The sequence below is a fragment of the Rhinatrema bivittatum genome, chromosome 11, assembly GCF_901001135.1.
Source record: "Rhinatrema bivittatum chromosome 11, aRhiBiv1.1, whole genome shotgun sequence".
In the NCBI taxonomy this organism is placed as follows: domain Eukaryota; kingdom Metazoa; phylum Chordata; class Amphibia; order Gymnophiona; family Rhinatrematidae; genus Rhinatrema; species Rhinatrema bivittatum.
In genome coordinates, this window is record NC_042625.1 from 68,646,660 (window position 1) to 68,699,451 (window position 52,792).

The 52,792-nt window shown below is 42.6% G+C and overlaps 1 protein-coding gene across 3 annotated transcripts; it reads left to right on the forward strand.

Annotated features, from left to right (window-relative positions):
• Positions 1-472: 472 nt before the first annotated feature.
• On the forward strand, positions 473-31,301 carry LOC115100870 (cytochrome P450 2G1-like). Of its 3 annotated transcripts, none has more exons than XM_029619886.1 (10): positions 473-602; positions 1,717-1,829; positions 6,038-6,200; positions 9,854-10,003; positions 11,503-11,663; positions 19,484-19,660; positions 24,031-24,172; positions 26,786-26,973; positions 27,413-27,554; positions 30,603-31,301. In XM_029619886.1, the coding sequence occupies exons 2-10, from the start codon at positions 1,746-1,748 to the stop codon at positions 30,779-30,781; spliced, it is 1,386 nt and encodes a 461-aa protein (XP_029475746.1). In that variant the 5' UTR covers positions 473-602; positions 1,717-1,745; the 3' UTR covers positions 30,782-31,301. The 3 variants fall into 3 exon arrangements, with proteins under 3 accessions (XP_029475746.1, XP_029475745.1, XP_029475744.1); XM_029619885.1 differs by having other exon boundaries at positions 582-609; XM_029619884.1 differs by lacking the exon at positions 473-602 and having other exon boundaries at positions 1,309-1,829.
• Positions 31,302-52,792: the final 21,491 nt, after the last annotated feature.

The following is a 52,792-nucleotide window of genomic DNA, read 5'->3' on the forward strand; positions in this document are numbered from 1 at the left end:
TTATTAAACATCAAACGATAAAATCAAGATATATAAACTATCAATCATATTAGTAAAACTATACTCTTAAAAGGAATAAATATTTCAAAGTAGCTGATGAACAGAACATCCAATGATTAAAAACATATAATATTGTTTTCTTAAATTTTCCAAACATCAATAAAACCTTTCAAAACAACAGACACATCAAATAACACCCAATAATTAAAACTAAAGCTAAAAAAAAAAATCCCTTGCTCTGAATACCTGGGAACTTTAGACTCCAGTCATCCTGAGATTGTTGTGGATTAATCAGGGATAGGAGGTGTGCACAAACTTTCTCCTCTCTATACACACTCTCTAGCACACATGTTCATTCTTACACAGACTCCCTTATATTCTCTAACACACATGCTGACTGGCTCACAAACTCTGGCTCACACATGTTCACTGGTTTAAATAGTCTTTTTGCTCACACATATGCTCATTGACTCACTGTTCTCTCTCACTCACAAGCATGCTTTGGAAACCACAGCAAGCCTGACTGTATTATTATACAGTGCAACAACGGAAAAGCAGAAACATCATCATTCCTCAGTGGAGAAACAGACATACAGATGGAGGTACAGGGTGAGGAGAGGAGAGAGAGACAGCGGGGGAGGGGACAGAGACAAAAGGGGAGGAAAGGGGAGAGAGACACAAGGGGAGCATGGTGGGGTTGAGATACAGAGGGGAGCATGGAAGGTGGGAGTTAGTCACAGGATCTCTTGCTCAGTCCAGCTGATAGCTGTAGCTGCCTGGGAAATTGCTCTGTCCGCTGTACCTGTCTCACTCTGAACCCATGCCTTGTCCCATAGCAAATTTGGAACTTACCTGATGTTAAACAAAAACACATAATGTACTGCAGTGACCCCCTTCCCCTCTCTGCCCATGCCTGTACCCCTTTCCTGGCTCTTTCTCTGCTCAGCATCCCCTGCCTGTTATCTCACTGCTCCCCTCAAGCCTATTGCTGGGCTGCTCAGTATTGCTGCTGTGAGAGGGGAGCGGGGATGGGACCGAGAAGGTCATTGCTACAGAAATCTGTGGAGCTGCTGGAGCTCTGCTGTGCCTCCCCCCTCCTCTCCCTATGCTGTCCCGTCAGCATAAGAGCTGGGGGCAGGAATACAAGGCAGCTCTCCTCTGCCTGCCTCTCCCTGAGACTGGGGGAGGGGAGAGGAGGCGTTACCTGCAAAACCGGACTTTTAGCATCTGAAAACCCTAGCAGCCGCCCCTCTTCTTTCTTCAGCAGGGAAGTTTAAAAAAAAAATTCAGGTGATGGAAGCGAGGGGTCCGATTCCCCAGATAAGGCAATCCGCCCCTGATTCCAGCTATTTTTCTTAGTGATCGCAAGCTGACATTGCTTTGCTTCTGCTAATTCATGTTATTGTTATCTTTATCTCTGTTTGGGCTGTGCCTGGGTGCTTGGATGCGAGGTCTGAACTCTTCTGGCCCTCCCCTTGCCTGCATTGAACAAGGAAGTGGAACTCTGCCAGCCTCCCTATATCAAGATGTGTCGAGTTTAAAGTTCCCCACATGAACTCTGCTGCTCCTGACTGCCCTAGCGAGCTACAAAAAGATCCTTGCTGCCTCAGCACCCAGCATTGCACTCAACAAGTTCCACAGCTGGCAAAATGGTCCTCGGAGATTCTGTATTCCTACTCCTCATATTCTCCTTATCTTTTCTCGTCTTTTTCTCAGCATGGAGGAGCATCAAGAAGTGGAAGAAGATGCCTCCGGGTCCTACCCCTCTGCCTTTCATAGGCAACATCCTGCAGGTGAAGCCCAATGACATGCTGAAGTCCTTCGGAAAGGTAAGACACAAGGGTAGGGATGAGCCACTCCTGGGTTTACCCCCTACCTACATCTATAGCCTCCTAGTGCAGTTTCTCTAAGAAAAGCAGGGACTACAAGCCTATAGATGCAATGCACTGATTCAGAGCAAAATAAAAAGGTATCATAATTAAGCATATTACAAGTTGCCTTTTTTTTTTAACTTTTTCAACACATTAATATCAACAAAAGAGACCTTCAAGGGAAAAACAACCATTCTATTCTCTCTCTTCTGGAAGTATTCATATCCATTATTTTCATAAAAAGCCTTACTACCTCCCCAACTTCAGAAGATATTCTCCATTTTTCCATCATGTATCCCTCCCAGATACAAATTAACCAATTATTATTATTATTATTATTATTATTATTATTATTAATAGTTGGGGGTCACCAACTGGAGAGAGCGAGGAAATTTAATGTGGACAAGGGAAAAGTGATGCACACATAGGGAAAAATAATCCTTTGAGGGCAGAGGCATACCAAGGGTCTCTGCATTTGTGTTACCTACCCTGCACCCCTTACCATCCTTCTTGTAGAAATGTTTGCGGTCAAGGAAGTCTCACTAATACAAACCCCAGAAAAGAAACGAACTGACAGACTATTGTGAGCTGTCAATGAGGCAAAAGCTTCCCTGCCTGCAAACAGGCCACCAATAGAGTCTCATTTGCCCGTTCCCTACAAGCAAACAAAAACAACCTCTGATAAAGGAGACTGAGAGCCTAGGACTGTGGTGTAACATTTCTAAATTCTTCCAAAACTTCCAATGTTTTCACGTCTGGCCATTAGGAAAAAAAAGAAAAAACATTCCAAATGTGTTCTTTTTTCCAGACCTCAGTACAGCACACGATCTGTCCCCTCACCAAATACAGAATAATTGACCACAAATTAGAAAGAGAAACATGGAGACAAAAGCTGAACTGGAAATCCCCAAAAGCTAGGCTCCGCCTGCAGAAAAACACCAGAGAAATACATTTTAAAAAACTGCATTTTCCCTGTACTGTAAAAAAAAAAAAATATATATTTAGATGCACATTTCTCGAAAATGACACAAAGAAAAGCAAATTATTCCCATTTCCTATCTCAGATAAACAGAAGCAATAGCAGGGTCATTTTCCTACTTTCCCAGCCCCCAGCACTCTTGCTCCCTCTTCCCTCCCCGTCCCCAGCAGTCTTGCTCCTCAGCTCTCTCTCCCCTCCCTTTCTCCAGCAATTTTGCTCCCCAGCTCCCTCTCCCCTCCTCCCAGACCTCCCGGCCAGATTCATATGAAAGAAATAATGCAAAAATATCACCATTGCTCATAAAACAAAATCAAGAAATATAAACCAATTATAATAAACCATACTAATAAAAACAGTATTTCAAAGCACGTAAAATAGAGCATCTAATAAGAAAAAGAAGGATAAAAAATATTTTAAATGTTTCCAAAAATATCAATAAAATATTTCAATATAATACAACTAATAAGGATAAAAAATGTCCCTCTCTCCATACCTGGCAACTTTTGATTTTCAGTGATCTATACAAACAGTTACTGTGCTGGCTCTTCCTCATTCTGTTTTGTTTTGTTTTTTTTTTGTTTTTTTTTTACAATTAGTTTGTTTTCTTTTTCTAATCAGGGCCACAGCAAGGCTATTAGGCACCTGAACAGAATCTTAACGCTTTGTGCCCAGCCTTCCTCCCCAGTATGGCCCTCTGTACACACAATATAAATGTATGCATTTATAATAAAAGATTTTACATGAAAAAGGACACTCAAATTACACTCAAAATATCAGAACAGCATGGATATTATATTTACATGCACTGCTGTGGTGTCAACTAGAAAACCCTGCATAAAAACTAAAAAGACACTTGGAACATATATGGTATCAGGACTATTGTAACGCATGTTGGGTGTGGGCTTGGTCCTCAGAAAGTCATGAGCAAATTACATTTCAATTAGGATATAATGAACCTCCCATTCCAAAACAGCGCTAACTGCAAACATTACACTAGGCTCTAAAACACCAATACACCTTCTATTAGGAAAACAGAACAAGCCAAGCTACTACAGATCCCTACATAGAAATGACACGTTAGCAGAATCCTTAACCTCAGTCACATATGCAGAACAAAGACAGACCATCACCAAATACAAAATAAAGTGACTATAAAGTATAAATGCAGACAAAAACTGATCTATAAACCACCAGAAGCTGTATGCACTGCACCACTGGAAAAATAGAAACATCACTATTCCTCAGAAAACATCAAACGATAAAAGCAAGAAATATAAAGTATCAATCATAATAGTAAAACAATACTAATAATTATTATTTCAAAACAGCTGATGAACAGAACATCCAATAATTAAAAACTCATATATTTATACTTTTTTAATTTCCTAAACTCCAATAAAATATTTCAAAACATTATACAGATCAAACAATACAAAATTAATTAAAATCAATAAGAATAAGAAAAAAAATCACTCACTCTCCATGTCTGGGAACTTTTAACTTTTGATCAATTTGAGATTGTCATGGATTAGTGGAAGGGGAAGGGAGGTGCACAAACCTTCTCCTCTTTCATATTCACACACGCTCATCCTCATGCTCACACAGATATACACAAATGCTCATTCAAAACTCACACATGCTCACACATACATACATGCTGGCTCCCTCTCATTCTCTCAGGCGCACACACACACACTGGATTCCTCTTTCTCAGGCATACAGACATGCTGGCTCCCTCTCTCTCAGGCAACACAGGCTTTCTCTCTTTCTCAGGCAAACACTTACACACATGCTGTCTCCCTCTCACTCTGGCACACACACACACACACACACACACACACACACTGGCTCCCTCTCTGTCAAACACACATATACAGATACTTGCAAATGATGGTTCATGGCACCAGATCTCAGCCCAGGTTCTGCTTGAGCTGGAAATAAAAAAGGTGCAAGAGAAAACTGCTGAGTCCACACCCCCCCCTCCCCCCCAAAAAAAAGAACAGAAAGGGGAAACATTATTGTAATAAAAGATTAAATAGATACAATTTAGTATCAGAAGTAGAAAACCAAAATATTTTGGTCTTACTCAACTTATGTCAATGCAGAAAAGCTTGCGTTGATTTTGAACCAGCAGACTGCTGGGTGAGACAAAAGCATTGTCTCTGAGCCCCCTGATAGTACATATAATCCTGAGCAAGGGGGAAAGGGCTTGCTTATTCTCCTATGTCCAGACTGCAACTATGCACCCGAGGATCCAGATTTGTCTTCAAGCTTTTGTAAATGGGGTGCCGGGAAATTCAGGGGCTGATGGTTAAGCATGAAGGCTCCAAGAAGACCCATGAGTCTGGCGTTTCTGTGCCTGAAGGTGAAGTAGTGAATTCCCGTTAACAGTATATCCTGACATGGACTGAACAGGCATCATTTTTTTGTCTGACAGAAGCTGGTGCCATTATCAGAAATGGCAGCGGTGGTGCAGGAGAAATGGGGATTGTTTCTGCCCACAGGGATGGCACTGGTGGTGGTGGATCTGGCTTAAAGGGAGTAGGGGAGAGGAAGCTGTCCCTAGAGGTCCTCCCTTATTCCTTTAAGGCTGGATTTTTATTGGCCCGCGCGCGTAAAACACAAGGGTTATGCGCGCGGCTGGGCCGTGTGCGCGCTGTGCGCGTAACCCGTGTTACGCGCAAAAGAGCCGGGCCTCAGCAGTGGGGCAGTCCAGAGGGTGGGGCAGGGCGGGGCTAGAGGGGCCTAGTACAGCAGCCATTTGCCACTGTGCCGGGGGATCGCACGCCAGCAGGGTGTCAACACACACAACTTGCTCCTGCTCCTTTGCAGGAGCAAAATGTAAATTTAAAAAAATGGGGGGGGGGGGGGGCTAGGATAGGGATGGGGCAGATAGGAAGAGGAAGGGAGGTTAGGGTAGGGGGAAGGAGAGTTTCCTCCCAATCCGCTCCTTAATTGGAGCGGGCTGGGAGGAAACTGAGGAATCCTGATGATGCGTCACCACGCAAATTCCCTAAATTATACCCCCTTGCGCGCGCCAACCGAGATTTTATAACATGCATGCGCCAGCATATGCATGTTATAAAATCGTACATCCATGTGTGTGCGCCGGGTAGAGAGCGCACATGGATGCGCTCGCGTTCTTTTTAAAAATCTACCCCATAGGTTCTTTGTGTTTATTTTACAGCTGCACAAGAAATATGGGCCAGTGTACATGGTTTATTTAGGAGCCCGGCCAGTCTTGGTACTAAATGGATATGATGCTGTGAAGGAGGCACTCATCGACAATGCAGATGTGTTTGGTGCACGATCAACACCTCCAGGATTTAAAAAGTTTTTCGGTGAATACGGTGAGGAAACAATAATATCTCTCTTGATACAGATGTGAAAAGTTACTGCCTGCATTTCCTCACTGGCAGCCAATTCTGGTAGACCTGAAGGAGACGACACCCAGAGTTTGGGTCAGCTTGTCTAAAGGGGAATATAGAGGAACCAAAAACAGTATCACATAGGGAAACTAGCCCACAGACACATCTGTATTCCAGACAAGTAGAGAAGAGCTAAGGATGCCATCTCTCCCTTTACTGTCTCTCCTCTCAGTTCTACCTCTGTATCCTAATTGCATTTGATTGGGGTCTCAAGGATGAGTCACTGGTCTAATCTCTTTTTATGCCTGGTCCCTTATTTTATCTGTAGACCCACCTCCGATGTCCTCAGTAGGTGCAGAGATGTTCCCAAGAAGGGAGGAAAATTCCCTTCCAGGCCCTAAGGGTTTACACACTTGGACTCTGACAAATCACTGTAAAGGGATGTGCATTTGTTTCCTCGATTCGGCAAGGTATGCACATACATCGCCGACTTTCTAGTGCATACAAAGAACGGATAGAATGCGTGTATATTTAATAATGAGATCCACGCATACTATCCGTTATTCGTGTGTACTAGAAAATTGTCAAGGTATATGCGTAACCGCCAAATCAAGGAAACAAATGCACATCCATATCACTGTATTCACACAGGATGGTGTTCCAACAGTAACTTTATTAAAATACTAGGGGCTATGCCCCTACTTGTTTCGCTCACCAACCCTGCCAGGAAGCTCTCTGCTCTGGACTCTGTGTTCCTACCTAAGTTGAAAATGCAAGGAACGATTAGGTAGGGCAACTCTGTGTCCAGCGTTCCCCGAGGTTGGAGATCCGATTGGGCTCTCCAATTCGAGCTTGAAACTCTTCTCTTCTGGACTCCATCGTTAGTTAGCCTCTTAAAAATCCAAAACTTCACCACTGGGTGGAGAGTCACTGCAGTCCTCTCGCTGGCTGGAAAGGAATAAACAGGTCTTCTCCCTCCCACCCCTGGGTTCCCTCACCAGCAGGAACAGGATTCATCCAGGCATAAAACAAACTTATTGCTAAAGTCCTCTATACTCCAAGGAAGGGATCGCCCCTGACCAGGTATGCTGGAACTGAGCAATCTCCCAATCCAAAAGCAGCACAGGAACAAAACAGCTTCTAACTCATCAAAATCCAAACTCAACTGACCCCACACACTAAGGCTCTGACCCCCCTTTCTGGACAAGGACTGAACCAATACAGACAGCCTCAGGGGGAGGTGCTGCAGAAATTGGTCTGTCCCCTTCACTGTCACCTACAAGGAAGGGATCTGTTGTCACCTAGTGGGGGAGACCAGTGGGTCCCCACAAATATGTAGTAAATGAGATCCTAAGTTTGTACCTGAGGCAATGGAGGGTGAAATAATTTGCCTAAGGACACAAGGAGCAGCAGCAGGAATTGAACACCTGGCTTCCCTTGTTCACAGCCCACTAGTCTAGCCACTAGGCTACCTACCCTTCTGCTCCATCAACCACTGCATGTGACCTAAAATGTACTCTTTATTTTGTAAGACTCCTCAGCCAAAGCTTTATTCTGAAAAATTAAGAGATCTGAATTTGATATCCACACAGACACCAGGGGTCACTTGTCTTTATGCAAGCAGGAACAAACCAACAGAGCAGCCTCTAGTGGGGTACATTCCTTTACTCTGAAATGGCCTGACTTAACTATTGGGCCATATGCCTTAATAGAGATCCAAATGGGATTTTATACATGTCCTGTAAAAAGAAGACACATAGAAACATATTGAAACATAGAAACGAGAGCAGAAGAAGACCAATAGACCCATCCAGTCTGCCCAGCAAGCTTTCATACTTATTTTCTCATACTTATCTGTTACTCCAACGCTGAGTTCAGGGCCCTTATTGGTAACTTTTTTATTCTAATTTCCTTCCACCCCCGCCATTGATGCAGAGAACAGTGTTGGAGCTGCATCAAAGTGAAGTATAAGGCTTAATGTTTGAGGGTAGTATCCATCGTATCGAGCAAGTTACCCCGATGTTTGTATACTCATACTGCTCAGAACAATGCCTTGTTAGATGTTGGCTGGATGTAAATCCTATTTCTTCATCCCCCCCTGCCGTTGAAGCAGTGAGCTGCGCTAGATATGCATTCAAAGTGAAGTATCAGGCTTAATTTGTTAGGGGTAGTAACCACCACAATAAGCAAGCTACTCCCACGCTAGTCCCACGCTTTACTCAGACTGTGCAATTCAGTCCTTGTTGGTTTGTTGTCTGAATATAAATCATCTTTTCTTCTTCCCCCTGCCATTGAAGCAGTGAGCTGCACTGGATATGCTTTCCAAGTAAAGTAACAGGCTTAATTGGTTCAGGGTAGTAACCGCCACAACAAGCAAGCTACTCCCTCGCTTACTTGTTTACACAGACTGTGCAATTCAGTCCTTGTTGGCTGTTGTCTTATCTTCATTCCCCCTAAAGGGTTCTTTTCATATCACCTCTGTGTTGACAACATTCAGATCGTTCTATCCTTTACACTTCTGTCCATAACATCCTTTTGAAGTTCTCTTCTCCTCTATCTAAAACTGAATTTCTGCATGAAATTTTCATCAATTATATCATTTTCGTTCCCATCAAGCCTAACTTTTTTCTTTTTGTCCTTGTTGTTTCCCAAGCTCTCAGCCTGACAGGGGTTGTGTTTTTATCCAAAAGCACTCTGTAAATAAACTTGAATCAAGTTTGTCAGAAAGACTGGCTTAGAATGCCTTAGCTTGGGCCTCTGCCAGGGTGAGGCTAATGAAACTTCTGAGCTAGCGGCACATGAGGATGGAAGAGAGATTTCTAGTCAGCGAAGAAAAACATGCTACCTGGCTTATGACTGTGATGGCTGGTGAGATTACGAAAGATTCCAACTGGAATGGGAGCCCAAGAGAAAGGAAGGAGACCTCTTAATCAAGATGCTAGCATTAGGCCTCAGTGATGGAGTTAAGATTTGGCTGCCCCTAGACATCGTTGGTGATATTGTGTCCCACCCTGGACAAGAGACAACAGACAAAAGGTCTAAGGCATAGCCTTCTGGGCACTGTTCAGTTTGCTCCAGACTCCTCCTCTTCCTTCATGTCCCTGAATGACGGAGGAAAGGGGCTGGATTAGAGAACAGAGTGACTTCTCATTGCTCCCTTCTGTGTGCTCCTGCTGTTCCCTATACAGGGCAGGATGGGAGGGGCTGGAATAGAGAACAGAACAGTTTTTCTTTGCTCTGTCCCTTCCATTCTCACCCCTCCCCTCCTGTTCTCTGCACAGGGAGGGGAGGGGCTAGAGCAGGCAGCAGTAGGTTGTTCTCTGCTGAGTGAGATTCAGCACAGCTAAAAGGAAACAAATCTTCAGCTGGCCTGCTGCCTTCCTCCCCAATTCAGATTTTTTTCTACCCTAGGAACTGGTCTAGTCTGCCTATTGATAAATCCAGGCCTATTAGGCATATTGGACAAAAATGAAGTCCATCAGATTCTCACAGAGTTGTTAAATGTTTGAAAAGCCAGAAACAACTTCTGCTTTTTTCCTGGTATCTCTCTCCGCAGAACTTGCTGAAATATATAGGGGCTGACCTGTAGCATTGAAATACCTGGGTGTTTTCAGTCTTATCTTTACCCTTTTCAGGGATAATTTCAAGCAATGGGGAGCGCTGGAAGCAGCTTCGACGATTCTCCCTCATGACCTTGAGGAATTTTGGGATGGGGAAGAGGAGCATTGAGGAACGAATCCAGGAGGAAGCCCAGTTCCTGGTGAAAGAATTAAATAAAACAAAAGGTGGACATGTGTGCATGTGTGTGTGTGTATATATATCTGTGTATGTTTATCTGGACCATAGCATCTTTATAAATACAGTATTTACCACTTGGGAAAAATATGCCAGAACCTGCCCAAGTAGGGACCAATTTCATTATGTGGTATAAGCAAACAGTAGTGAACCCCATGGCCCTTTTCTGTGACATTGGGAAGATATATAGTAGACAGTAGGGTTACCAGTCATTAGTGTCATACAGGATGGGATGAGCCAGTCCTGGCTTTACCCCATTACTTGTATGGACTTACGGTTTCTCTATGAAAAGCAGAAATTGGGCCGACTCAGTAGCAGGTGTTGTGGACTATCAGGTGGAGAACTTAGGGTTTGATTCCCTAGACTTCTGCACCTGGGGTGGCTGAGATGCTACAAAGCCAATGTTCACAGTAACTAGCAGGAGGGCATCTCAGCCGTTGCTCAACAGGGACGCCTAGTGTTCAGATTTAGGATCCACATTTAGCTGGTTTCCGAAGGGAACCACTAACAGTGGCACCTGGCCATGGACTGAATTTGCACTGGCTGGACTGAGTTGGGAAGCAATGTAAAAATAGAGGGAAATTCCCTGGGTAATTCTGAATTTCACTTCAATGTGTTTACTTATAGAGAATCATTTTATGTGGGGGAAAGAAGGCTTTAGCCATATAAAAGGCCTCTTTTAAAATTGTCTGCTCAGTATGCGGGGAAAAATATGCTTCCCATTCATTCGTATTTTTACCCAGATATAAAAGCAGCGTTCTGGGAAGCAAGCCCATTTATGTGCATACTTTTTTCAGTTTTAAAATGTAAATGTGTACATTTATTTATTTATTTGTCGGGTTTTATATACCGTCATTCGAATTCATCATTATAAATCCATCATAACAGTTTACAAATATGAAGGTTACATGTTAAGGGGTAAACAGATAAATTTCCCCAAGATAACTACCCACACACATTAGCAGGTATAAATGTGTGCAGGTACTTTTCCTAAAGTGAAAATATGCATATACTTTTGCCTTGAAAATGAGTGTAAAGTCTGCAGGTAAAAGGTAGCCATAGACTCAACACCTGTATGAAAATTATCGCCATAAAGAGCATTTCCCATGTTGACAGCTGGATCTGGTGGGCATAAAACCAGGACTGGACCAGCCCATTCATTATGACATGCAAACTATTGGCAACCCTCGCCAGAGGAAAACTCGATTGGAAGCTGGGCCAACCAGCAGATGCACCCTCATGCAGGACCCACCCTCCTTTAAGAAGCTTCCTGTGATAGCCCTCATACTTCTTGAAGTTAGACATAGCAATTTATTTTATCATTCATACACAGTGTATCACTGAGTGATGACTCCCTCCATGAGTTGTCATAAAACCTAGACTTGTAAGACAGCCCCCCCCCCCCCCCCACACACACACACACAATGGCCCATCCTGTGATAAGTATTTTTCTGGGGAATGCTGATGCCCTTCTCTCTCTCTGCTTCAGGCTCACCCTTCGACCCCACCCTCTACTTCAGCCGGTCCATCTCCAACATTATCTGCTCTATCGTCTTCGGGGATCGTTTTGACTACCAGGACGAGAAATTCCTTAAATTACTCAAACTGCTAAATGAATTCTCAAAGCTGCTCGATTCCCCCTTTTCTCAGGTAAAGGGGCTGAGCTTTATAAAGAATTTGCAATTAGTATGTTTTAATTGGGCACCGGGATATCTTTCCAGTCAATTCTAGGTGAACAGTTATCGACTGCAGATGAAATATAATAATAATTATTATTTAATTTATATTACACCTTTCTTGACTCTTCAAAGCGGATTACATTCAGATACAGTAGGTCTTATAATCTAAGGGGAAGATTTATCAATCCACAATATGTTATCATGAGAAGGATGAGATATCGCAGGCGTGATGGACATATAGGGGTAGATTTTATAAATCTACGCGTGCACGTAATTTTGTTCGCGCACCAGGTGTTGCGGTCTCCACCGCTTCCCCCCTATCTGCTGTGTTTGGTGCTCACCTCCAATGGGGGGAACGCCGCTCCCGCGGCTCCGCTAGGCCTTCAGGGCGAAATAAAATCGGCCCGAACCGTGGGAAAATGAAATTTCCCTCGGCGGGCCAGTAACGAAGGCCGAACCAAAAGGTTCGGCCGAATCACATCTCTATTGAATTCAGATACTGTCCTTGTTTCCACCACCTCCACTGGAAGGCTGTTCTATGTATTCACCATCCTCCTTATAAAGAAATACTTTTGAGTCTATCCACTCTCATCTTCATCCCATTTCACCTTACTTCATAGCCTCCTTTCCATTGAAAGAGGCCCGGCCCCTGTGCATTGATACCTTGGAGGTATTTAAATGATTCTATCAAATCTTCCCTTTCCCTCCTTTCTTCCATTTACATTTTTAAGTCCGTCCCATATGCTTTAGAACTAAGACTGACGATCAGTTTGCTAGACACTCACTGGACTGAGTCCAAACAGTTTGTATCCTTTTTAAGATGTGATCTCCAGAACTGTACACAATATTCCGAATGATGTCTAATCAAGGACTTATTCAGAGTCAATTTCGCCTCCTTTTTTTCTGTAGACCATTCCTGTGCACCCAAGCATCTTACTGTCTTTTGCTCTCATCCACCTGTTTGGCCACCTGAAGATCATCAGATACGATCACCCCCAGATTTCTCTCTTCTTTTGTGAAGAATTTCACTCCTTTAACACAAAAGGTTGGGGGGGAGGGTCCTACTGTTCCAGGTAGAGAATACCAACTCTCTCTCTCTCTCTGGCTCTCTCACGCTCTCTCTCTGTCTCTCACACTCTATCTCTCTCTCTCTCTCTGTGAGGGGAGGGGAAATACTTCCTTGTAGAACATCAGCATAATGCATATTATATACTCACCTATTAACAGCAAATATGTTAACATCCTAGTCAACAATTCTTATTCTTCCTTCTATAAACTAAACAGGGTACAACTTTCTTATTTTTATTTCACTGGTTATCCCCCTCCTCTTTCCCTGTGATATTTAGTTGTGAGGGTGGGGGCCATCCTATTAGAGAATGATATCAGGGGCCCAAACAAAAAATAAGTGCAAGAAAGGTAGGGGCTTGCAGTGGATGAACAGCCAGGAAGAGGTCTACCCTCCTCCTATCATGTGATGGGGGGGGGGGGGGGGAGAGGAAGGAAAAGAAGACTGGCGATCAGAGTGGAGGGGATGAAAGGAGAGATGAGCAGGAATCAGGGAGGGGGGGGGTCAAAGGGGCATAAATATGCTTGCCTACCCCATGTGATAAAATTCCCAGTTTTTTTTGTTTTTTTTTGTTTTTGTTTTTAAAACAATTGACCAAAAGCAAAGGCAACAGTCCAGAAGTGACGTAATCTAACTGAATTGGGGGTGTCCCAGACCTCGGGCAAGGTATTCGTAGAGGAGGGGAGCCATTGTGTTCCTGAGCACAAGCTGGAAGGGTTTTTCTCCTGGTGGACGTGTATATTACATTGTGAAATCTGCATTGTGGCTAAGTATATTTTTTGATTATTGCAAGGTTTTTGATTATTGCAAGGTTCTGTGATTATTCCTGTGGGTTTTAATTTTCTTAGTCTGTTTCATTTCTTTATAGTTATTACTATTACTGTAGAAAGTAATTACTATTACTGTAGAAAGGTTCTGTGATTATTCCTGTCTGTTTTTAATTTTCTTTATAGTCTGTGTTTCATTTCTTTATAGTAAGTTATTAATCTAGTAAGTTGATTTGCTGTTTGAATAAAGCTAGAAGGAAAAAAAAAACAAACCAAAAAAAGAAACCTCCAAGCAGACAGCTCTCCAGCTTTTAAAACACCTTTTAAACTCTCCCTTGGAGTTAGTTGGCACAAAAAATCGGTTCAAACTAAAAATTGGGGCATAAAGACTGTTTTTTAAAACAATTGACCAAAAGCAAAGGCAACAGTCCAGAAGTGCCCTACTTTACCCAGCTTGTCCCAGGCTAAACTGTTTGACTCCCTCCCTCCCTACCCCTCTACCCGCCCACCCCTGGGGCTTGTTTTCTAATAAAGACTGCCTAACTTCCCATTGGCAGCGAGATAAATTAGTACATTGGTAACAGTCAAGGAAATACAAATCACAAACTAACAAGATGAGGACTATCCAATGTAACTGCTGTAGAGCCTTTATTCTGAGGGAAAGCATCTGGAAACTTAGAGCTTGCCCAATTTGTGCACAACTCTCTTCCTTGAAAATGGAGCTGACTGAGATAAAAGCTCAATTAGCTTCAATTAAAAGTATTACACCCACATTGCATTACACAGATAATAATTCCCCAATATCACGGAAAAACCAGGAGTCAAGAAAAGGAGATCCATTAGGCTCAGGTAGGACCCACAGTCATCCATTCTTGACAGATGAGCAGCCAACAGGTACACCCTCCCACTCAAACAGGTCATTAAGAAATTCTTTACAATCCAGGATTACAGTGGGCTCTGGTAGAATTAGACCTGTGATGAGGAGACACACAATGTACCAAATGCAAAAAGAACAAGCCCTCTCTATATTAAAAACTGAGGAAGTTCTTGAGAAAAACATTGCAGTATTACCAGAAAAGAGAGAAAAAACACAATGCATGCAGTATTTCAAGATCCATAACCAAAAGAAAAATCTAATTGAGATGGATAACTCTGTCAACAGTGGCACAACTACAAACAGAAAGAGTAAAGTGAATAACAAATCTCAACTAATATCTCATAAGGAGTCCAGGAAAAGCAATAACCTTAAAGAGAGTACCTGGAAGGCTATGACCACAAATGCTCATAGTTTGGGAAATAAAATCCCAGATCTGCAGGCCCTAATGGTTCAGGCAGAATTGGACATTGTTGCTATCACAGAAACATGGTTCACAGAATCTCATGAATGGGATACAACAATACCAGGCTACAACTTGTTAAGGAAGGACAGAGAGGATAGAAAAGGGGGAGGTGTGGCTCTTTATGTCAGAAACAACATCCAAGCATCTGAGCTACAAGGAAGTTGGGGTAAAGAAGAAGCTCTATGGGTCGACCTAAAAAAAGATGACGGAGTGTCCATTTATATTGCAGTGGTGTACAGGCCTCCAAACCAAAAGGAAGAGCTGGACAGAGATCTGATTGAAGACATCCATAAGATAGGCAGGAAGGGAGAAGTGGTGATCGTGGGTGACTTTAATATGCCAGATGTAGACTGGAAAATCCCATCTGCAGAAACTAAAAATAGTAGAGCAATAATGGATGCCATGCAAGTATCTTTGTTCAAACATATGGTGTTGGAACCCACGAGAGAAGGTGCTATACTCGACTTATTGCTCAATAATGCAGATAATGTCTCAGATGTCCAGGTGGGCGCCCACCTCAGCAGCAGTGATCATTGAACGGTATGGTTTAATATCACTAATAGAATAGGGAAAAGAACCACAAAGACCCGAGTTTTACAGTTCAAAAACACAGACTTTGAGGAAATGGGAAAGTACCTGGAGGAAGAACTTAAAGGATGGGAGAACGAGAGAGATGTGGATCAGCAGTGGACCAATCTAAAAGGAACAATCACCAAGGCAACTGTTCTATATGTTAGAAACATAAAGAAAAGCAAAAGAAAATTGAAACCTATCTGGTTCTCAAAGGAGGTGGCTGACAAAATTAAAGCTAAAAGAACAGCATTCAAGAAATATAAAGGATCCCAAAGGGAGGAGCACAAAGAAGAATATTTGTATCAACTGAGGGAGACGAAGAAAACAATCAAGTTGGCAAAAAATCAAGCAGAAGAGAGGATTGCCAAGGAGATAAAAAATGGTGACAAAACATTTTTCAGATACATCAGCGAAAAGAGAAAGGTCCAAAGTGGTATTGTGAAATTGAAAGGTGGTAATGATCAATGTGTGGAGACAGACGAAGAAATGGCAGAAATATTAAACGAATACTTCAGCTCTGTGTTCACTAAAGAAGACCCTGGAGAAGGACCATCTCTACACAACAAGAAACTGGAGGGAAGTGGAATAGATGAAATTCCCTTTACAGTAGAAAATGTGTGGGAAGAGCTAAAGAACCTGAAAGTGGACAAAGCCATGGGGCCTGATGGGATTCATCCAAGGATATTGAGGGAGCTCAGAGATGTTCTGGCGGGTCCGCTGTGTGACCTGTTCAATAGATCCCTAGAAACGGGAGTGGTGCCGAGAGATTGGAGAAGAGCGGTGGTGGTCCCGCTTCACAAGAGTGGGAACAGGGAGGAGGCTGGCAACTACAGGCCGGTTAGCCTCACTTCGGTGGTGGGAAAAGTAATGGAGTCTCTGCTGAAAGAGAGAATGGTGAACTATCTACAGTCCGGAGAATTGATGGACCAGAGGCAACATGGATTCACCAGGGGAAGATCCTGTCAGACAAATCTGATTGACTTTTTTGACTGGGTAACCAAGGAATTGGATCAAGGAAGAGCGCTCGATGTCATATACTTGGATTTCAGCAAAGCTTTTGATACGGTTCCGCACAGGAGACTGGTGAATAAAACGAGAAGCTTGGGAGTGAGTGACAAGGTGGTGACCTGGATTGCAAATTGGTTGACGGACAGAAGACAATGTGTGATGGTAAACGGAACCTTCTCTGAAGAGAGAGCGGTTTTAAGTGGTGTACCGCAAGGATCGGTGTTGGGACCGGTCCTGTTCAATATCTTTGTGAGCGACATTGCGGACGGGATAGAAGGTAAGGTTTGTCTTTTTGCAGATGACACTAAGATCTGCAACAGAGTGGACACGCCGGAAGGAGTGGAGAGAATGAGACGGGATCTAAGGAAACTGGAAGAGTGGTCGAAGATATGGCAGCTGAGATTCAATGCCAAGAAGTGCAAAGTCATGCATATGGGGAGCGGAAATCCGAATGAACTGTATTCGATGGGGGGGGAAAGGCTGACGTGCACGGAGCAGGAGAGGGACCTTGGGGTGATAGTGTCTAATGATATGAAGTCTGCGAAACAATGCGACAAGGCGATAGCAAAAGCCAGAAGAATGCTGGGCTGCATAGAGAGAGGAATATCGAGTAAGAAAAGGGAAGTGATTATTCCCTTGTACAGGTCCTTGGTGAGGCCTCACCTGGAGTACTGTGTTCAGTTCTGGAGACCGTATCTACAAAAAGACAAAGACAAGATGGAAGCAGTACAGAGAAGGGCAACCAGGAAGGTGGAGGATCTTCATCGCATGACGTACGAGGAGAGATTGAAGAATCTAAATATGTACACCCTGGAGGAAAGGAGGAGCAGAGGTGATATGATACAGACTTTCAGATACTTGAAAGGTTTTAATGATCCAAAGGCAACAACAAACCTTTACCATAAGAAAAAAATCAGCAGAACCAGGGGTCACGATTTGAAGCTCCAGGGAGGAAGATTCAGAACCAATGTCAGGAAGTATTTCTTCACGGAGAGGGTGGTGGATGCCTGGAATGCCCTTCCGGAGGAAGTGGTGAAGACCAGAACTGTGAAGGACTTCAAAGGGGCGTGGGATAAACACTGTGGATCCATAAAGTCAAGAGGCCGCCAATGAAGAGTAGGTGACTCGCCAGAATGATGGCTACTGCCTGGAGACAATACCCTTATTCAATAAACATACACATGGTTACTGTGACTCCAACATCGCTCTAAGCTTCAGCAGCGAGAGGAAATGTGGAAAAGGGGATTTGCACTCACAAAGACGGGAGTGGCTGGCTTGTTACGGCGGTTACTACCCCAAACCAAATATCCAAATTACTACCTCCACCTTCCTCTATTCCTGATGCCTTTCAACTAGCTTGATCACTCCATTCTTATACTTCACTTTCAATGCATATCCAGCATAGTTCTCTGCTTCAACAGCAGGGGAGAAGAAAAAAGGGTTCGCACTCACAAAGCGGGGAGTAGCTGGCTTGTTACGGCGGTTACTACCCCAAACCAAATGTACCTGATACTTCACTCTCGACGCATATCCAGCGTGGCTCTCTGCTTCGACGACATGGGAGGAAGACTGATACATCACGAATTTCCAGCATAGCTCTCTGCTTCAACGGCAGGGGAAAAGAAAAACTGATACTTCACGCATATCCAGCATAACTTCAACGGCAGGGGAGAAGAAAAAAGGATTCACACTCACAAAGCGGGGAGTAGCTGGCTTGTTACGGCGGTTACTACCCCAAACCAAATGTGCCTGATACTTCACTTTCGATGCATATCCAGCGTGGCTCTCTGCTTCAACGGCAGGGGAGAAGAAAAAAACTGATACCTCACGCATATCCAGCATAGCTCCCTGCTTCAACGGCAGGGGAGAAGATAAACAACCAATAAGGGCTGTATAACATAATCTGGGTAAAAACAAATAAGCATGGGTGTAGCTTGCTTATTGCGGCGGTTACTACCCCTACTACCTCTAACTAATCAAGCTGGATATTTCACTTGGATGCGGCTCCATCACCGCTCTCTACATTGATGGCGGGGGTGGAAGGGAATTAGAACCAAGAGCTAAGAGAAACGGATAAGTATGAGAGAAGAAGTGGGGGAGGCTTGCTGGGCAGACTGGATGGGCCGTTGGTCTTCTTCTGCCGTCATTTCTATGTTTCTATGTTTCTATAAGGCATGCTTCAGCCTTATGAGAGGACCTTTCTGGAGTCTATAAGACAGCAGCTGTACTGCAGCTGTTAGGTTGTAATCATGGCCGCTCCATGCAGGTCACCCCAGTCTTCTTGGAAGCTTAATTCAGCTGAGGTTATTGCAATAGATTTCACCGCCTTCCTAGGAAGATGTTTTACCCAAAGAGCAGTGAAATTATGGAGAGTTTTGCTAGCAGGGAGGGAGGAGGAATAGCCTAGTGGTTAGAGCAGTGGCTGTGAACCAGGAGACCAGGGTTTGAGTCCTGCTGTCACTCCTTGTGACCTTGGGCAAGTCACTTTACCCTCCATTGTCTCAGGTACAAACTTAGCTTGTAAGCCCTCTGGGGATAGGGAAATACCTACAGTACCTGAATGTAATCCGATGTGATATCTCAGATTGAATGTCAGAATATAAAAGTAAACTGGACATGTTTCTGTATGAAAAACATTGATGATATAGCTATGCTCTAAGGAATCATGCTGATCCAATGATCTTGAGATGACTGCCAGATTTGGGGGGGGGGGGGGGGGTCTGATAGGAATTTGTTTCATTGGTGCAGAATCATTTATAGATGCTTGGGGAGGGGGTTTGCCTTCCTCTGGATTATGACATGTAGAGGGCAGGAGAAGGTTTAACTAGATGGCCTTCTTTTTGTTAATTTACCTATCTATGTAACTGTGTAATATGCATGGGATCCTGTCTGAATGAAAACACGCACAATATATAACATTTGAATAATAATAATTATTGACTTTCCATCACCCAAGATCTAACACTCACACCCACTCCCTGTGTGATTTGTGGTGAGTTGTAATAAGCTATGACAATCTATTTTTCTTCTTTTGCAGCTCTTCCTTAATTTTCCCCGTATTATGCAGTATGTACCCGGACCTCATTTGCGTATTCTGGAAACTATGAAGCTCTTGAAAGAATTTGTCATAGAGAAGAAGAAAATGCATGCAGAATCCCTGGATCCCAACTGCCCCCGGGATTTTATCGACTGTTTTCTCATCAAAATGGAGAAGGTAATGGTCTTTATAGCTGTCAGGGTCTTTTCAGCCCACACAATGACCTGTGCTAGAGTGATCCCTGCAATGGAAATCATCGTTCAGTGCTAGGGTTACCTTGTGGCTGTGAATCATCAGAAAAAGGGCTAAACAGAAATCAAAAGTGTGAAAATAGACAATTGGTAGTGGGAATCTCAACTCACAGCATGGAGATTGTGTCCCTGCTGCTGCAAAAGGCAGATGATCCTCAAAAAGAGTATCCCAGCCCCCTTTGGGGGCTGGGATACTCTTTTTGGGGGCAGAGTGTCTTAGTTGCAACAGAAGGAAGTGGGGGGGGGGGGGTCCAAGAAGTTAGGGATCATTTTAGGGGGAAGGCCACTAGAGCATCTTTATGGCATTAAGAAGTGGGGAATGATCTGAGATCTTCTATGGGCGAGGAGGTGACTGGAGGGTCTCTGTTGCATTGGGATGAGGAAGGGAGAGCTGCGCCACCTCAAAGGGTTTTCTTTATGATGAGTACTTTAGAGTGAGGGGAGCTGAATGCCAATCTGGGAACGCAGGTATAACTGGCTAGATTTAGGTCAGCTATCCTTGCTCCTAAGTTTGGCCACCTGTCTTCCCAACCCCAACTTGACCCTGTTCTTGGGTTGCCCACATTTACAGTAAATACATGTAGCTGTCTAGTGAAACCTGGTGGCTAAATCTAGTTGCTGAGCCCTGTTCAGTTTTCAAAGGAGCTGAACTAGCTGCCTAAGTCTGGGACCCATTGGGCTAGCCCCTTTTGACAACTGACCCCTAAGATTTTTTTTTTCCACAGATGCAGCATGGGAAAAAAGTCTTAGTGTATATCCCCAACTATGGGAGCAGCCACAGAAATAAGTCCATCTCTCAGCTGTGTGATTTGGAATGGGTGATGTCCATATCTAGTAAATTGGCAAGCGGGCAAGTTATCCGAATAACTTGCCCCAGATATTCAGCGGGATAAATGTCCCACTGAATATACTTGCTTAAAGTTATCTGGCTACATGGTACCCGAATAACTAAAAGAACTAACAGGATATGTGTGAATATAACTAGTTGTGTTTTTTAGTTATCCAGCCTTTGTGTGTAGAGTTAGGAAAAAAAAGATATAAAGCTGGCCTACCACTCAATTCCCTCCATCTGCCCTCCAAAATTTGGGGGTTAGGGACTATACGGTCCCTAACCCCCAAAGCCCTCCTAAAACTGAAAAAGATGTTCCATCCCACCCCACCCTGACCTGCTTCTGTTTTTAAACTGAAATCAAGCTGCCAACCCTCCACCCTTCATCCACCCACAATCCTATGATCCAGGCTGCCCACTGCCAATCCCATCCCCACGTGGCCTAGGTCTGATCCCCGGACCTTGCCTCTATCACATGACAGGGCAAGGTCAGTTTGGCACCATTTTGAAAAATGGCATCGACCAGGTCAGGTGCTAGGCGGTGCTCTGGGCCCCATTGCAGAACCTTCTTCTAATTTTAAAGGTTTGGGGGGCTACAGGTCAGGTGCTAGGGGCCTCTCTGAATGCCAGTGAGGTTTTCTAAAACATTTGGAGTGGACGGTCCCCCCATTGAACCCCAATGATTTTGGGTAATACCTTTGGGGTGGAGAGGGGCTGTCTGGGGGAGGCACTATACCCCAACAAGTTTAATTTAATATTGGTGTGAAGGGTGACAATGAACCGCAATGCATTTTATTGTAACCTTTGGGGGGTGGTTTTCACCATTTATTTTTTTATTTATTTATAGATTTTTATATACCGTCGTTCAGGCGTACCATCACAACGGTTTACATAATTAAATAGAAATACAATAAGGTAACAATAATAAAATATAGAATTCGATCAGACAGAATAAAATTAAATGACAGATAAAAATAATAAATAAATATAGTATTAACAAAACATGGATGTGTGTATATATATATACATATATATATATACATATATAACAAACCAGTCTCCGTGCAGTGCAACATGCCTGACCAAGGCTCAACTTTTCTTTTTGCCAACAACTGGCCCTTTAAGGAGATGGCAGTCCCTTGAGATTGGGGCCACCCTCGTACCTAAAGGGCTGTTAGCCTCATTCTTTTGATCTGCAGTATTTTGCTCAAGACAAAAGAACGTGCCATAGAGCCATGGTGATTTTTTGGGGGAGGGGGCCCCATTATTACGGCGACACTCTCTTGCGATAGAAGGACACCCCCATGAAAAAACATCACAGTTTAATGAATCCAGATGTAAGTTAGCTGGTTAGAACTGAAAATTGGCTAAGTTGGCTGGATAACCTAGGCCCGCCCTGCATAACTTTACTTCTGCTACAGATGGCGTGTAAGTAATACAATAAATACTAGGCTAGTCAGGTTTTAAGGGTCAGAGCTAATAGGGTAAAAGGGAGGCAAGTTAGCTAGAGGGTTTAGGATGTCCTCTCATTTACTGGGATGAACTGGGAATGAAATGGGTAAACAGGTAATTGCATTGGCGCGTGTATCTATTAATATCCCCCCACTTATGTTCTCGAGTTGGCATTGACGCACACATGCGCATGTCAATATAAAGTCATAGGCACATGTATGCGCATATAACCAATTTTATAACATGCACATATACTCACATATACGCGTGTATGTTGTAAAATCGCTGTGTCCATGTTTGGGCGCCGGCAAACACGCACACATGTGTGCCTGCGTATGGGTCTTAAAATTTGCTTCATGTAAATTTTAACCTGTACTTTAATCTAGTTAATAAAGAGTATCCTGTACTCTTTGTTTACCAGGTCTCAGAAATGAAGATTAAATCAATATTCCTGTTGACAATAATGTCATATATCTCTAACCAATTTACATATAGAACGAGCAATTTACAAGCAGTAACTCACCTTCCCCATTCCCTTTCCTTCCCAAATACCTGAACCCAAACTACCTACACAATCAGGATTAATGAAACATCTCTGATCCATAGATATAGCCCCTTTCCTCTTTTCCCAGAACCTCACATTTGATCATATCTACCCCTACTTCACACAATATCAATCAATTCCTCTTTCATAATTTAATCACAAATGATCTCCCTAATAATCTCACGAAGAAACTCCCCAAGAGGCAGCCCTCTTAGGCTCACCTCTTTGACTCGCCACAGTAGTGGCTCGTCTCAGCAAGGATATAGGTCCCACCAGTTTCCATTAGCAGAGATAGGCGGGAACCAATAGCATTGTGTCAAGGAGGCGGGACTACTGACCTGATGATCCAGAGAGAATCCATGCCTACTGCCAATGTTTTAGAGGCAGAGGCAAACCCCAACACGCAGCCCCAAGAATGCAACAGATCTTCCAGTGGTAAATGCAGTAGCAACTCGTCTCAGCAAGGATATAGGTCCCAGCGGGTTATGTTAGAAGAGGTAAGTAGGAACCAACAATGTCGAGTCAAAAGGGGCTGGGCTATAAACCCGATGGTACAGAGAGAATCTCTGCCTACTGCCAATGTTTTAGCAAACTCCCTGCAACAAAAAGAAAAAACCCCCTCCTTTTCAGTTTTCCTTACCAAGCCAAAAAGGCTGAGTTACAGGAATTAATTCATTTTCCCCAAACATGGAGACCTATCATTTATATGTAATTAGTTAAGAAATCTCCTCAGTATTCAGTTCCTTGACTTTTAATGACTCCAGAGATGAATACTTAACACATCACTTACCTAAGCTCTGATGTAAAAACCTGCAATTAACCAGTTAAAAATTAAATAGTCTGATAGGCTGACCAAGAAAAGTTAATTATAATAAATTATAATATCTTCCCCCTTTACGAGTTTGTCTTTATAGGGTAGTCTTGGCCAGCAAATAGCACAACACTGGCTTTCATCCAATAGGACCCCTTACTAGGAGCAGAGTCCCTTTCCCAGAAATTTCAAAGCTTCAGTAGCCCACCATATACAAGAGTTGATTATACTTCTTTTGTCTTTCAAAAGAAAATTTGCCATCTTATACTCTTAGGCATTTCCTGATTTCAAAAGAAATAGACAAATCTGTTTCTTGTGTTACACCTTAGTTAAGTAAGTAGGGAAAAAGCAATTTAAATTAATAAATGTGCCTAAGCCACTAACTTACATTAGTAAATGCATTAGCCCAGAAATAATACTGTATTGATAGCAACTAATTATTGATCTCAGAGGAGTTAAGATAACCTAGGACAGTAGTTTTACAAAGGCAAGGAAAGCAAGTAATGAAATGTAGCCTGTCTCCAGATTCATACTTCTTTGGGAAAATTGAATGCACTTCACTTTGAATTTTGGCCAGCATGGAATCTTTGGCATGCCAAATTTGGGTATAAAATTAGTCATTTCTTACCTGGAAATCTGCTCTTGCACACTTTTCTACAGGAAAAGCAGAACTCAGCCTCTGAGTTCAGTGAAGAGAATCTGGTGGTAAGCACCTTAAACCTGTTCATCGCAGGGACAGACACCACCAGCAGAACCCTGAGATACGCCTTCCTGATTCTTCTGAAATACCCTGAAATTACAGGTGAAAACCTCCAAAATATTCACAGCAGGGGCAGGTAATACATGGAACAGACACCTAGCAGAGGTGGTGATGCAAAAATTGTATCAAAATGTAAAAGCTCTTGGGATGGGCACAGAAAATCGTCAATGGTTGGGGAATGAGGGGTAAAGTCTTGGATGGGCAGAGAGGATCCTCAGTCATGGGGAAAGTGAGGGATAAAGACTGGAACAGTCACAAAGGATCCTTGCAGGTCAATTTTAAAAAGAATGCGAGTGCGCCCATAAACGCAGGCGGAGAGATGCTGCAATTTTAAATTGGGCTCGCAAGTATGCGTGTATTATTTAAAGTACTCCTCCCACGTATATTTTGGCTGAGGCTTTAGTGGCTTTTACGTGCATATGCAGGCGGATTTTTAAACATGCTCGTGTGAGGGGAAAAACAGTTTTTCCAAGTAATCCACCAGTTTACAGAGGAGTAGATTTTCACAGGCTCGGCGGCGCGCACAAGCCCAGGGACGCGCGTAAGTTCTGGGGTTTTGTAAAAGGGGTGGGAAGGGGGCGTGTCCTGGGGGCGGGGCAGCAGTCTGGGGCGGGGCAGGGGGCAGGTCCGGGGGGCATGGCGACGGTTCGGGGCGGGCCGGGGGGTGGTCCCAAGTCCTCCGGCACAGCAGCCTGTACAACAAAGGTAGGGGGAGATTTGGGTAGGGCTGGGAGGTGGGTTAGGTAGGGGAAGGGAGGGTAAGGTGGGGGGAGGCGGAAGGAAAGTTCCCTCCGAGGCCGCTCCGATTTCAGAGCGGCCTCAGAGGGAACAGAAGCAGGCTGCTCGGCTCGGCGCGCGCAGGTCACACAATTGTGCACCCCCCTGCACGCCCCGACCCTGGATTTTATAACATGCGTGCGGCAGCGCGCACATGTTATAAAATCGGGCTTAGATTTGTTCGCGCCGGGTTGCCTGAACAAATCTACGCTCGCGCATAAATTTAAAAATCTACCCCAGAGTTTATATCGAGTCTTCAAGACCCCTCTGGTTCTTTATCCTGCAAACCTGCCACTTGACCCCCGAACCCTCATGCTATGCTAAATGCCCTAAAACTCAAGATCTCCAGACTTGCTCCTCATCAGGACCAGAATTAACGTTATGCAGATAACAAACTGATGTATGCCATGGTCACCTTGTTTAAAATGTGGACCTATGTGCATAAGTCTTGGCCCCGCCCTGGAATACCCTGTGGGTGGGGCTTAAATTTGTGGCTTAACAGAGTAAATCAATCTTGTTGCAAAAGTTATGAAAACATCTGTGTCTAGCCCAAAGTTAACTTGTGCATCTCAAACACATTGCGAATTAAATATCCCACAAACTAGTAATTGAGCCAGTTAATCTTATGCTGATTAGGAGTGCATGAAGATGTCTCAGGGACAATTTTCCTTTCTCACTGCCCACTGCAATTGGGTCATCCCTCTCAAAGGGTCTGGTCAGAGCATGGAGACAGTCAGCTGGAGCTTTGGTAGGCAAACAACAGGTTAATACAACAGTCCTAGGGTGAATGTACTGAAGGCTTTGTAAATTATGCAAGTAGGGAAGATTGGCTTAGCCTAAAGTCTTGTGCAAGGATGAGATTGACAGATATGATTAGAAAGGTGCTCCAAAGTTTAGGCTTAAGCTTCATTAAAAGTCTTGGGTGTTAAGTCCTGTGTATACAGTTCGCGTGTGAAGTCCAAAGCCTTTGCTTCGTCAGGACTTCATGCATGTGTATATGATCCAAAAGTCAATATTGATTAGAGATTACCACAATCCACTGGCATAGGAGTGGTGGATTTCCGATATAACCTCGTAGTTGGTACATTTATGCAGTTTTTCACATGCATAATAACGTGGGCTGGAAGACATATGGCGAACAATACTGAGCCTTATAACCGGATGCAAAGTTTGTCAGGGCCACAAACTTAGCAGGTTTGTGTCTGGCAGTACCTGCTAATGCAAAGTGAAGACAGATTGCTCAATATGGAGAACATTAGCTGCTTTTTCTCTTCTGTGCAGTTTATTGGCATTCACAATAAAACTGCAGAGGCCATCACATAGCTTGACTTCCCATCTTGTGCTCCTTGGGCCTGCACTCAGTTTGGTTCGGTTGCACACTCCTTTTTATGGTGATTGGTTTATCTCTACAGGTGTCCACTTCAATGAGGCTATAAGAGATCTGGGATGTAGCATACTCTTATTACCCTTACCTATTATATCCTAGGATGGGGGGGATAAATGTGATTTATGCTGCAGGGGTCCCCCTGCTGGCACCAAGCAGCACGCTGAAGTGTTCAATCTCAAAGAAGGCTACACTTCCAATTATTATTGCCAATGAGTGGAGTGATCCACATGTCAATGCCTGTAAGAAAGTGGAAGGGAGAGAGCTTAATGCTCATTGAAATGTGTCAGAGAGAAGACATTTTCTGGGAGTTAAAAAGAGGAAAGAATGGGGTTGATAAAAATAAGTAATGAGCCCCCTCACTTGTCTTTCAATTCTGGGAATATGAATAGTTATTGGGCCTGTGGTTATATAAGAGCAGAGGCAGCCCATACAGACACACTTTGTTTTATATTTTTATCTACTAGTTATATATACATATATCTTTTTAACAGAAAAAGTAGTGCAGGAGATTGACCTTGTGATTGGTCAGGATCGGGCTCCAGCAGTGGAGGATCGGAGCAAGATGCCATACACAGATGCCGTCATCCATGAGGTCCAGCGCTTCGCGGATATTGCTCCCCTGGGCGTCCCCCATGCTGTCACCCAAGACATTGAGTTCCGTGGCTACACCATCCCCAAGGTCAGCCACATATGTGATCAATTCTGGGGCCTACTAACAACCCTTATCCCTCAATCCTGTAAACGACCATTCTGACTGCTTTCTCTGTCCATTCCAACTTCATCTCCTCCCACCCTACAGTTCAGGGCAGGAGGAAGGGGAAGGGAGGAGGGGAACAAGTGAAGGTTCCCCCCCAAGGCTATTTGAGAGGGGAGAGACTGGAACAGGAGCAGAGACAGAACAGAGAATGAAAGTCTGCAAGCACCCTGCAGCTTTATTCAAAGATTGAATTAAGAAGTGTGAAAGCTTTCAGGAATGTTAATTCTGTGGCAAATTGTAAATTATATAGCAACAAGCTAATTATACCATTTCTCCCACGGCCACACCATGGTGGGAGGCTAGGGGCACTGACTATAACCATAGTTGGTTGATCTGTTATGTCACAAATTTTTGTCTCCAGGGCACTATGGTCTTCCCTGCATTGACTACAGTCTTGAAGGACCCCGGGTGGTTCAAGAACCCCTACAACTTTGACCCTGGACACTTCTTGGATGAGAACGGTGCTTTTAAGAAGAATGACGCCTTCATGCCCTTTTCAGCAGGTAGTTCTCTGGAAAAGCCAGAGCGAGAAATGGGTAAAAGGGAAATCCACACCGAGATACACAACATGAAAAAGCTGGGAGGCATTTCCTGCTCTTCAGAGTCTGCCACTCTGTATATTCTAACACTGGGTGGGGGTCAGTACACGGATGGTTTGTCTAGCTAAGTTTGGGACTTAGCTGCACAGACTGCTGGTTTTAAAATTCCCGCTGTTCTGACCACTTCCAGTTTACCTGACTAACTGTTTAGCCAGATAAGCTGGATGGTTTTTGGGGGGCATTCAGGGGTGGAGATAACTTATCCAACTAAGTCTGGTTGCAGAACCATCCTAAAGTTAGCTGAAAACGTTTATATTTAGCATAGCCAAATTAGCATTGGTTTTCTTAATACCTGTGACAATTTATCTGGTTAACTTTAGCCAGATAAATTGTCCACTCACAACGCTACTGAATATTGATTTCTGAATGCATGTAGTGCAGAATTCTAGGGCTTAGAAATAAAAACATTATCATGAATTAACAGTTTTTAGATTCAATTTTCTGTTTCAAGTAATAGACTCATGGAAAAATAAGGCTGAAAGGGGTTTCAAGGGCTCATTTGCGCCATCCTCCTTGCCCCAGAAATGATCTGGTCAATTCCAATTAGATATGAAAGGTGAGTGTCACCTGTTCTTCCAAACCTCCAATGAAAGCAATTGCTCTATAGAAGGGACCAATAGGAATGAGTCTTACTGGCAGGAAGTAGGAGCTTTTGAGAGGCCTGAGCAGAGCCAGATTTAGCCGTTAAGTGCAGAGAACAGAATGGAGTTGTGGATCGGGGAGGTCCACCAAACATTCAGCATCACAGTAATAGGGGCACTTCCTGCTCTGTACTGGTGGCACTTTCTCACAAACAATGCTCAGCTTGAGCGGCAGCCTCCTCTGAGAACCACTCTCTTAATGGCCTGGTGGTGATTCCATTTAGAGTGCTATGAATACCATTGGCTCATAAACCCCTGCACCTTTAATGGGACACTGCTGCTCAGGCATTGCCAGTGGGACAGGGGAGACTGTGCCTTTTTCAGCACTGCACCTCTAGCAGCTGCCTAGCGGGAAATCTGTGCCTGCTCCCCAAAAGAAGCATTTAAAGATTCCTTTTATTTCCCTACATGGATCTTGTAAGGTCATAGCTTCTGCTGCTCCACCCATCCAACCCAGCTATGCAACACTGAAGATGGGGAAATGTCCCAAAATATCTTTACATCCTAAAGGGCCCTAGGGAAGAGGGCTGCAAATTATTAGGGAAAAACTGAATCAACTCATTTACATCCATTGCATCTTTGGAGTTGTAGTTCCTGCCTCTTTTTAAAATTTAAATACAACAGAATTTCACATCCATAGATTCAATGGGGGGAAAATCAGCACTGGCTCAGTCTGTCTTTCATGACCTAGACAAAACACTAATGAGCAAATAATATACTCAGAACACAGGAAACACAAGGATTAGTTTTAGCCCTGGCTTGATAGCACCCAGGTAGAGAGTGCATCAAGCTAAGGAGAGAGTACATTGCAGAAATCTCATCATTGTGTACCTTTCCTCATTCCAAATCACATCAAATCTTCACTGATGTGTACTGTGCTGTTCGTACATCTTCCTGTGCATGTAAAACTGGCCCCAAAACCCTAAACCTCCACCAAAACCTCACCTCGAGTTACTAGCTGGCCCTCCTATAGTGGTATAAATAGTTGACTACTATGTGTGCCACCTCAGAGGTTCTCTCTCTGTCTAGGAGCAGCCCCAAAATAGGGAAATGCCTATCTGGGCACTTCACAAGCTGCAAAGTGAAAATATTGCAGGTGCAATAAATTTAACACCAATTGTGATAAAATACCTATGCGAAGCGCTAAAATAGGGTGCAGTGCAGTAACTCAAAAATTACCCTAACCTCACCCCTTTTCCTTATCGCAGGCATTGTTCATGCAACATTTATAGCATTTTGATGAAGCTAGGGGTAAGTTAGGAGCTCAGCTTTTTTTTTTTTTTTTTTTTTAAATATCAAGCTCTTTCAAGCCAATGCAATATCAGCGCACGTTAAATGGGCACTCAAGATTGAGCGCCGATACACCTCTCCTGGGAATCCGATTTAATATTTAAATGTGCTGCCATGGTAAAAAGGAGGTGCCTAGGAAAATTGTGCCTCCTCGGCATCGGGCGCCCAGGAGAGGTGGTTGTCAAGTGCGGGTTAGGAAAACCGACGCTCAATTTTATGAGCATCCATTTTCCTAATCTGCGCACAGCCACGGGTTAGGAAAATGGATGCTCGTTAATTGAGCGTCCGTTTTTCTAACCTGACCGCTGGCAAAATTTTATTTATTTATTTATTTTTTTAACACTCCTTTTTTTGGTTCTTCCCATATAATAACACCAAGAACTATAGAAAAGCAGTATTTTTTTCTGCTTTTCTGTCAAATTTAGGGGCTCCTCAAAACTTAATGCCTGCTCTGGAGCAGGCATTAATTTTTGAGAGTAAAAATGTATGCTTTGGGTTCACTTTTTTTTTTTTTTGCATAGGTGGATAATAGCCTCATTAACATGAATTTACATGTGATAAATGCTATTAGCTACGCCCTGGTTTTGGATGTGCTAAATCCCAAGCACTTGTTGACCTATGCGCTAGCCTCAGTGCACCATAATGCATCGGCCTGTTTCTTTTTGGGAAAACAATTTGTCTCCTCCATCTGCCTCCAACACACACTTTTTAACAGTGATGCTCAAACTAGGTCCTCCTAGCCAGTCGGGTTTTCAGGCTATCCCTAATGAATATGCAAGAGATATTTGTATACATTAGTAGCCGTGCATTCAAATATATCTCATGCATATTCATTTGGGATATTCTGAAAACCAAGCTAGCTACAGGGACCAAAGGATTGATTTGAGCCTCACTGGTTCATAACATCTTCTCCTTCCCATACAGAAAAGCATTGCAGGAGTAATCAATGCGTGACCTAATGCTTAATGGTTTAATTTGCACCATTCCAAGCATCTTAACCATGTCTGATGTCCTTTCCCAGGAAAGCGGATCTGCCTCGGGGAAGGCCTGGCCCGCATGGAGCTCTTCCTGATCTTCACTACCATCCTGCAGAACTTCACTCTGACGACTACAAAGGAGCCAAAGGACATTGACCTCAGCTCAGCACTCAGTGCAAGCCACGTACCTCGCCCTTATCAGCTCAGCATGCATCCACGCTAAAGACATTTTACATGCATGCTGTGCCTCAGGAGTTTGGTAACCCATGGAATACCAACAGTATTCCAGTCACAACTCTTATCCTCATGGGACACTGTATATACAAAATGAGCTTGAGAAGGGAACCCATCAAGGCAATAATCCCATTATTATTCAGCTGGTCCCTGTTCTCCTCCTTGGACTGAGATATCCTGCAATGTATATGAAAGACTTACAGAGTCACCTCTCACTTATAAAAGAATGCACAAAATTGGAAATATTAAGCAGAAAAGTGGCAACTCATTTGTGCATGTTAGCCAGATTACTGCTCTGCTGGCTGTTTTAAGCAGGTAATTAAGCAGTTAGACTGAGGGTGATCAGTCTGAGCCAGTGCATCTAGAAATATGCATCTAGAGATGTCCAGTCCTTGCTTTTTTCAGAGAAATTTGAACTAAGGGCTAGATTTTAAAAGCCCTGCGCGCCGGCGGCCTATTTTGCATAGGCCGCCGGCGCGTGCTAGGCGTAAGTTCCGGGGCTTCGTAAAAGGGGCGGGAGGGGCATGTCCGGGGTTCAGGGGGCGGTCCGGGGCTGGTCCGAGGGCGTGACGACGGTTCGGGGGAGGGCGGTCCCGAGTCCCCCGGCACTGCGGCCTGTGCCGGGGGATGCGAGGCGGCGCGCATCCCCCGATTTCGGAGCGGCCTCGGATGGAACGGAGGCAGGCTGCGAGGCTCGGCGTGCGCAGGCTGCCGATTTTGCGCAGCCTTGCATGCGCCGACCCCGGATTTTATAAGATACGCATGGCTACGTGCGTATCTTATAAAATCCAGCGTATCTTATAAAATCCAGCGTACTTTTTAAAGATCTACCTCAGCATGTTTAGAGGTACACTGTGGTAAAACCAGGGCTGATTGAGCACAATGCTGATGATCTGGAACTGCCTAGTTACTGTAAATCAGTGATTTAGGGACATTTATTAATTTAAATTGTTTTTTGTCTCCCTGATTAAGGTATAATTTAAGTATCACATGAGACAACACATTACTATTTCATTTAAAGCCAGTGAATGCCTAATTTGCAGGGCAGAGCAAATGCTCTTTTGAAAGACAAAAGGGTAGTCAGATCTTATATAGGGTGGTCTGTTGAGGCTGGTACTCTTCCTCTGAAGCTCTATGGGAAAGACTCTGGTGCCTTGCAACTACAAATGAAACAAGGGGTCCTATTGGTTGGAAGCCAGGGCTGTGCCATTGCTAGATAACACTGACACCCTGAGGATATCCAATAAATTGGGGGAGACTTTAGGTTAGCAATATAGTACTCTCATAGGTAAGCAATGTTACCTAATCATTCTTGAGGCCAATAATAGGCAAGAGATTAAATGCTAATGAGACAGATTAAGGTCTCTTTGAAAACATGGGTTTTGTTTGAAGAGAGGCAGAGAGGTAGTTAGTCATGAGATGAAATGTAACCTGCAGCCTGCTCTTGGGATGTTGAAAACAAATGAAAAAGGAGATTTTCTTTGCTGCAGAGAGTTTGCTATCAAGCTGCCCTGGAAAGCCCTTGTCCAGTAACTGAACAAACATAGCCCTTTGCTTTTCTGTAGCAAGAGAAAGTAAGGTAATTTTTACATAAATCTTGGTTTTATTTTATTTGTTAGATAGGTAACAGTATTAGTGTAGTCTTTACAGCCTATGAGCATTAAGCAAACTGAGTTTAGGGAATAACTGAAAGATTTATCATGAGTTTATTCACAATAGAGAGACAATTTTTTATTTTGATGAGAATTATCTAGTCCACATGGAATGATGGAAGTCATTGTGGAGTCTCTAAGCATCTTGCAACTGCATTCATCTCCCAGCTGGAGAAACTGGACTGCAGAGAAATTCATCTAAAGCACTCACTATTCATGTGAGGTTGAACTGACAAATATTCTGGCCAGACTTTAGATGAGGATTTTGGGACCACATTGTTAAATTGCTTGAACATAGAGTTTGTAGGTTTGCTTGAATATAGAGTTTGGGTTTGTAGGTTTCTGATTATAAATTATAAAAAGCTAATTTTTCTCTGTTTTCCAATGCTAATAAAATCTTTTACTATAATACCATGGGTTTCTGTTTCCTATAGAGTATGAGTCTAAATGGTCTATGGTAAAGGTAGGTTTTAAAACATGCGTGCGCATGGCCATAAACACGCATATGGCACGGCACGGCATGTCGCAAGGGGCATGTATTTTGCAATGCTCGCCCATATGCATGCGAGCTATGCAAAATACGCGCATGTTTCAGCTGCAGGTTGCGTGTGTCTCTTGTGCGCAGCGCAGCGCACGTCCTTGCACGTACCCCTATGCGCACCGGGCACTGGCGCGTGTACGGAAGTATGAGGGCGGGACTTCCTGTTCTTCTTCACTGCGTTCATGTAAGATGGCCGCAAAGGGGAGACAGCCGAATTTCACCACCAGGGACATTGCTCTTCTGGTATCCCTGGTGGTGGCAGATGAATGCCACCTGTTTCCATTTGCAGCAGAAGGACCCATTATCATGTCCTCCGGAGGGCCTGGCGCAAACTTCAGCAAAAATTCAATGAACAAGCCTCCCACTTTACTAATTTGTAAGCTACTGCATATGAGGGCACGGGGGGGTGTGTGAAGGCAAGTAATGCCAGTGGCCACCATAGATTTTTATATGATATGCTTATGTATGTATAGGGTACAGTTAACACCTAGGATTATTGTAATGGATGATCATAGCTACCGTGAGGTTATATTAGGTAACAAAGACAGTAGGCCACATTTGCATGGAATGGTTGAAGCCTTACTAGTATAAGTATTGTAAATGCTGTTACTTTCTCAAGGAATATAAAATGGTTCCCTGCTATTATGTCCATCAGTATGTTGTACCCTCAGGACTGACTTGCACTTAGGTGGTCAGCTTTTCAGGGTAGGCACAATTATTGTCCATGAGACAGGCAGCCATGCCCAGCTGACTATATCCCTTACTCATTAGCAGGCATGCCCCTAGATGACAACATGAAAAAACTGCATGGTGTTGGGCAATGAGTGACTAGAAAAGCAGAGACATTAGAAGAGCTATTAATGAACAATGCATAGAGAAGGCATAAAGGAGGGGCAGTTGCAGGATTGATGTTAATGCAGTAGTATATTCCCACAATTACATGACTCTTGGTTCTTCATGGAAGCAAAATGTAGTTATAGGAACCATTGTAGGTCCCAAGAGCACCTACAGAGCACACTCATGGTAGTCTTCCCATTTCTTTCGTAAAGATAGAGGACCTGAAGAAGAAGGCCTGGTGGCTGCATCTCAAAAAGAGGATGTTTCTAGAGTGGCTGCATGCTGAGCGGGCTGGGCCTGGTGGTAAGTGAATCTTCTGTGCTAATGGTCAATGTTCTTACATAGATTACATATTTTTCCACATTTATGTAACTTCATTCTGACCCGTGCTTTTGTTTTAACATGCTGCAGAACCTGAAGAAGAAGATGAAGAAGGACCAGGTCCAGTTCCCGCACCAACAGCAGCCACCATTGGGGGAGGGAGCTGGATTCTCCCCTCCCAGCCATGGAACATCCTGAAATGGAGCGACCTCCAGCTGAAGAGGTGCACCCCAGGCCTCTTCCTATTCCCCCACAAATAGGGCCTCCTTCCTGTTTGCCCAGGGAGTTAGGAACATGGGGACACAAATAGGCATCCATGTCCTCTCATTCCTCTGCGCCCCCCCCCCCCACATGAGCATCCCAGAGGCTCATCATCGGGAGCATGTTCTCCCGATGATGAGCCTCTTACTAGGCGTGAGGATGGTGCGAGAGGAGCTGAGGGCTGTGCATGCCTTCCAAGAGAGGATGCTCAGGAACATGGATGTGATTCTCAGGGTTGTACAGCTGCTGGGTTCTGCTGTAAGGGTCCTGGGAAATTGCATGCCATGGTCCTGAGCATCCTCCCTCATCCCTGCCTCCCTAATTCCCTGTTTTTTGGGGGGTATTTTGCTAATAGTTTTTATCTCTAGTACTCCCCTGCCCAACAATTTTTTTAATATTGTACATATTTTTTACTAAGTAAAGGTTTTACATTTCAAATGGTGTATATATGTAGTGACAGAGGGTGTGTGTGAAGATGGGGTGTGTGAGATCTTTCTAGCCTGCTGTATGCTACATAACTTTGCACTAAACAGACACCTGCCTTCTCCGGAGGAAGGCCATCAAGAGAATGAGGAGGAGGAGACGGAAAGGCACCTGACATAGGATGAATTGCAGGAAATACATCGCTTGAGTCAAAGACAGGCTATACGACAAAGCAGCACTCTCACAGAAAGACATTGCAGAAGGTGATAGTGCATTTATTTACAAAAAAGTGCAGCAAAATAAAGGAGAAGAAAGTAAAGCATCACTTCCTTGGCTGGCCTCTTTTTCTGGATTCAGGAAGCTTTGGCTGCCCCATCCTGGAGCTCCTGTGCAGTGGACTCCTGCCAATGCTCACACTGCCCTCAGAGGTTAAAGAAGCTTGTGGCAGTTCAAGTTCATGGCTGCAGGAAGGTACAGCCGGAGGCAGCAGTGGCTGTGGTGGTGCTGGTGGTGGAAACATGACAGGTAGTGCTTGCTGATGTGCCATCCAGGGATAGCCTGGTGCAGGCTGAGGTGCAGGTGGCTGAGATCTTCAGCATGGGCAGGTGGAGGGTACGGCATCCAGGGCACCATGAAAGGCCATGGAGCCACCGGTGGCTGTGGCTGCAAGGGGGGGCATCTGCTGCAGCATCTCCCTCCACACTGAGGTTTGATCATCTGTTGCCCGGCAAAGGTCTCATACAGCCTGCTGAATCCCCTGCCCTTCCTCCCTGATGGTATCACGGAGGCCTTGTGCTTCCTCCCTGATGGTATCAGGGAGGGCCTCTGCTTCCTGCCTCACCACATCATGCAGGCCTGAGATCACCTGCTTTGCTGTATTAACAGCCTCTCAGCCTGACTGGCAACCATTTCAGGTTCGGACTGGTCAGACGCACTGCTGTCCTGCGGGCGATCCTGTAGCAGATCAACCTGTGTGTCCTCCGGCTCCTCTTCCTGCCACAGCTGCTCCTCTCCCTCCTCAGGCTGTGGCAGCTCCTCATTGGCTCCCTCTCCCTCTTCATCCGAACTGACAGGGATTACCCACAGACGCTGGTACCACCTTTGGGGCTGTCTAGATGCAGGTCCTGGACGCTCGTCATCTCGCTCCTCTAGAAAAAGAAATAGGTAAATGTCAAGCACTGGCATTCAGTGTTTTCTGTACTTTGGTTCATATGCCCTGCATGCTCCACTGGATAGACCTAATTATTAGCCCTTTGCTACAGAGCTATAAATGGCCATAGCATTCAATATTGCCCCTACCCTGATTTACACTCCAGGTGGGAGTCCCTGAGGCAGCCTTAATCCAGGCTGCACAGCGCTTGAGTATTATGAATTTCTAAGGAGACAGAGCACGTTAAGTGTGCTCTGCATATTTGGGTCACAGACTTCCACATGTCGTAAATACTGTTTGTAATAACAACTCTGATTGTTTGCAAATAAACAACTCTGACCAAGTCTTAAATCACACAATAATATATTTATTATACTGAGTATAAGCAATGGTATACGCAGGAAGCAAAGGTATACTTACAACAATGTACATAGCACATCTATGGTCTGGAACATTTGCTTAATTTTTTCTTTTTGCAAGCTCTTTTTATATACATTTTCAATAAGCTAATTGATAACTACTATTTACTCCAAACCACAAGATTTCAGTTAACCTTGCTGCAAATACAGCTGCTCTTTGTTCCTGTTTGATCTTATCTTACTTCGTATGTACAAACTTTCTTCACAGATACCCTTTTTCAGATCTGTTATCTTCACAGATACCCTTTCTCAGACCTGTCATCTTCTTATCTTATGCTCATCCTGTGACTTCACTTGTTGACGTTTCACCTGGATTCTGCTAATGTGTGTGTTACTAGGCCATAGTTCATATGTTGCTTTGCAAAACTAGGCCATAGTTCACCATAGCTTCTTCTTCTTTCTTCAGAGCCTTAATTCATTTTGAGGCCTCTGGTATTTTTTCCTTCAGGATATTCTACAATCCTCCCTTGAGCCAGATTGACTCTGGCTCACATTAGGTGTCTTCATTCTTCACACAGGGGAACAGCATAGAGACTAGGGTTTTCTTCTTTGTATCTGTGGACACCTCCCTAGGACCTCCCTTTTTTAACTGCTCTCACTTTCCGTTTCCCAGCTATCATCTGTACTGATTGTGGTTTGGACCATTCTAGTAGTTCTCAAGTTTATATTACTATACGCTATCATATTGGTTACTGGTTTTGGTGTTAGCATCTTTGGTCGACAATATTGTAATACTGAACAAATACATGGAATACAAAAACATAACATTATACCTAAAACTAGTAATCCAAGAAAAACTCCTACTATCCCCTTCAAATGACTAGATAAGTTAGAAAACCAGGAGGTTATGGAATCCCACCAAGTTACTGAGATTCCTCCCTCAAAATCGCTAACTTGAAGTCTAGCCAGTTCTTGTATCTTTTGCATTGCATTGTAAACTATATGAGAGCGATTAACCACTACTGTACAACATTCAGAGCTATTAAGTACTGTACACAATCCGCCTTGGGCAGCCAATATATAGTCCAGACCATGTCGATTATATGTAGAAACAGTAGTTAATTCATCTACCGTGTCTTGAAGGGCTTTAAGGGCGATTTCTAATTCATGCGTGACTACATGGAGAACAGATTGTAGTCGCCGAATGGCCATTCCCAATTCAGCTGCAACTGCAGGTTGGGCAAATGGTAACCATGAGGTATAGCTTAATGCATCTAATCTAGTTTTAGTTAAAGGGTAGGTTGTGTTAATATAATCCAATGAGAGTTGGATTGCTTGATCTTCAGGGACAGCTGAGGGAATACTCCTTCGGGAGCGGGTATGCATAGGGTGATTTAATGGAATAATTCGAGAAAAATAGTTAAATGTAACTAACACACAAAATTCATAGTATGTAGGGAGTTTGAGGAAAACTATTCCATCACACAACCAATAATGTCCAACATAAAGATTTGCAAAGTTTTGTATTACGGTATCATTGCTATTGTCATAAGGGCCATAAACAAAAGGAGATTTATATTTTCCTAATACACTACAAGGAACCAAAGATAAGTCATTTTCAGATGAACAGTTATTGTCTGCTATGTTGAAGAGGTCACACAGACGTGGACAGACAGTGTATGTGGAATTGAAAGTGCGTATGTATTGGGTGTCGGTGGCTACATGTACAATCTTGGACAGATTTGCTATACATGGGAGGCAACCTGGTGGAGGAGATGCAGTAATATGTGAAAATGTGCAATTACAGCTTATTACAATGTCAGTGAAAGGGGTGCTGGGTAAGATGGTTCCCTTACGAATAATCCATGTTGTATTGTATGTGGAGTAAGTATAGTTGCAAGGAATAGGGTTCGGGGAAGTAACATTACTAAGGCAAAGAAAACCATTTTTTGGTAAATCGGCTGTAAGTGGGGGAGGTTTGGCATTACCCAAATATTGTGTCCAAGTTTGTCCTGCTAATGGATCTATGGTCATATTGTGTTGTCCATTATCTTTAAATCCTAAAATATGGTGTAATGGAACTGGAAAGGAAATGGCTGGGACATGTGAATGGGCTTTTTGATGTGGAGTACAGACGATACAATCAGTAACATCTGCTGGAAGAGTCTTTACTAATTCTTGTATTGTCTGTACCCACAAATTTGTTAAACCTGAAACAGGGGCCTGTTGGAGAGGGAAAGAAATAACAAGTGGCCATGTATACGTTAGTACATATAAACAGGTTAGTAAACATAACATTTTCTTTTCCTTCAGTCGTCAGTCTACTTCAGAGAGAAAAGATAATGCAACAGTCCAATTATAGTATCGGATTAAATGTCCGTATATCCGACAAATGTACCCAAGTGGAATGTTCAGATAGTTTAGCAGCAGTATGGCTGAGGTCTGTGATAGTGAAAGGTCCAACGTATATCGGATCCTTCCAAGTCTTGTGGGTGTAATTCTTTCGTAGTACTTGATCACCTACTGAAAAGGAAGCGCAAAAAGATTGTTTAGGAACCTTTTTCGATTCAGTCTGTATTAGATCTGCTGCCATGGCTACTAGGGGCTGAACTTTTTTCCAATACTCTACTTGAGTATCAGTTTGTCTTATTCTCACCGGATTCATAATCCGTCCTGTCTGTAATTGAAATGGAGTAATCTCATGGATTGTACCTGGCGTATTCCGTATATTCATTAAGGCCAATGGTAATACATCCAACCAGGTATATAATTTGTTTGTTTTGTTTTTATTTAATGCTGCTAGCAATACCCTCAATTTGGTTTTCAATATTCCGTTATATCGTTCTACCAAACCATTCGAGGTTGGCTTATAGACTGACACACGTCGATGGATAATATTACAGATCTCTTGTAATTCATTCATAATTTGATTATTAAAGTGTGTCCCATTATCAGATACAATTTTGATTGGACATCCATGGGCTGGTAAAATTCTATGTAAAAAGGTATCAATAACTACATGAGCTGTTTCTTTTGTACATGGGAAAGCTTCTATCCAATGTGAAAAGCTATCCACCCATACCAATACATACCGTTTCCTTTAACTGCTTCAATCATATCAGTGTAATCAATGTGCCATTCCAAACCTGGTCCCTGGGGGATAGGCAAGTTCCCAGGACTCACAGCTGGGCCTCGACGAGCTATATGAGTAGAACAGACTAAACAGTTATGAATTATCTGTACAGCTAAAGCATAAAGATTCTGGTTCCAATGATTACTTTGTATGCCTGCTAATAGTGCAGTGGCAGACAGATGCATGGTTGCATGCCATGCAAAGAAGTATCGCAACACTTCTGATGTTGTCAACATTTTTTTTCCATTAGGGTGGAGCCATTCTTTCCCTTTTTTATAACATCCAATTGTCACCCATTTCTGTAATTCCTCACCACTAGGTTGTTCATGGAGTATGTCAAGTGGCATGGGATATGGAGTATGCATTAATTCTGAGCTAAACCGTGTTTGCATAGTCATTAGTTTCACAGTAAGCACTTCTGTAGCAGCTTTATCTGCTAGGTCATTTCCTTGTGCCTCAAAACTCATGTGTCCAGTATGTGCTGGCGTCCATACTATAGCAGTTTTAGAACCAACCCCTTCCCTTTTCGATAATAAATTCAGTATTTGTTTCCAGTTGTTGATATGTTGTAAGGGCTGACCCGTGGCAGTAATCATTCCCCTTCTTTTCCATTTCAATAAATGGTATTGTAGAGAACTAACTACATATGAACTATCAGTATAGATCGTGCAGTGTTCTTTTATTCCTGAAGATTTCAAAGCTGCTATTACAGCAAGGAGTTCAGCTTCTTGTGCTGTTACACCTTTCTCTGTTTGATACTGTATTTTGGTAATAATATCTAAACTGGGTGTAACACTTAATGCTGCAAACGCTGCTTGCTGGTCTTTCTGTGCCCCATCTGTAAACCATATTAGTCCCTTGTCAAGGGGATCAAACTGGGTCAGTAAAAGGTCCGGGATGTCTTTTCTTTCAATTTGTCTCTGTACATTACTAGGAAAAAAACAATCTAGTAACTTATTCTGAGCTTTCGTGAGAGGTGCTGTTACTATATCTTGGCCAGTCAATATTGTTTGATATTTACCAAATCTGGTTGCTGTCAATGCAGCCTGACTAGTCGTTAGCAAATGATGTATTGAATGAGCACAGTGTAAATTAACGAGCTATATGGCATCATAGCTCGCCATTTACCAATAGCGGCGACAATAGCAGTTAATAACTTTGGAATTTCAGGTAGAGCCATTTCCACTGGACTATAGGATCCAGATAGAAATGCCACTGCTTGTTTCGGTGTATCTTCTTGATTTACAAAAGCAGCCCATGTGTTTCCCATGTCTCGGACCCATATATGCACTTTCAGCCTGGGGTCTACAGTACCTAAGGGTTCAGCCTGTAGTAAAGTCTGTAATACATCTTGTATTACCATTTCGTCATCTTCAGTCAATTTTATTTGCGCATAAGACCCAGTACCAGCCGGTACCTGTAAATGCCTCAGTAGAGGAGAAATGCGCGCTGAATAACTTGGTATCCATTGTCGACAGTAATTAAAAGTTCCCAATAAACCTCGTAATTGCTTTAAATTCTGGGGAAACTCCTGTTTCTGTAGTTCTAACAATAGGTCCTTTGTTATGTGTTTAGTAGCTGAGGATATTATTTGACCTAGAAAATTTACTTGAGTCTTAGCTAATACACATTTCTGTTGATTACATTTATATCCTGCCTCACCAAGCCTTTGTAATAATTTAAATGTCCATTCACAACATTCTATTTTAGTTTCAGCAGAAAGCAATATGTCATCAACATATGTAAATAAAGATACTGATTTAGGTAAAATACTTCTGAACTGCTCTAGATCCTTGTTCAATTGTTTTGAAAATACAGTCGGGCTATCTGTAAAACCTTGGGGCATCCGTGCCCATCGATAAGCCTTTGTGCCTAATACAAAAGATGTTAGATCACGAGAAGCAGTATGTAGAGGAATTGCAAAGAATGCATTAGATAAATCAATGACAGAGTTGAACTTATATATGGGCTGTGTTTGTAATAATGTCAGAGGATTAGCACAAACTGGATATTGTGGAATCACTATATCATTCAATGCACGTAAATCATGAACAATTCTGACATCATTTTCTCCTTTTGGCACAGGGAACAAAGGAGTATTATAGGGTGACTGTGATTCTTCAATAATACCATGTTTTAACAATCTAGCAATATGTTTCATAGTAGGTTCCATTAATTTTTCTTTTACTGGATAAGGGCTCACATTTGGTCCCAGCTCAAATGGTACTGTTTTAATTCGATAAGCTGGAGCTGTTTTTGCCCTACCATAAGGAGACTCTTCAGTGCTCCACAAATCTAAAGGTAGTTGATCCCATTTCCATTCATCTGGGATTTCATTCTCCTCCTCACTTCCTATTGAAGTGAGTAAGGAAAGGAGGCTCTTAGATGCTGGGATTTTAAAGGTGAGAGTTAATCCAAATTGAGTAAGTAGGTCTCGTCCTAGTAAATTTACAGGGCAATGTTCAGCAATTAAGAATTTAACTGAAGCTTCTCTTTTACCTTGTGTAGTGTTAATTACTACTGGGGTTAATTCAGTTAAATGTTTTTACTGGGCTTGCCATCAAAGCCAATAGTGGTGTTTGTTTCAATGGATCTTTTTACAGCGCTTGGTTTAACACAAATAACAGATGATGTAGCGCCTGTATCAATCAAAAATTGCATTGGAACCTGCTGAGGACCTACTAATAGTTGAATAAACGGCTCTGAATTCTGTAAAAACACAGTATCACCCTGCATTATTCCCTTATTCCCCGAAGTCTGTCAATAATTACCTTGGCCCCACACAGGGAATTGTGAGGGCTGTTGGCCAGCCTGTAACTGATCTGGTGCAGATAACGGTGGGGGTGTCTGCAATGTTTGGTTAAGCGGCGGCGGTGTCTGTAATGTTTGTTGTGTGTGATCAGGGACTCCTGATCGCCTGCATTCAGTTGCATAGTGTCCAAATGACTGGCAATTCCAGCACTGCACATGAGCTCTTCTATCAGGGGACGGTCTATTCATTATCCCTTGTGCAAAACCTCTTCCTCCCCTTCCCCTTCTCATCCCTCGACCTCGGGGGATATAGGAGGGATATGCTCCCTGATATATTCCTTCATACGGGGTACGCGGAGGACCCTGTATCACATAACAATCCTGTATATCACTGCCTTGTAGGTTTACTGTATCCTGATTTCTTTGTGTTTTCATATTCTTTTTCTCTTCTAAGTCCGCTATCTGTAATGTCATTAATTTGCTAGCCATTTTCTGTTGCTCTTTATTAGAAGTTCTTATCATTTTGCAATGCACTGAGGCGAAATGCATTAAAGTGTTTCTCACCTCTGGCCATGTTTTTGTTGAAAGTGCCACAACATTATTCAAATTAGTCTGCATATTTGCAGGCAAAGTAGCATAGAATAAATGTAAAAATACAGGGATGTTTGGCTGTATATCAGCATCCTGCCCGGTTTGTGCCTTATACATGTCCATACATTTTGTCAAGTGCATTGCAAAATCAGTTAAGCCATCCCACTTGGCTGCAGTGATAGCTGTAAAATCTATGCTTGTAGGATACAGGACATTTAAAGCATTTACCAAATCTATCCTATCTTGGCCTTGGAAAGGAATTCCGTCAGCAATATGAGTGATAAGTCTCGGACGTGCGCTTACTGCTGAGAGTTGTGGTAAACTAATGCCGCAAGCTGCACATAGCGCCTTAAAATCCCCTATGGCTAAATGTGTTCCGGCCGTATTAGTATCTATTGCCTCGAGCCAGAGCCTTGCTCCTTTATGTATACTAGGCAATTTTTGTATAATCGTACTAATATCTACTGGTGTATATGGTTTATAAGCTGCAATGGGTGGCTGTTGCCCATTATCTCTTAGGAAGATAGGAAATTCTTTCAATTCCACATTATCTTTCTTGTTTCTTACTCCCTTAAAGGGTGGCGAGTTTAAATCTTGTATACATTTTAACCATATGTCTAGACCTTTCTGAATATATTCCCAATCTTCTGACTCCGTACAATATTTGCCGATTAATTCCCTTATTTCTGCAAGCTGTGCTTCATTTACTGGCCCTTCTGGGTGGCAAGGAATGTTTATATTTGCATTGCTTAATCCTGTCTTAACAGTGGTCCACCATGGAGCCCCATATGAACCTTCCTCATTCGTTTTAATCCTTTCTTTAATCATCTCTGGTGTCAAGGATGACCCTTGAGCCGTTTCTGTTGACCGACTCTGTGGGGTTTCTGATAACACATTAACCCGTAATTGCTGACAGTCCTTGCCATCGGCAGGTGTCAGGTGCACTAATCCCTTGATTTTAAAGTTATCTGTTCCAGGGAAAAGCTCAGCAGCTTCCCGTTCAAATTTAGCTGCTTGTTCTAAGTCCGGATATAAGGGTTTAGGCTTTTGTACAGGACCTTTCAACGGACCATAGCCTGCTGGTATAGGCATTAAAATTTCGTGATCACTGTCTTCCAGCAGGGGACATGTAGTCACATATGGGGGCGGATTTAGGGATTTTGATCCTATCTCACCTATAACCTTATTTTTCTTTTTTATTTCTTTATCAGCTGTATATAAGTCACCTGTCACTGAAAATAAATTCCAGACATGCAGGTGTTTCTTTAGACTATTTTTCTTTTTATTATCTTGTAGGAATGTTAACAATGGCAATAAATGACTAAGTTTCAAAGATCCTTCCATGGGCCAGGAAAAGGAATCTTTAGCAGAGTATTTACCCCATTTGTCATTTGTTTTCTTAATAAGGTCTTTCTCAAATGGAAATAAATTAATTACATGCTGGACAGCCGTACATGTATCATCACTGTTAACATATAATGTACGTACCGTGTTAGGCTTTCCTAATTGTCCTTCTGGGACCCTTTTAGGGGTTGGGTGTGTGTTAACCATTTTAAACTGTCGTTTACTTAGGCTACGCACATATAACTGTATATAGTAACCAAAACAAAATAAGAACACAAAATATATACACGCTAATATCAACCCACACAGTAAATACAAGAAAAACAACAATTGCTGCAGCGTTAAAACCTCAGGCGCCTTTTCTCAAAACTATCACCACGATTTACACAGGACTCCTGGCTTTAATTACCGATCACTCCTGGACCAGTTGATCAAGCTGGGCCCTAGGGGATCACACCAGGAGAACGTAAATCTTCTACTCTTCCCAAGAAATAATCAGAGCTGCTTCCACAAACATGTGACGAATGCCCGCATTCTCCACCAATTGTTTGTAATAACAACTCTGATTGTTTGCAAATAAACAACTCTGACCAAGTCTTAAATCACACAATAATATATTTATTATACTGAGTATAAGCAATGGTATACGCAGGAAGCAAAGGTATACTTACAACAATGTACATAGCACATCTATGGTCTGGAACATTTGCTTAATTTTTTCTTTTTGCAAGCTCTTTTTATATACATTTTCAATAAGCTAATTGATAACTACTATTTACTCCAAACCACAAGATTTCAGTTAACCTTGCTGCAAATACAGCTGCTCTTTGTTCCTGTTTGATCTTATCTTACTTCGTATGTACAAACTTTCTTCACAGATACCCTTTTTCAGATCTGTTATCTTCACAGATACCCTTTCTCAGACCTGTCATCTTCTTATCTTATGCTCATCCTGTGACTTCACTTGTTGACGTTTCACCTGGATTCTGCTAATGTGTGTGTTACTAGGCCATAGTTCATATGTTGCTTTGCAAAACTAGGCCATAGTTCACCATAGCTTCTTCTTCTTTCTTCAGAGCCTTAATTCATTTTGAGGCCTCTGGTATTTTTTCCTTCAGGATATTCTACAATACCTGACTCCTCAAAACGAAAAGTATTTCCACTAATCAGTCAACAACATTGAGTAAAACCATGAAGCCAAAGGTCATCACACTGGGCATTACCGGTCAAATATGCCTTCATTGCCTTATATATAATTATCGGTCAGAGTCCATTAGGGTTATATATTTTTTGTTATTTTTATATATTTGCAAGTAAAACTGTGGACACTGAAGCAAAATCTTCTTAAAATTGTGTTGCAGATATTTTAACCTCTCTTCTTAAAGTGTCATAGTGACTTGGATCTGTGTTTCAATGCGGCTTTAGATCGGGGGGAAGGGGGGGCTTCCCTAATGGACCCTGACTGATGATTATACATAAGGCAATGAAGGTAATTCCTTAATATGAGGGACTTTGGCTTCATAGTTGACTAAATATTGCTTCTTGATAAGGGGAAATACTCTTGTTTTGAGCATCTGTTTTGCGTTGGTTTCCCCTTAGTGAAACCTCAGATAGTAGGATAAATATTTGTATAACGATCACTTGTTCTGTGACTGCTGTGTAAATCACCTTCTCTGGTCTGTGGCTGTACAGCACCGTGTACGCCGATGGATACTTTATAAATAACCTTGGCTCAGGCGTGCAGAGGACCTGGGTTTGATTCCCTGGGCTGCTCTTAGGGTCCCTGCTTTCAGAGATCCTGAAGGAGCCCTAGCATGTGGTCCCCGGCAGGGAACTGTAACTGTACTGCCTTGGATAAGTGAGCTGGGAAGAAGACAGAAAAATGACCGGGTAGTTGTGAACGACAGCTCATGGGGCTGTAGCCCAGAAGGAGCTGGTTCCAGTGGAATGGAAGGAAACTGCCAGGGAAAAAAAAAAAATCTCTGTTCTGTGATTTTACAGTGCTGTGTATGCTGATATCGTTCATCGTCGTGTATGTTGATAATGCTTTACAAAGATAATAGTCGTTCTATAAAAGCTAAGCTTGGCGGGTTGCTTTGGAAATTCCTGAAATATCTATAACCCAGATGTAGGAGTTAAGTTACCTCTGAGATGTAACCAAGGCAAGCTGGGATCAGCAGGCACACCCTTAACATAAACTGCATGCAGAAAGATCAAAAGCGCAAGTAAGATGAGGCATGGCAAGCATTGCTAATCCCACAGCACTGAGCTGGCTCTAAGTTGCATTTCAGGATCCTTGGATCTCATGGAGGGAGAAACATATGTGTTTACCAACACAGTAGCTGGGCAGTGGTGATGCCTTTCTAGCAAATGTTTAACAGTACGAAAACAAAAGTGTTAGAAATAAACTGCATTACAACAAAACAGAAGGGAGAACTTGGAATAAGATCATAAAAAGGCAACAAAATAAAGGAAAATGTTTTTTTGGGGGTTTTTTGGAGGCTATTGCTTTAAACACATCTATGCTTGCATTAAACCAGCAGATGGCACCAAAAGATAAAAGATGATATTTATCTCTGCCCATATGGGATGAATAACAATTTTGTGAAATTTTTAGAACATGCTGCGAGCATGTAGCACTATATAATATATATTCACGCTAATGGAACGGCCTCCCTACTTGTGCTTTGAGGTACAGACTATACCCCCATCTTCATTCACCTCCCCCCGGCTGCCTATCCAGCTGGCTTCTGGCTCACGTAACTTCTGGCTTCTTTGTGTGACGCCACAGACCTGCCTGCCATTTCCCTCACTGCAGATGAATGTGGGACAACAGTGCTACATGCACCCATGCACGGGCAGACTGGTGCTTGTGAAACACACCGACACCAAAGCTCGAACTGCCGTTCATATGTATGGATCGAAGTGCAAAGGACTGCGGTACCAAAAGAGCAAACAGATGGGTACATTGAGACCCAGAGAGATCAAGTGAGTCATCCCGAGGTCACGCACCAGGAGCCAGTGGCAGAGCCAGGGATTAGAGCCAAGGCCCATAGCGATAAAGTAACTGACCCCAGGGTCAGCACACATTTTTAAATGCCCAGATTTTATTTTTTAACTCATGATGCAGTAAGCTAATGAAATGCAAATGCATCAAGAGTTTAAAAAAAAAAAAAAGCGAGTTAAGAATAAAATGTGCTTTTGGCACAGGTTGAATGCACATTTTAACTCAGGAAGGCGGGGAGGCATCCCTGAAAGGCTATAAATGACGGCAGCCTCCACCACTTAGCTGGATAAATACTGATTTATCCACGGATATTTTAAAACTTTTTTTAAAACATTTTCTCCTCTTTTTTGGGGCTAAGTACCAGCGCAGTAGCGCTTGAAACGTAACTCTAACTCTGACCCGGAGTTAAGTTTCCAGCTCTAAAAAAAGGTGCGCTGGCCCGATGCAGTACTCGTGTTTAGAAATGCGCATTTTCTGCACGCAGAACTCCTTGCTGCAATGGCAGTTTGTGCACAGAAAATGCAGGGTGAAATGCATTGGTCTGAGAGTCAATAGCAGATTTGGGAGTTAGAACTGAGCCACACACAGAAACTCAGTGGCAGAGCCAGGGACTAGAGGTGAGGTAAGGCTGACTCAGTGGCGCTGCCATGCAGAAGGACATGGGTTCAATTCCCAGCTCAGGCCTTCTGCTCCCTGGATCAGCAGGGACTCAAGATGCTGCAGAGAAAGCATTCACAGGCTCTAGGAGAAGGGAGTCCCAGTTGTCATACAGCAGTGACACTTAATGGCAAGAGTATGGGCCCCAGCCCCCAGATGAGGGTTGTCTAAAAGTCTCTTGCAGCAAACTGAGTCACTTGGCAGCTGTGAACCTAAGAGTCTGAGCTTCAGGTTGCACAGAGCACTCATGCATTCAGGACATAGTATCTAAAGTAACGTTTAAGTGGAACCAAAGCCATGCAATTTGGCACTTTTGGCCAAGTGAAATTGTACACAACACCACAAACTGGGAGGTAATTTTTTTTTTTGTATTTGAAGCATAACACTATTATTCATAATCTATAAGTAACACAAGTGTTATTTGGTCCCAAACATTTGACCCTTACATCTGTATGGATGTGTTCCTTAACCTCTACCAGAAATGCCCTTTACCTCTACCCAACTGCTTGTGGTGGGTTTGTCAGGGGTGAGAGCTTAATTATGGGTGAGCCTATTCTAGTGATTCTGGGGCAGGGTCACTATGCTGGATTACTCACATAGTGCTCATTCCATGCCTAGACCTTCTTTTATTGGTAGGATATGATCCTATCTTTCTGTCAATCGTTTTGATAAATGGGCGGTCTATATACGCAAGAAATTGCCAAGTGTTGATTTTTTTAAAGGCTAAACAACCTGATTTACTTTCTATTACTGAGACCTGGTTTCTAGATTCGGATCTTGTCTTATTGAACCAAATATACGCGTTCCTTCTTATAATACTTTTTCACAGCCTTGGCTGGAAAGAAGGGGTTTAATGGTTATAGAGAAAGAGACTTTGGTACTGTTTCCAATCATTTTTTACTCTGTTCCCCATCTAGAAATGTTAGTACTTTTACTACTTTCTGCAAAATCATGGAGAGTTTGATATATTGTCCTCCAGGGTTTCTTAATATTTACCATGTGACTCTCGTGGATGCTATTTGCTTTAAAACTGGACCCTAATAAGGATGTTGTAGTTTTAGATGATTTTGTTGTGGAGATCTTTTAAATGTAATGAAGGCACTGGGATGGGTTCAACTAATCCACAGAGCACATTTTTTTATTTAGTTTTTTTTACAGAAGAATTGGCTACGGGTTGATGAGTTTCAGTATAGTTGCTTACATATTCCCTGGTCAGACCATTATCTTTTACTATGGTCTCTGCTTCAATTACGCAGCAGAACGTTTTTAAGGGTGGTTACATTGAGGCTGACCATCTTTGAGAAGTAGGTTTACTCCTTTTAAATGATGTTATTTCTCTGGATTTTGATTCTGCTGCGTTGGTCTCTAAATGTTTTTCTTACAGGTTTAGTAGTTCTCCATGGTTTACTAGCGAGTTGAGAGAATTTAAGTGTGGCCTTAGAAAGGCTTAACGGCATAAAGAAACATTTTTGGACACTTTTGTGACATACAAGCAGATATTGGCATATAAATCTGTCACTGATAATGCAAAAAAAGGAACATTTTTCTTCATGTATCCATGACATGAGTCTGCTAATCAGTCAAGGGAATTATTTTCTATAGTCAGATCTTTAACTATTCAACCTGTGAGGACATCACTTGATGGGACAGTAAAGTATTGCAAAAGTCTGCATGATTTTTTACTGACAAGGTATCTCATCTTGTGAGAGATTTTCCTATTCTCGAGGCACAATCTGACTTTGATATCCTTGGTGAAAAACCAAAATGGGAGTATAAGGGATAAAATGGTAGAGGAAGATACCCTTAACAGGATATCTGGGACATCTGATTCACAGTTTAAAAACAGACTGGGAGAAAGCAAGAAGTGAGTTAGTCTGGTGTATGTAGGAAATCAGCAAAACCCCAAATATTTGCAGTGGATAACCTCCAACTGTATCTTCAGTGGAAGCTCCAGCTGTAGAAGTTAGTTGTTATAGATAACCTTACAGTAGTTTATTAGATTTAATCAATAACCTTGTGATACAAATTCAATAGCTTTAGGGAGCAGATACAGACATTTTTTATGAGGTAGTCAACTAATTTATTAGCAGCATAAATAAAATAAGATTTAATATGGTACAATTAATCTTTTTCTTTGGTTTGGTTACAGTTTCAGTTTTATTTTTACAGTGTAAGCCCTGTGATGTAAGACAATAGGAACTTGTAAGCATTATCTAAGCTCAACTATGCACTTAGAACTACGCAATTGTCACTAAATTAGTCCCAGCTGTAAAGGTAATTTAAACAGTGTTCTCACTCTCCTTTGTAGTACTGTGCAAGTCCAGGGTTCACTCCTTTAATAGGATGCTACCTTGACACTAAGGGATTCATCCACATGAAGTCCCTTTATTGGAAGATAGATAAAAACCCAAAAATGTCACAGATGTCTCTGTGAGGTAAGACGGCAGAAAAAGGGTAAAAATCACTAATTGGCCAAAAGCCCTTCGGGGAATTTGACAAACAGTTGCATTCATGTTAATGAACAACTGTAACGAGTAAGAACTCAGTCTTAGCTGACAAGTCATACTTGTAGTGATCTGTAGTAAGTTCTGTTAACGAAGCTCTCTTGGCAGAGCTTGGGGAATATGGGGAAAAGCCATGGGGAAAAGGCCTTAGCAAAGGCTCTTTCAGATAATATCTCTGGGATAATGTCTGTTCAGCTCTCCAGACAATTTATCTGTGTAACTCAGAGTCTCTCTTGAATATTCAGTTCTATAAGGGTCCAACGCTGATCCAGATTGGATATTGCCACATCCTATAGACACAGGATTGGTGGGATGCAAATGATGTCATCTGTGCCTCAATGCATAGGAATATTCTCATCTGTTCATTAGAATCCATCAGCAAAAACAGGTGTTAAAAAAATACCTGCTTCACAGCTGGTATCATGCTGGATACAAATATTTACCAATCAAATGTTCTCAGCTCTGGTCCAAGGTTCCTTCCTCTCATCTTTTAGGTATTGACAACTCTGTGATATGAAGAAACAAACACAGTCTTTTCTCCTTTCTGTGAAAACAGTCTCTTATAAAGTTGCCAAAAACATCACATGGCTGTAAAACTCCATGCTTGCAGCTTTATGCCAGCACTTTTACTCAGTCTTATGCATAGCAATAGACCTCAAAAGTTCATGATGCACATCCTGTTTAAGATCACTGGCATTTACTCTACAGGTAGATGGAGAAAAGCTGAGAAGCCCTGAAGCAAGAAGTCAAGGGAGCCAAGACCAAGCTAACTGAAGACCCAAGCCCAGAGGAGCAAGCCAGGAATCCATAAATTGCTATTACGGTAATTAATAAGCAATAGTAGTTTGTAATTTATCTAATGTTTAGGTACTTACCAGGTACTTGTGACTTGGATTGGCCACTGTTGGAAACAGTTGGAAACATGATACTGGGCTTGATGGACCCTTGATCTGACCCAGTATGGCATATCTTATGTTCTTATGTATGTTCTAATCCAAATAGGAGAGCCTAATCAGGGAAAGTCCTAAAACTGGTAAGAAAGGATACTACTTAAGGTAAACCAGTAACTGAAACTGTTTGCTTACTTGCTGAAAAATCTTTTTATGTTCATGTGAGAGATGGGTTATCACACTTTGAAGTACACTGTGAATGCTGTCTAAGAATTTATTGTGAATGAAGTAACACTTATACTAGAAAGCAACAGAGAAATCCCAGTGCTGCCACAAGTTGGAGGCTTCCGGATTGGGGTTTTTTTGTATACAGGGAAGTAGGTGCAGAGGATGAGGATTCCCAGCTGCAAAAAATTGATTTTTAAGATTAAATGTGCCGTTTTTGGGGGGGAGTGGCTAGTTTGGCCCTGGCCTTGGCAGGAGGGAGGCAGGGGAAATTTCATGAATTTTTTATTTTTTAAATGCAAAGTAACTTAACCGGAAAAATTTGTTTTTCTACAGCGTTTTCTACGGTGCGGCGTTTTCTGGCCGTATGTTAGTGGCAGGTTTACGGCACTATGACTCCATTTGGGATTGGTTTCCCTCTGAACTGGTGTTTAAGCGACTCACGATTTATGCTCTTCTAAATAATTTTATAAGCATTGTGACCTTATGGTCGCTTTTTAAGAAATATTTGGTCCTTCGAGATATTTGTATAGCCAACCTCCATAAGCTGTGAGCAACCACTATTTGAGCTTTACATATAAGTTCTATGTAGCTTGCGCTGTATGTGTACATGTTAATTGTTGATTTTATTGTGTTGTTCGTGTCCCCTGAAGAAGCCAGCTTGCACTCTGCTGAAACTGTGGCTTGCAGTTGGGCATGTGTTTTTAAAAATGTATGTTTGTACATGAACACATTGTCTACATTTTTAAAATATTGTTATTCTTTATGTATTTAATAAGATATTTCTCATAATTTTTTTTAAAATTGTTGGCACATTGTCTATTTTACTATTGTTGCTCAGTGCCTTGTGTTTGTACCTTCCAGTTATTTATATCGTTTTGAATATCTACCCCTGTATTTTAACTTATAAGATCTGTTAAATCTTTAGGTATTAGAATCCCTAAGAATTTTAGCTTAGTATCCACCCTCCTCCCCAGTCATCATCCTACAAACTCCACTAAGTGACAGTGTGAGCTAAAAAGTGTGACGAGGTGCCTCCCCCCCAAAACATTAAGATAATTCAACCTCTGAGCTATACAGTGATCTCATTTATCACCAGCATTGAATACCACAGTTGTCAATGACAGAACTGGAACCTCAGACCCATGCAGTGGGTCAAATGTAAACCGATGTGATATCTCAGATCGAATGTTGGTATATAAAAAATAATAAATAAATACAAATAAATAAAAAAAATATGTCACTATCAATAGCATGAGATGACTGTGAGATGTAATGTCAATTATCAAAGTTTCTACAGAGATGCTTGTCAAAATCCTGAAGAGAAGCATGCACTCCCTAGTAAGCTTATAAC

Bases quoted from the DNA above. Each gene is read 5' to 3' on its own strand.
- LOC115100870 (XM_029619884.1), top strand. From the start codon at position 1,650: ATGGTCCTCGGAGATTCTGTATTCCTACTCCTCATATTCTCCTTATCT. The intron at 6,201-9,853 runs GTGAGGAAACAA...TACCCTTTTCAG, and splicing joins AAAGTTTTTCGGTGAATACG to GGATAATTTCAAGCAATGGG. The intron at 11,664-19,483 runs GTAAAGGGGCTG...CTTCTTTTGCAG, and splicing joins TCGATTCCCCCTTTTCTCAG to CTCTTCCTTAATTTTCCCCG.